Genomic DNA, 68,802 nt, shown 5'->3' with positions numbered 1-68,802 from the left:
CTCTGGATCTGAAGTACTCCGTAACACGAAATGAGAATTCTCTTTCATAGTGTACAGTAGCTACGTCCTTGTAGGTTAACACGAATAGTTCAAAGCTCCATCCCGACCGCCCGACCGACTATCGGCCGGGCCAGGAAAAGCGGAGCACCTCGGTTGGGAAGAAACTTGCAGCCCACGTTCCCTCCCGACTAATGTGATCTGTCACTAGGTACTATGTAATAACTAGATACTAATCACAATTGTCATGGTCTTTGGGCCTACCAAATAAGCTCGGAGCGACGGAGCACCGTAGTCTAGGTAGACACGGACTACTGCCGATAACTTATTGATAGACACCGTTGGCCTGGCACTTTGACATCTGAGACGTATTACCGGTAAGCCCGCTAGTAATTTATCAGATTTACTATTTCCTCACCAACCTCCTTCGGTTGTTCGCGTGCTGGGGATTGTAGCGCTGTTCAGATCGGAGGGATAGATGAAAATAATGGCCAAAGCTTGCCGGCTGGCGCTTGTGCATTGTGTAGGTCTGCTTGTCTGCGCACTGAATTAACATGTCCTGGACTAGATGGAGCCGATGACAGATCGGACACTACATATTCAATTATCTATCCATCCATCCATCCATCCATCACAGCTCTTTTGGGTATGCTTTACATAAAAGTCGACAGGATCCAGCCACTCTCGGAAAATGATTGCGCGCTTGGCGGGTAATGCAAAGTGTGGCCTGTCGTCATTCTCCAGGAGCAGGAGTGAATACGTAGCGGGAAATCGGGGCCGAGGAAAGGGCGGCAGAAAATTTTCTATCAGCTCGAGCAAGAGCTAGAAAAAGATGGGAGTGCGCTGTGGGACTGGAGGAAAGTAAGGTAAAAGGCATCATCCATCCCGCTTGTTCCCTTCAATCCCGTGCCTTGGAACGACCCTCGGTAAGTGCTGTACCTGAAAGGCGGACGGGCTACTCCGTAGTAGTTACAGCACACAATACCATCGCCTATCGTTATTGCCATAAGCCTCACCTACTTACAGAATACAGTGTATATCAGTTCAGAGATCATCTGTCTAGGGTGGAAAATTGATGCGATCTGGGTTTCCTTGGCTGAAAGCCCGATCCAGATCTCCTTCCTTTATCAAGCACGAATCTCAAAAGCTACTACTATGTATGTGCTCGTAGGCACGAGTACGTAGAGTATCAGTTGCTAAAAGCTGTGAACATCTAATTTGATTTCCAGTGGCTACTTGGTATGTAGTTCTCGCCGGCCCATCCGAAAGCTAACTACAGCCTATAGCTGCTGAAGTGGGGATGGGACGGCTTGGTGTCACCAAACGGACCCTCATTCCACAATCACTGCGTGCCCTTCAGGCTCCGTCCACAAACAGTACCTGACCGGGCGCACGCACTCACTGCAAGCCGAATTCCAGAGAACTATCCAAGAAACCATTCATTCCATTACATCATGGGGCGAGTTTGGTTCACCTTTGCCCAGCCTTCAACGAACGCATAACTAACGAGGTGGTGTAACTAATTAATCATTTGGGTTATTCCAGGCCTCATAAACAGCTGACAGTAAACACATAACGTTACACATATAACTGGGGTGGATTCGATTCGACTCAACCACTGAATTTCGATTTTTCCAGCGCCGGCGACCCTTTCTGTTGTGAAATGTCATTTGCTAAGATCAGACAGAGGGGGCGGGTAGTTCTAGTCTACCTAGTACTACCTAAGCAGTCTTGGACCAAGCGCACAGGGTATCGGATCGTGCACGCTAGATAATTGGTGGTGCAAGGTTCGCGCACATCGTCATAATTACACCATTATAATTGGAAAATCTGACAAGGATAGTGAGTAGTGAGTAGTGAGTAAGTCACTATTAGTTATTGTACAGTACTCGCACATACTTAGTTCAACTCCACCTTGTCTGGACCTAGACAACTCCGTACCTGGGGTATCACTAGCCCCATGGATGCGAAGCTATGAGTAGGTCACAAACCAAGATTGAATCTCAAAGTAATCTGACTGTTGGATCGACGCAAGTTGGCTTCTGTTTCGATTCGAGCTGATCCGTAATCTCGGGCAACTTCTCATTGATCGAGCGACCGACTGGAAAAACCTCGCTCCTTCCTGAATCTGCCAATCTATAAGTAATTGCATCCGTCTCAGTAAGTCGGTGTGCTATGCAATATCGAGTCAAAGTACCGGTCGATAGGACGGAACTTCTCTTGTACTGTACTTGCTGGAGCATGCTTTGCGCTGACTACATAGTATGAGTACTTCATGATGGGAGCGTAGCAGAAAATGGCCTGCATATAATCTCCGCTCCACTCATACTTTCCCTGCTTCCTCGCCAATTAACATGGCTGCGATCTGCCAAACTTGCCGGTAAGAGTTACAGGTAGGTCAGAAGGTGACTGACAATGCCTGACCTTGCAGATGTAACATAGCTAGGTCCAAAAATCCCCGCGGCTGTTGGGGGCTCTCCTTCGCTGGGATCAGGTTGAGTAGTAGGTAAGTTACCTAGTAGGCATTCAAGGGGAGCTTCACAGAAGGAGCCTGCCGTTGTTTCCATTTCTGTCACTTTCACTCTTATTTTGTTCCTTCGAAGGGTACCTGCAACCACTTGTTACTATTAATGACGGAGATCGCATCCATGATCCATCTCATCTTCGATCCATCGAAATCGCCCTGCAGTGGGTGCTTTGCTGGGGGGTGGGAACTCCTAGCGTGATTCATTCCTCTCCAGTCATTAAGTGGTGGTTGAGTTTAGACTAGAACCAGACAAACCTCGCCCGTGGGAAGGAAAAGCAAGTGGCCGCCGTGTCCCACTGCTGGCTGGGGCTTTAGTGTTGATCGATGACCGGCTCTGGGTTCTGTTGTTATTATTCCTCCATCGTATTATTATTCTTATTATTCTTCTTCTTTTTCTTCTTTTTCTTCTTTTTCTTCTTCTTCTTCTTCCTCCTCTTCCTCCTCCTCCTCTTCTTCTTAATCCTTCTTTATTATCCGGCTAGCTAGCTATCGCTAAATTACCGGTGCTGCTAATTACTTCTGTTGTTTCCTTTCCCCTTCTCTTCTCTTTTACTAATTCTCCCACCCTTTCCTACCCCCCCCCTCCTCCCAGATAATAATAGCCACTGTCGCGCTCACCTCCCTTCTTCACCTGGACGGAGATTATTGCGATTTGTCCGGGTCACTGAATCTTAAAATTGGGTCGCTGCCGTCAGCACTCCGTCTTGTTCTTTTCGCCTTCTCATTCTTTTGCGACATTCCTTTCTAAATCTCGGTTTCCATTCCTTCTTTGGGCTCTTTCCCCCGCCTTCAGAGCTGGCTCCAACGCGCTTTGCCCTCACGCAATCTAAGCACACAATCATCGCGCCTAGTGTTGTTGCACTGTAAGAGTAACCTATACAAGACCAGCGGCCGTCTCCGTGCATTTTCCGGCATCCGCGCTGGACACCTCAGATCAGACTGTGTCGGCATATCTCTCTCTCCTCCCTCTGGATAGGATCTTATCTATCTACATGTACCAGGCTAGCTGATCCTCCTCGTGCATGATAATGCAGATGGGAGGTCAGGTCACAAGTGATTTCGATGCTGCGGACTTGAGCTTCGTGGTATTTGACGCTGTTCTCTGCGCCCTTTGAGAATGGAGCATGTATCCACAGTAAGTGCCGTGTTCTTGAGAATTAAGAGCTTCGCAGTATCTGCCCGCCTCGCCTGCCATTCGTGCTTGCTGCTCGGCGCAAACGTGACCTCGATCAGACGCGCATCTGACTGGTCTGCTTTCTCTTAGTTATGTGCCATTAGCACCGTCGGTATTGCAGCAACAGGCTTCGCGTTCGGTCGTGTGGATCGAAGCCCCTCCAAGCCCAGCAGGTTCCGTAAGAGGAATCTCCCGCTCCAGGATCAATGTGCGACGGCGACAGATATACCGGATTCTCCAACCTCGAATTGGGTACACCCAGCTCTGCGCAAGCCGTTCTCAACCGCAGCTGCCGAATCCCCGCTCGAAGCAGAATTCTCCGAAGATCATGAGGATGGTCACTCTAATACAACACACCGGGAGGTATCGAAACATTCGAGAAACCCATCATTTGCAGGCATAAGACTGCGACGCCGTGGACAAACTTTGGCTGGCCCTCCGCTCTTAGCCAACGATAGCCCTGCCACGGCCTCGCAGGTGGCTCGGCGGCCATCATCAACCTCCTGGATGCGACGATTTTCATTTCAGCCAGAGAAACGTAGCTCATACCAGTCGCCCGTTTCTGTGTCACCCAGCGGCCCAGCCCTTCCAGTCAGTCCCCGGACTTCGACGCAGCGCAGGTTTCATAAAATGCTCAAGCGGCCTCTGTCGCAACATGCTAACACTCAACCGCCTCTGGACGTCGCGCCACCGAGTCCGTCAACGGTTAATTTCCGCAGGCCTGCTACCAGTTATCAGCGATCGGAAAATTTTGGCCACAAGGCGACACACAGCTTGAATTTCGAACCGAACTTGGTCCTGTACTCCCCATCTACCTCTGACAACATTATTGCGGCCCCTGAGGACCATGCGTGGCGACCGTACATAAGTGCCACCTTGGATGGACTGTCAGACAGACTGGCTCGCAGATTCTCCGCAGCAACAAAGCCAAGAGATCAAGGACCACGACGAATTGTCCCGAATAGTGGCTCTGTCCCAGCACTTCTACTGGCTACCTCCATCACGACAAAGCAACCTGCACCGACTAGCGGCCTAGTCGCCTCGAATTTTGACTCGCTAGTCCAGTTCCGTGACCCATTCACTTCTAGCGACAAGGCTTCGCAACCGCCTGATGACCACATACCACCGGAAAGGGCTGATTGTGAAGCGGAATCTCGTGCTGAGGACGCAGATCCTCAAAGCCCCTCGACACCTTTCATGCTCACCTCGGAAATCCATGGCCCTGAGCACAGCTCACGGGTCTTTTTAAAGAGACGGGCGATTTCGACGCCCCTTCCGTTCGGTATGAGCACGGAAGGAACTATCCTAGCGTCACCCAGGCGCCGTGAAAGGCGTAATATAACGGACCCGACATTCTTCACCCACCCTTCAGCCACCTTACAAACGGGAATTCCTATGTCATTGATGACGGATGTGCTAGGTTCACGACACCGGGCCTTACCTTTCCGTCTTCAAGGTTTTGGATCAGATATGGCCCACTTCCACGATAGTGGCGCACGTCCTTTCACATCAGATGCGGTTCCTCTGTCCAGACTTCAAACTTCAACTCGCCAGCGGCCCAAGCGTCATTCACTAGCTGCATCAGAGCTTGCGTCCACAGTGATCGGATCCGATGAGACGAACATTTTCACTTCTGGCGATGAGGATGAATCAGATTTCCTGAGCGATACTGCGTTCGATTCAGTCCGTACCCATATGACCACCAGCAGCAACCCGGGTCTCTATGCGCCTCGAATTGAAAACATCTTTGGTGCTCCTCGAGTGACTCCCGGGGAGACGAACCACTCGAAGAGTGCAGGGCCGAATACGTATATTTCCAACACCTTGCGCTCGCTGTCAGGGATTTATTGTGATATGGATGCTCCCCAAGCGCCCACCAATATGCCATCCCTCGTTTCTGCGGTCCCAACAGACCTACACGAAGGAGAAAGCACTATATCATTTCCGTCTGATCTCACAGATGACGAAGATGCGCGCAGTTTGTTAGCTGCGCTGCCCAGTGAATCCGTTGCAACCGCCCCCCCAACGAGAATGAGCTCGAACGGACTATATCCTTTGAATGATTTTTTTTCCCCAGGGGCTTCGAGTGCCAAGGTCCAATCCCAGTCGCCGGTGATATCGGATGACCGCAGCCTCAATAATGACGTACTTGATACTTCTCCTAAGATGAATATCTTTGACTGGTCTGAGCAGCCCAGATGCGACCGTGAGGGCTCCGGACCGGACGGGCGGCCCCGGACTGTCCATGGGAAACATACGCCTGACTCCCGTGGCAGCCGTGCACCCGGGAGGAAGGCGCCGAGCACTTTGCACCTTCGGAGCCAGAGCGTTCCAGTAACTAGAGATCCCACAACCATTATCGAACAGCGCCAGACATCAGGTAGCAAGTTCGGGACGTGGGGCCTGGGAAGCAAGGGTGTTAGTGAAGACTGGGACAGCGACTTCGAATTTGAAGATTCCGAGGAGGGTCCAGCTACCGAGGTCAGGAAGCCGAACAAGAACCCTCCACGCCGCGGCATGGTTGTTCCCCCAGCGATTCTGGAGCGTCAAGCTAGTCTCCATGGGCAGTTCGGACAGGTTCAGGAGCTGACATTGCTGGTTGAAGAACTTAAGCGCCTTCGGCACCAGGGAAGCTTCCTCAATCTTGTTCGGGGCTCCTCCAATGAGCTATGGAAAGAGGCAGAAGGTATTGTCAATCTAGCCACGCTGGATGATGACGACCACAACGAGTCCCCGCCTGGATCACCATCGTCGCTCACGTTCAGTTTTGATGAATCAGAAGGCGATTCTTCGAATTCGCATGACCCGTGGAAACGAGTCAGTGGAGGCTCTTGGGGGTTATCGTTCTCGGACAACTCAACTTCTCGCCCTACCACTGCTCCCAGTCAGGATTACAGAGAGGCCGCAACAAAGCCAAATTGTGTGCTGGATCTGATCTATCAACAGCGCAACGTAGACGGTTCTCCAGTCCCCAACTCTCACCTTCCACGCTCGAAAAAACTACCCTTCGATACACAGTCTCTTCGGGATCTTGTTGTACGCGCTGGAGTTGTGACCCGTGCACTGAAAGAAGAAATTCGCAGAGCCGAGGGTGTTGCCACAGAACCTAGTGAATCACACCCGTCAGATCCCCCATTTAGTCGGATTTTCGATCGGCCTCATAACGATGATGCAACCTGTCTCACCCCGCCCGGATGAGACATGTCTATTTGGCTGTTTCAATTCACAACTCCAGCCTTACCACGCAATCATACTTCTTGATCAGACTTATGAATTCTTCGGCATGCCTGCTAACGTGAGAAAGGATATCTGACATACAAGTTATTCTCCTCACTACCTAGATAGCTCTCGCTCTTTCTCCTACCGATTGATTGAGCCTCTCCAAGGACTTTCCGCTCGAATGACTATCCAAGCGTTCAGTCTGTGCACCGGTCATAGGCACATCTCCTTCTGTACTTCTATACTTTGAGTGGCTCACTCCTGTACAATCGTGGGAAGTGTTTGTTTGTGGGGATCACCTTCTGATCATATGATGTGCTATTAATCTAGAAGCGGGCATTAAGCTTCCATACGGACTTTTCTCTCCTTCAATCTCTGTTACAAGTCTTTCATTGTGCGGGAGTACGGATATCCGGTTCTGAGCGGCTTATTATCTATCTTAGAAAAGAAGGAGGAAGAAGGGAGTATTGCATCTAGAAGAACGCATAGTTACCATTCATCGTGTCTCCAAATGGAGACCACAATGACATTGCATAGTACCGTCATTACAACTGTTAAGAAGGGCCGTGCTTTTGCGTCACTAAGCCTCTGATATCAGAAGCCAGGCATCAAATGGAGGGTAGAAAGATCGTGGGGCTTGGAAAAGAGGACGAAAGGACTGCAACCACGGTACTGTAGAGTAGCTAATAGTCAAATTTTACGATGTACCAAGAAGCCATGGTATAAGTAGATAAAGGCGGCTTGGTACGCTTCGTACAGTACAATTCAGCCCTCTTAGAACCTAGGACGAACGTGCGACAAAGAAACAGTCTTCCACCCCCGAGTATCTTTGAACCAGCTACTCTCTACAGGATTCGAAGCTGTTTCAGGGTGGGCAGTTTGTTCAGGAAATAGCAGGTGCTCTGGTTCAGGGGAAATTCATTCTTCCTCTATCACATCATTGTCACAATTTTTCACCTGCCTATCATGCCTTACAATGCTTAATTCATTTTAAAAATAGATGATCGCTTCCATGGTCGAGTATCATAGCCTAAGCCATGCATTGTATGCTAGGGCAAATCCGAAATAACCAGGAAAGGGGAAAACACAGGCTGTGTATTGGGAGTTTAGGCCACAGGTTGATGGATTGCTAGCATGAAGCTAACGCGTGATTCTCCTTGTTGGAGCTACCGTACTGTACAATCAAAACATAGTACAGGTGACCTAGAATTTACCATCATAGAGTTAAATGGATACTATCGTTAGATACTCCGTAGCTTGGTAATGAATTACAGTCCAACATGACAGCCAGTCAATCAGCAGCTGCTGCTGCTGCTATTGTTATTGGCACTATTGTTGAATAGTACAGTAGGACCTAGCACATGCTTGTTGTCTGTACAACTACTCTGTACTTTGCATGCGATCAATTATTATATGCTAGGCGTTCTATTGGTCGTTCCTGATCCTCTTATCAACATGAAGCAATTAGTAGTGGTAGAGACCAGGAATCATTTCCCCAAAATAGGGCCCACGATTCTGCCCGAGTCCAGCCTTGAAGCGAGAGAAAAAGTACCAGTATAGATACCTATAAGCAAGTGTAACTTGCCTAAGTTAGTAAGTTAATTAACTAGTAGTATGTAGTAAGCATGGATGCTCAACCTACAGGGATCGTCCATAGTAAGGAATCTATCTAGGATAAGGTAGTACCTTACCTACCAAAGGTTACAGACAGCAAAGCATCTTAGGTGGATACATTCAAGGTTGGAATCTGCCATGTCAATGAATCCCCGTCGACCAACGCGGTCTGGCTCTCATGGCGGGTGGAGGCTAATTTCCTCAGGGAGGTGGGGGGAAATCCTTCCAAGGTTGATGATTGGGCTCAGCTGGGGGCGGGTTCCTGACACTAAACCAATATAAGATTAGCCACCCCACCGACCGCCCGGCTCTGCCTGCAGTTGCGCAACTACAGTTGTTCAGTTGGTTGTTGTTGTTGGCTGGATGCGCCCCCCCCCCCCTTCTCCCCGGCACCAGCGCCGCACTCAGGGGAGAACTGGTCTATCCACGGAGTACGTATACGTACATCATACTGTAATATGTACCTTTCCCAGATCTGTATCTATTTATCCTTGCTTTTAATTTTTATCCTCCGAGACTAGATGCCAGGGAAGATGATTTGAAACCATGCCTGAATCTGCAATCAAGATAAAACATTATCAAATAAGGGTAAGTGGCTCGCGCAACGCTACTGATACTGATGGGTCTCGCTTTATATCCGAGCAAGAATGTCAAGATGAAGCAGATAATGTCCCCTAAGGGGGTACATACTCGAGAAGGAAATTCGCCCCATGAGATGGAGATAGGTGAGCAACTTCTCGACCGTCAAGCGTCCAGAGTTCTAGCCCCGAGTTCTACTTATCTACCAAGGGCCAAGGCAACCTACTTTTTTTCACGCTAAGGCGTCCTAAGTGGCACCGGGCAAAGACGCCTTGAAATTTAGATAGGAGAGGTTGAATTTAACCCACAACTTGCGCAGCAGTGACAATGCCTCTGAGCTGGTGATGGACATTCAGCACAAGCATAGTGATACGGGATAAGAAACCTCCCCCTGCCCATGCTTGTACTGGAAAAAAACAAAGTGAAGCAATTCTGTCCCATACCCGACTGGAATTGATCTCGGCATGGTACGATACTGTACACTATGGATGCGGTGATCTCCCCACAGCCCCCCTCCCCTCTCCTCCCCACAATTGGTTAGTACCTGAACCTGACAAAATGACTGGAAAATGAAACGGGTCATCTAGACCGCTAGTACTCACCTAGTAGAGTCCCTAGTACCTATGAGTCGTAGTCTAGTCTAATGGGTAACTACGGAGTACCTAGACTAAAAAAGTCTCCATACGACAATCGGCTTACTCGCGCCTTTCCACTGTGCTCTCTGCCCTGCTCTTTTCTGTCTCCCCTGCCGTTGTCACTTCTCGGCTGCTTCTTCTTCTTCTTCTTCTTCTTCTTCTTCTTCCTCTTCTTCTTCCTCTTTCCCCTTCTTTCTCCTCTTTCTAATCTCGTTCTTTTCTTTCTTGGCTGGGTGCTTCATGTCGTTCTTTTTCTACATTTAGTTGCCTCCCTTCCCCTCTCCACCCTCACCTCCCTTTTACCCTCTCCCCAAGTACCGTCCTGGGGACTGTACTGCCGTTCTTTTGCTGGTGCTTGGGCACTCGGCTGCCATTCATTACTGGGAGCCTATCTTGGTTCCTGTCCACTCCTTGTTCGAAACCTGTCCTGCGCCATTGTCCTCATTCATTCGGAACCGAATACGGACCATATTTGCTCTACAGTCTTCAAAGCCATCGATCTTCACACCTGTATCCAGGGTGTTACGTGGCCAGCGGTCCTGTATTGTCGGAAGCCCATGTCCTATCAGATCATCTAGCTGAGGACATCTCTCGCTTTTATCTTACTGCAACGCCAGCACCGCCGCATTCTAGACAACAGCCTCTTGACCTTCAGGGTGTCAATTCTCAGGATCGCCGCCCGCTAGTGTCAGGTTGACCCATGTACCACCAAACTCATCGACATCAGCACAGGGCCTTCCGGGGCACGCATCTTGGGAGAGATGTGTTGTCACTACGGCCGGACATTGTGCCTCGCGATCGTCTTCGCTTCCTTGCTGCTTCTCCCGCACCAACTTTGCTGAGAAGAGACCCTGCACCGTCTGTCGCTACTGCCACTGCGACCTCAACTTGTGGTGGTAACAGCTGTGAAAAAAGCACGAGCACAATGATGACCACAACCTTGCCGGTTGTCCTCGGTGTAGTGTATGTCTTCGATTTATTCTTCTTCCTGACCCGATGCGATGAGGCTCAAAACAATGATTCCATTCGGTGTGTCGTACGCTTGGTGCATTTATGGCTAATGGGTGTTCAGGATCCCCGTCGTGTGTGCTATCGCGGTCCTGCTTTACTTCCACCGCAAGAACGTGAAAAAGCTTCGAAACGAGGATGCCAACGACAAGCATAAATCTCTCGATTTCGGCTTAGACCTGACACCCACCGGGACGAAACCCATGCAACAAGCCGAGAAGACTAATGGTGCCCATGCCAAGGGAGTGTCCCTAGACATAGGGCCAAGTCCATACCTCCTCCCGCCTGGACTACACAATTCGCGAGAATCTTTGCAATCCTTATCAAGATCTATGATCGGCGATGACGACAAGTATCGACACGCAACCTCATTTCTTGGGGACAATGCATCCTTGAGATCCCATTCCCGGGGTCCTCAGGACGATGCGTCCAGTTTTGCCGGATCAACTCGAAGGGGACCCCTAGGCGACGATATGAACCAAGGACTGCTTCGCAATGCTCAACGAATGTCTCGCTCATCCCCGCCGCTCTACGATCATCCTGAAAGCGACCGTAACACCGAAAGCCCGTCAAGTCCAATTCAGAATCCACAAGCCCAAATCCATGTAGATCTCTCAAAAGGTCCAAATTCTGTTCATGTGTCAGGTGTCGCTGTTGAACAACCGGCCTCCAGTAGTGGTCATGTCAAACCCAGTCCATCGATTGGCAGCTCGAATAATGACCCTCCTTCGCTGATCTTGCCCTCCGCGCCTTTGGAGCAGTCACAAGATCCGGAATTGTTTCTGCCTAGCAGTAGTGTTGCCCAGCAAGAAGGGTCGAACTCTGCTCAGGATGCGCCTGCCCCGCTGCACGCTTCAATTCCCATCATAACAACTCCGCACGTTGCGCAGATTACATCGACTCCTACCCCTCGGATATCACTCCCAGTGAGCGATGCGGCTAGTGATTACGGAGACGCAGAGTCCAGTCATGCGATCCCGTCAGTCGATGTGCATGGCGTGACAGGATATGGTACTCACAGCAGCCCCGAGGATGTGGCTTATCCTTTCCAGGGTCATGACGCGTCGGATCGAGTCCAGAATGCTAGTCTTGACCACCGCCGCGACACGCGCCGGCTGACTTTCGGTCTTCGACCTTTGCCGCCAGAGGACCCTTCTGATAACCCTGAACAGCGTGCCAATCGTATTCGGTCATTCTACAAGGAGTACTTCGATGAAAGTCGTACTGGACGCGACACTTACTACGGAGGAGCTGGCCCTGAAGCCTTTGCTGAGGGCGGGTATGTTTATGATCCTTCCACCGGAGAGCATTTCAGTCCTGTCCCTGCACCATTCGCGGAGCCAGTCACCCGCCGTGCCATGACACCGCCACCCCGTGCACCTCCGCGCTTTCAAGGTGCCGCTCATCACATGGCCACTGGCTCAGACGGTGGCTTCGGTGATAGATTCAATTCTCCTGGCCTGCGTGCATTTTCATCCGCCTCTGGCCGCTTACCAGGTCCGCCCAAGCCCCGAAAGCCGGCGCCGCCACCATCGCCACTTCAGATCCTCCCCACGCCCCATATGCTGAAAGACGAATCTATAATGACGGCGATTGATTATGCCCCCAGCAAGAACTACAAGGATTTGAGGGAAGGCCGACCAGACACGCCTTTAGGTGGCCTTCAGCCCTTCAGCCCGTTGACCCCAGCGCGTTCTCCTCTCGTCTCAGCCTTTGACGATCTATCGCCCTTACCTAGCGCGTAAGTGTCTATCTCGTTCTGTCATGCTTCAATGCGGGGATTTATGTGGTACTGATTATGGTCCAGGCACGCTTTGCGAAAGTCTGGTGCTTACGACACTCTGGACTTTGCACCCCCGCCGCGATTCAAGAACACCGATGCCGGCAGCGATGCCGGCAGCATCCGCAGCAACCATACCGGAATCTCGTCAGCCCATCTCCACAATATCCGCAGTGGCGCATATCGCGTCAGCCGCCTACCCCCAGGCACCGTGGGCACCAAGGATGATTTGATATCAAACCTTCGCCCTAAATGGGATATGCAGCAATAGTCGGAGTGCCAACTCATCTGCAACACATCAAATTTTCCCCTCACTGTAATGATCTCCAGGATTTTGCACTCATCTGGGTATCCGCCTACCTTGTCACGACTTATTTCCCGTTTCCTAAAACATCACGGTATCTCTTCGTGAGGGATCCGGGTCAACTTGCGATTTTTGACGTCAGTGGCGTAAAGAATCTATGAAGGAAGCCCTTTTCATTTCAAATTTCGCTTCCCTTGGGCGTTCGGTCTCAATGGCCTTGTTTTATCATCTACTACTTGCACATATGCTGTATCTTAGAAGTGGGTTGCTAACCTGCAGGTATCCAATATAAGTATCTTGACTGGACTGTATTGTCTTCATGACATTGAAGGTCTGAGGTGATTGTCACCCTGAAAGACTTGCATCGATGTGTTGTGAAAATTGGCTGTAAATTACACAATCAGGCCCGCCCGCTGAAGGATAACTATGGGTGTTGATGCTCAAGGGCATGCTTCCGTTGGGGTGACCTCGAGGTAACTGTGATATATTTCGACGACACTGTCAATCCTAGTCCATACAGAGGGATTCGTGGTTATTAGTAGAATTGCAGATCTGCTCCCCAAATTGATGATGTATAATGAAAGGTGGCGTGGTGAAGCAGGCTCGACGGACAGCTTCTGCGTACGAGCTGCTTGCCTCCCCGATCGATGGGGGATATTTCTGTCAAAGTCAAGCCCCATCCCTATTGTAAGTTCTGACCTTATTGATCCATGAATATTCTGCGTATTAGAGGCATTGTGACGGCCAGTCACAGCATCAAGTCTGAGTCTGACTAATGTTTTATGCGACGCGAACCATTCTTCGCCGAGAAAAGTTGAAGGGTCACTTACTGCAGATGTAAGTATGAGCACGACTTGTTGGGCCAGCATGTGTGTGAACCACGGAAATGTATACTCGAGACTTGGATCGATGTTAGGGCATGGTATAATTCCAGTGAGAAAGGTAGGGTCAGCATATCTAGACACAGTAGTCTATAGCAACATAGACAACGGTGGACGATTGAAATGGATCAACAACCACCGTCACAGCATTTGATGATTATATTGAAATTGTCGATGGGCACACAATCATCTACCAACCTTTTGATGTGAATGACAGAATGTACGGTACTGACACCATAGTCTGGTTGCAGGGTGGATCGGATTGGGTCGGGTCTGACTGGTTGACCGTTGACATCAGTGTTGCTATATTTATCAACTTCAACCTATCGGATGTACTGGACATGTACTCATACATACTGTACTGAGAGGTAGTTATATTTTGGTGTGCGTACGCGTTGCCATGTACATACAAACATGATGAACAAAAGACTTCTTGTTCTCGTACAGTACTACAGCAGAGTATGACTATTGTAAATCTCGAATCTCGATTTAGCACGGGGACAAAAGTTCGACCAATGCAAAGATAAGTAAGTATTCTGGAATCTTACCAATGGTATGAGAAGAGTGTCAGGTCCGGTACCGGGCACGACGTTGAAGGTACAGTACATATCTACGTAGTAGGTGCCAGTACTCCATAATTCGTTCTGGCTACCTGTTACCTCTTACCGTTAGTTACACTATCAATGCACCCGGCAACCTTGACGTGATGGTCTCGAAGGTCATCAATTCATGACACAGACAAAAGAATGTAGCTGAAGGTATCAAACGGTACGGAACCGGTACCTGGCAGGGTGGTCCACGGTCACGGGTGCTGCGCCTGCGGAGGTGCTGATTCCACCTTACCCAAAGTAGTTATGATTGTTATTACTGAGTGGTACGGAGCCGAATTCAGATCTCTTCGCCCGTTCCTGGCTCACCACCCAAGTATTTGGACCTTTTCCATGGGTGCTGTGGTTTTTCCCCGAATTCTCTTCTCTCCTGAATGCCAATGAAGCTGCTGGTTGCAGGACTCTAGACTCCCCGCTTCCTTCTACTCTCTGCCCCTCTCTTCTCGCGCTCTCCTGCTTGCTCGCTCGCTCGTTTGTTCGTTTGTTCGCCTTGCTCACTCTCATCACTCCTTTCTGCTCCTTCTTTTAATTTCTCCTCGTCTTACTGTATCTTCCCTCTCGCGTCACTCGTTCATGATCTCTAATTGTCTCAACTTGGTGGCGATGCACCTAGCATTCTTGGTTTAATATGAGACTTTCTTCAACTGTCTCATGGCACCCAGTTCAATATCGGTAAGTCGCCATTTTGATTGGTTCAGTTCACTCTTATCCATCGCCCCCGGGGTAGTTAAGTCGACCCTTTCTCTTGACGCTCTCACACTCTCTCGTCTCTCTCGTCTTTCTCGGCCGTCCTTGGTTAGCACCGCGGTGGACCTTTTACCTTACGTAGTCTACTTACTTGACTCGGGCTCTTCCCCTGACCATTGACTAGGTCGTCTTCCGTCAACTTTTCCTACTCACGCGCTGGTCTCACTGTATCTGCCGACCATCTTTCTAAATTTCCATTGGGCGCACGTCCGCTGCAATCCGACTTCTGCTATCCACTCTTTTGCTCTTGATTGCCCACCATCACCTTTTTTTTCTCGATTTGTTTCGAGACAATTCACTCGCCAACCTTTGCTGCAAGTGCTCCTCAGCCTCAATTCTGTTTTGAACGGCTACACTCGATAATTCTCCGATCGCATAAACCCCCTCTCCCCCCTCGCCCCTGTGAAGGTGCCTGCTCTGGCGTCATCGCCTGGCTTTCCTGGTGACCGACGCTTCGCTGCTCGTCCCATATCCTGGCCTACTGCTCCGCCCAATAGATCCACGTTCATTCTGCGTCGGAAGCCCTTTCTGTTCAGGCTGACTGGACGATGTCGTCCTCCGGTATGAAGTCGCCCATAATGCTCCTCTTCTATCGCGTTGGGCACTGTTCCTCTTCCCTTCCTTCCGCTCCCTCACGAAGTTACTGACTCAAGGGCAATAGCTGCTGCGGTCGCACCTGCGGCGGCAGCAACTTCCGCTAATACTGCCGCCGCCGCTGCCGCTACCTCGGCCGATACTCAACCGGAAACGCCGACACAGACTTCAGTCCCAACATCTTCAACATCGGAATCATCCACAACCCAAGTGCCAACGACTACCGAATCTTCGACATCATCTTATACCTCTTCAACATCATCATCTTCGACGACCACAACAGCCCCGGCGGAACCTACGACGACGAGCACCTCATCGCACACAACATCAACATCGACAACGTCAACCTCATCCTCATCGTCAACGACAACAGATCCTGTTCCTACCAGCACTTCTGCGTCAGAAACTAGCCGCACCGTCGATGTCGTCACAACTGTCGTAACACAAACACCTACCAATGGCTCTACGGGAGTAGAAACCCTCACTATAACCTCGACGGACACATCGATTCCAACAGCCACTGCGGGGACGGCGGCGGACGGGGCTTCTATCACTGGAAGCGGCTCATCGGCTACAGGGACTTCGAAGAGTACCAGCAGCGGTAGCTCTTCCGGACTTTCAGCAGCTGGCACGATAGCAGTCGCAGTAGTTGTGCCTGTCGCATCTGTGGCTCTTATCGTCTTGGCTGCCCTCTATTTTTGGAGGAAATGGAAAGCGAAGAAGGCGGCAGAGGAGGAAAGAAGAAAAGAGGTAGAGGAATATGGCTTTAACCCGAATAACGATCCATCCCTTCCACCTATCATGGGCGGAAGTGCTTTTGAGCCCAAAGATGATACTTCCGGGTATCGCGGGTGGGGTACCACGTCAGCAGGCCGGAAAGCATCGACCAATCTTTCGAGTAGCGCTGGGGTCGGGCTAGCTATGTCTGAGGCCGGAAGCGCGCCTGGGTATCACCATGCCACTACTCCGAGTGACGGGACTATTCAGTACTCCGAGGGCCAGGGTACGTTAGGCGAGACTGAACCGATCGGGGTCCTTGGTGCTGCTCCAGCAGCCGCGACAAACACTCGGAACGTCGATATTCATCGTGGTCCATCAAATGCTTCATCTGCATACTCTGCAGCCAACCGATCGGAGGCCTCGGACGAAAGCCATATGTCTGCCACACACCCTGCCGGTGGCTTTTATGACGATAATCCATATTATAGCGATATTCAACCGCAGTATGGGGCTTATGGTGACGGTCCGTACGGCGGTGCCCCCCCGGTCATTCGAGATGTTCAAGCACGGCGTAACACCCGGATTGAAAATCCCGCTGTGTTTCCCCGGCAGGGAAATGCCGGTATTGCCCAGAATTTCTAGGTTCAGACATTGTACCTTTTCTTTCTCACCTGGCTACACACCTTTCCAGCCTGTATAAGGTGCTTTTGAACCTCATGCGGTCCTTACAAGTGGGTTGACTTTTATGCCAAGAAAATGGGGGATCAAGAATCAAGCATCGCCTTGTCTCTTTGCCCAAATTAACATTCCTTTATCGAAGATGCCAATTCTCTCAACCTACAAGAGACTGCATCAATATTCGAAATCACAAATTCCTGCGATCTTGCAAAGGTCGCCAACGTATCATCATCAGGCTGGCTTGTCTTGCCTTCTTCTATCTTTCAATTATATTTTTACACTCTTTCTGGCGGAACTATATTGGCCATGTTTTTGCTTACTATCACTATTCTCTGTGGTGCTCACTTGATTCCCCTTGTCGATTTGATATCTGAAAATCCTTCTCAGTTCACACTTGCAACCTGTACATTCATGACAATTCCACAGCCACCCCCTTTGACATTGCGTTTCAGAAAGGCTACTGTGTTGTTTTCCTAGCCCCCCCCGGTCAATATATTTTTCCTGTTTCTATGGTTGTCACTCTTGCTCTGCCTAGGTAAATTTTGCTTAATATGGTCTGGAATTTTATTAGCTCGATTAAAGCTGCAACCTGTGTGCCTCAACCGCAAACTCAGTATGTGACAAGCCTGTAGCTTTCAACATCATTCAAGTAGGGGCAGTTGTTATTTTTGGGGGGGGGTCCGGTTTCATTGCCATAAATAAGTCTCCTCATACTGCCCATCATCTTCGGCATCCTTACCGTCGAATGCGGCAGGAAATGTGGCTACATATGTCTAGAACATGTTGGTTTCACCTTAAGCTCGATAGTTGATGCATCCTGGTAAGCAACAAGGTATGCGATATTCCCGAAGTATAGTATATCAAGATCTCCGTTGAATGATCCGCCACAAGGGAAGAGCAATAGCCCGCCGTCTAGCATGCAACCGGAATCACAACCAGAACCAGGCGTTGTTCTTAGGGAGCTGTAGAGAGCGTGGTCCATTCATTGTTTGCGAGGCACCGAGTTACTGCTCCATTAGGCCGAATGCGACCAAGTTCCTTTTTATTATGCAGTGCACGCCAAGGATCGGCCGCCGGCCAGAAAAGAAAAAAGAACGGGGGAGATGAAACCAAAAAGGGAATAGCATGTTTACTATGTACGTACTCCGTACTCTACTCGGTAATGGAAAGGGAACGAAGTACTGTACGTATGGCATAATTATATGTACCGCACAAGTAGCTTGGTAGACAAAATGGCAGAAAAGTGGCACAAAGCAGTGCAGTGCACGTGTCACCGCCTAGGAACTGGCCAAGAAGGGGACAAGTCCATCGGTTTTCATTCAGACAAATGGTTGGATTACTTGGTACTACATACAGTACCAGTACCGACCTACTTAAAAGGTGTTGTATTCACCCTACTGCACTCCGTGCTATGCGTAGTAGGTTCAGCAGGTGTATGATCATTCAAGGAAGGTTGATGGACACTCCACTGCATTGCATCCGCGACGGGAGACTGAAAAGAACGTGGGCATCTTGGAAGCGGTGATTGGGCCGGGAACAGCTACCCAGAGCTCCCCACATCTCCTACTAAGGGAACTTATCGATTAATGCAGTGATGGGTCATTGATTGACTTCAACCCTTCACTTTGACCGTTGACTTGACATTGGCCGGTCAACAACACCACTCCGCCGTGCGCCTCCCCCCGGCACGAGTCCTTTCTGATCTTCTCATTCGCAAGTGCCGAGCGACTTAGGAGTCCCTACCAAGCACTGTACTAATACCTCAGGGCCCAGACTTACCTGGTTCTTAGACTCCATACGGTGAGTAACTAGCAGGTCCAAGCTACTACCTACCTCCTACCGTTGCTGATTGAGGAAGCAGCAACGATTCGCTTTCGTGGGCCCTTCCTTCTCCTACTCCCCTCTCTCTTCCTTCCTCTCTTGTCTTCTTTTTCGCTTTCCCCGTGCTCCCTCCCGAGGTCAGGTGTGAGTGCCCCCCCCTCGCCTTGGTTCCAGTGCTTCTGGCCCTTCAGACGGGAGCCCTTCAAGCCTACCTACTTCTTACGTACTTCTTCTACCCCAAGTTGGTAGTAAACGGCCATTAGCACGGAGCACAGCTGGTATCACTGCTGCTTCTGCGACGGTCATTTGGTGGTCTGTCATTCTTTGGGACTAGACAATCGTCCGATTGAAAGAAGTGCCGCTAAGGTTCACTCACTCTCTCTCTGTCTCGGTTCCCCATTATCATTGTCCGTCGCTCGTCTTTCCACCTCCGCCCCTACCCCTCTCGCTCCTCCCCCTCCCCCTTCTATTTCCTTTCTCTTTCTCTTCCTTCTTGGTATATCCCGTCACTGTTCTTTCGAGTGGAGGGCATCCCCCGAAATCGCCTCCATCAGCCACTGCTCTTCGAGCTCGGGGTGACCGACATATTCGTGCTTGCCTTCTACTTCACCTATCTCTTGGCTTACGAATATTGTTATAGCTTGTGTTGTGCCGCTTGATTCAGCATCGCCCGGCACTCCAGTGCATCAAAGGCCCTTCCAAGCCATCGCTACGTCCTGCGCAGCGCAGCGCAGCGTCTTCTAAGATGTAAGGATCCACCTATGCCCTTTCCTTCGCCCCGCGCCCTTCCCTGTGCCGACCCTGATGATTCGGGAAAAAGGAAGTTCGGCAAACAAATTCAGCGCAGACAGCTCGATCTCCCTGAATATGCTGCAAGCTTCGTGAATTATAAAGCGTTAAAGAAGGTCGGTCAAGCCTTTCCACTTGCTTTGCATAATCCACTTTCCCACTCTGCTTGCTGCTTTGAGAGCTAGTTTGACTGAATCACCTGTGATAGCTCATCAAACAATTGAGCGCCACGCCCACCATCCCGGCACAAAGCGTCGCAGGTGCAGCGCAAGATGTTCCTGAGGCGCAAGCTGCCCTGCGGGCGAATAAAGAGGTGTTCTTCTTTCGACTGGTAGGGATACGTGCTGGAATTGGCCGTGGAGACATTCTGATTGACCGCACAATTCAGGAACGGGAGATTGAAAAAGTCAATGCCTTCTATCTACAGAAGGAAGCCGAGGTACGTTGATGCCATGTAGTCTTTTTTGTGACAACCATGGGAGACTGATGGCAGCACATAGTTCTCACTCCGGCTGAAAACCCTAGTCGACAAGAAAAGGGTCATTCAATCGCGAGCAGTGACAAACTCCAAAGCGCCCGCAAATTATGTCTCGCTGTTCGAGGGGTTTCAGCAATTCGATGGTGATCTCAATAAATTACAAGTGAGCTTTGACTTGGCATTGCGGCTGCACATGATTTATTCTGACAAATCGTCAATCTTTCGAAGCAATTTGTTGAAATCAACGAGACGGCAATGTCGAAAATTCTGAAGAAGGTGCGTCTCCAACTGGAAACTGCGCCCATCTGCGATTAAATCAGCTAACCATGTAGTCATAGTGGGATAAAACTTCCAAGGTCTGAACAACCTGATCTTTCTTTAAGTTCCTTTCTCCGTCGTGGCGCAGTCGCTCATTCAGCCTTGTACTACCATGCTTTTGCTTACATGTGCGGAATTTCTAGTCTCGCATGAAAGAATTATATCTTCACCGAGCTGTTGAAGTACAGCCATGCTTCAATAGAGACGTTTTGCGAGATCTGTCGGACCGAGCAACAACAGCACGGCTGGAGCTAGAAGCATGGGCGGAAGGCGAAAATATTCATTTTGATACCATTCGTCCAGTGGATAGGAGTGCAGCCTCGCAATCGTTCGGGCCAGATGAGGAAGATCTCGATCTACAAATCCTGCAATCAGCCAGTTCAGGGAACCTTCAGGCGCTACGTGAATGGACAGCAAAGTTACAATCATCCCCGGACGCTTCAATTCGTGCCACTCGCACCTTCCTCGCCGCCATCAATGAATTCTCTGACGAAGTGCTTGCAGTGCTCCTGGAAAGTGGCCTGGTTGACATAAATGCTGAAGATGATATCAATGAACGCAACTGCCTGCACGAAGCAGCCATTTCCGGTCGGGAATTTGTTCTCAAGGCAGGACTAACAGCAGGAGTCGATATTTCCAGATGTGATGTCTACGGTAGATTGCCTCTACACTACGCCTGTATGCATGGTCGGGTAGAGATGGTACGGGAACTGCTGAAGGCTGGACCTCATACAATTGATGTGATGGACCATGACAATTTCACGCCCTTGATTCACAGCATTGTTAAGGATCAGCTGGCCTGCGCGGAGCAACTGCTTTGCAACAATGCCCGCATCGACCCAAATTCCGAGTCGGATCATATCCCCCTGAATCTCGCCTGTCAGTATGGATCAATTCCAATCGTTCAAATGCTGTTAGAACGCGATGCGAGGCTGCTTCCCGATGCAGAGGGCTTGTACCCCCAACACATGGTGGCACGAGCTTCCCAGTCCCCGCAACTGCTCCTTCTCCTCAAACAACACGGAGCTAACATGGACCAACGTGATAAACTGTACCAATGGACACCTCTATTTCATGCAGCCAGCGAGGGCTGTGTGGGTTGTTTACGTACGCTTCTGGAACTGGGCGTTGATGCCGGTGCTGTGGATGAGAAATGTCTTGCCGCAATGTACTACGCCGCGTGGGAGGGCCATTTGGAGTGTATGCTTCTGCTTTGGTCCCATAGCATTACTTTACAGTCTCCGCAAAAGCCTCTTGGGTTTCTGAACGGCGTGAAGCTGCAGGACTCGGGTCATGATTATGCTTCTGGTATGAATGATTTGACAGATGCGGATAACATGGATATGGCGGATGGCATCCCTGATCTGTCCCTCCCGCCACCAATCATACCCCTGAGACGATATGGTCACAACTTCCTGGATAAAAAGGTTTTCGTTCAGATCTTGTTTGACCCAGGGAGCACTGGCTCGATTCTGTTCGATCAAGCAGGTCGGCATCCTGCTGCACGCCTGACCATATCCTCCAAGCTCTCCGATCTGATTCCACGGACCATAATGCTCCCTATACAGGAAGACTCGAGAATGATATCCTTCCATGTTGACAACCTTGACACCTTCGCCGTTGATTTCGAAATTTTCCCTACTTTCGGGTCTAAAGTGATTGCGAAGACGGTAGCGCTTCCCAATATGTTCAAAGCGGAAAGCTCCAGCACTGGTACATGTTCCCTACCACTATTTGACCCCAGGCTACGATCTATTGGTCAACTGCGGTTCAACTTTCAAGTAATCAAACCATACCACGGCGACCCGCTAGAGATTACCCACTTCGCAACGTATTGGAAGGCGACTAGTGCTGTTGATCATGAACACAATGGTCTCGTCACAGGCTCTAGTTTGTCCGGTGATCACATTCAGCTCTTTGTGCAGTTGACCCGAGACCGGGTCCCTGTTCTTTACCCCCAGTTCGCGATCGAGTATCATGGCATTGAGATACCAATCTGTCAGCTTACCTACGCCCAGTTTCGAGCAATCGGCGTCGAATGCGGTGTGGATCATCTCGAAATGCTCCGGTTTTTACGGGTGTCTGCTTTGAACGACTTAGCCCAAGCTCATCGTCAGCTAGCTTCCTCATTTCTGTCTTTGCGAGACGTTTTCCATCATTTACCGCTCAGCGTCAGCGTCAATTTATCCGTGCTATACCCGTCGGCGATGGAGGAGCGTGCATCACATATGGCCTCCCTGCCGGACGTTAATACTTTTGCGGATGCTATTCTCACAGAAGTTTTTGACCACGCTCGAATCGCGCGCGACCAGAGCCCTGATATCATGCGTTCTGTGGTCTTCACCTCTTACAATCCCAATATCTGCATTGCCTTAAACTGGAAGCAGCCCAACTGTGAGTCAGGCTCTCAATTCCTTCTTAATCTCTCCTGAGAAGTACGCTGATGTAGCTCGCTTTTTAAGACCCTGTTCTACTCTGCAATGACCTTGGTCAGATTCGGGACTTAGCTCGTGATGTCAACGCACTTCCTGATGTTAACAGCAGCGGACGAGCTTCGATGTCCATTAAGGATTCCGCCCGAATAGCGCAGAGCAACAACTTCATGGGATTAATATGTCGGTCTAGCCTACTGGTATGTATTTGTCTTGTCATGTGCTTGCCTCCCCAACCATTTGGGTCGACTTTTCACGCCAGGGACTAAAACTCGTTGTCTGTAGAACGTTGTGCCCGCCTTGGTGGATACAATAAAGGAACTTGGCCTCGTGTTGGTGGCAGATACTTCGGACGATGCCAACCAACCTGACAGAATGGACGTCTTGCAAACTACCGATCCTGTGGGTGTGGCGGATTGGGCATATCGCATGCCAGACGGTGTCAACGGTGTCATGAAAGCCAACGGCATCCTAAGGTTCAATGATACAATTGATATGTGAACTGGTAATCGACTTCTGGCATCCTTGGCCGCCTTCCCCATGCAACCTTGCATCTCGTTCACTTATCGTCGTTAAGGATGAACCCATTTCGAGACAAACACGGGCAGCGGCAGATTATGATCTCCTTGCCATCTTCATGTCTTCATGTATTCAGATCTGTGTGTCGCCGCTTCTGATGATTTGTACACGTTGACATTTCTTTCTCTGCCTTATTTGTTGTGGTTGTCTGCATGAAACCCATCGCCTATGGTGCCTTCTCATTCACATCTCTGAGTCAACTTTCGTTGGTGGCTAGGTTCTGACGCGAATGTTGATTGCTCAATGTTTGAGGCGTGGAATCTTCTGTCCCAAATAATTAAATATACCAGATAGTGTACAATTATCTATCATGTCATATCTAGCATGACCGAACGCTATGCAGCAAAGAAAACGGCGGATGCTTGTGTGTATCCGCCAGTCCGACTGATGTTCACAAGAAATCGCAGGATCTTACATGCCCCTCGGTCTGCCTTTGACAATATCATAACCCCACTGTCGCAGAGCTTTGACAACTTTAGGGGTAATGGCTGCTGTCAAGGGTACTCGAATAAAGATGAGACTCTTGTGAATCGCGTAGGCAAGTGCAAGTTGTGTCCATAGACCTGGAAAAGCCATGGCAGTTAGTCACTGCCAAAGCCTGAATGAGTGAAGGGCTTAACATAAGACACTTACTAGCATTTTCGCCGTTACCTTGCGCCTGTGCCGCACCTTCCCGAGTATCCGTGTTGGTTGTCAAGCTCTTGTCCTGTTCCGAGTCTGCATTGGCACCCTGCTTGCTCGGCCAGACAGCATCCACCGCTCCCTTGACAGACTCAAAAATGACGTGCTCATAGTAGCCGATTCGCTCTACGCCCAGCAGACGAACAGCGGCGAAACAAATCGGAAAGTCCATGGCCGACAATAGCAAATACACCCACAAGGCGGACCAGCCATACTCTTTCGACAGGTTACGCAACCGCTGCGACAGTGAAGCGCCTGGTTTTGGTGTTTGCGCCGCGTGTCTTGCGCGGGACGACTGGAAGAACCGGCGGAATGGTTGTTGAAGTCGGTAAAAATTAGGAAGTATGGTGCCGCTAGTAGTACCGTGAGCCTGCTTCCATTGAGGGAAGATCGCCCGCCGCTGGAGAATTGACGTGTGCGTTGCGGAGGATCGAAAGGCGCGAGTGAAGGCAATAGAATTCGTTGCAGATGATGTTTTCGGGATAGCCAAATTTCCTCTGGCTATGCCGGGAAGCTGAAAGAGCAAACTTGACAGGAAAGGACGACGTGGCTGCATCTTCAGAATGAGGTGACTAGGCGCGCAGCAGGCTAGGCGTCCTAGAAAAAAAAAAGCGGAATTGAAGATTGCTGTCTGATGACGTTCCGGGCGCAGATAGTGAGAAACTATCGAGGTACGTAGTTGATATTTATTCGCTACTATAAGCAATCTATCCCGGTTTATCGGCGTGCCGGTGCATCCGGCCTCCGATGCCAGCCCACCAGGTGTTTGACCGACTTGGCCGCCAGGATTTTTGCATGAAGAGGCTCTGTATGTATGGTAATTTGAATGTATGCCCAAGTACGGAGTACTCGGTAATTACTCCGACGAACTGGCGAGAGTTGTTCAGTACCGGAGCATCTCTCTGCCTGGCGCAGCCAGGCCGCCGGGGCTACTCACCGCCTTCGAGGTTGTCTCCGCAAGCCTTCCAGAAATCTCGGCTGGGAAAAAGGACGACGGCCTCCTCCATATCACGGCTTCGCGATACCACCACAAGCCCCTGCTCCCGCTCTTCCCGTTGGTTGGCTAAGCTTCGCCATGTCGCCTCGTCTTTTCGGGCAGCTGGCTCATATTCCCTTTCGCTCCATCCGGAGCCCTCGTTCCGCCGTCCATGGTCATGTCCCCGTTCGCACTTTCGGTATCCGCTCATTGAACCCCCCGAAGACCTCCCGCTTCGATATCGGTCCGGGTCTACCTGTTTTGAAGTCGACTCCCACGGCGGCCTTGGAGCGCAAGGCTAACACGCTTCCCCTGCGCACTGGTGCGATTGCGATCAAGAAAGGAATGACCGGTCTGTACGACGCGACATCCGGGAAACGTATCGCTTGCACCGTCCTCCAACTAGATCGAGTTGAGGTTGTTTCGCACAAGACGCTAGAGAAGCATGGTTACTTTGCCGTCCAGATGGGCGCTGGCTGGAGGAGGCCTGCCAACCTGACCAAATCGCTATTGGGTCACTTCTCTGCCAACGGGATCTCGCCGAAGCGCCACATATACGAGTTCCGGGTGAAGGATGAGAGAGGCCTCTTGCCTGTCGGAAAATTGGTCAACGCCGACTGGTTCAAGGTGGGCCAGTATGTTGATGCGCGATCAAACTCCAAGGGAAAGGGGTTTGCCGGTGTGATGAAGAGACATGGTTTTGGAGGTCAAGATCGCAGTCACGGTGTCAGTTTGACGCACCGTTCGCTTGGTTCCGCAGGTCCCAGTCAGGGCGGTGGCTCCCGTGTTTACCCCGGCAAGAAGATGGCGGGAAATATGGGAAATGAGCAGAACACAGTGCAGAATCTTAAGATACTTCAAGTGGATCAGAAGAGTGGAATTGTCGTGGTTAATGGTAAGTCACATACCAGCCGTCCCCGGCAGGCCTTTCGACCTGCAGTTGAGTGAATGTAGGGCGACATCGAATACTGATCATTGTGTATCTCTGTACTCTAGGTTCCATCAGTGGCCCCAAAGGTTGCGTTGTCAGAATACAGGATGCTTTGAAAAAGCCTTGGCCGAAAGTCAAGCTGGTCTCTAAATCATCTTGATAACCAATTCGAAAGCATTCTCCCTCCGCCCAACTTTCGATTGCCAATCTCCCTCACCGTTCTTTCATCCGTGAGATGTACCATAACACCATACTATTTTTTCCTCCATAGAGCGACATTTTTATTTGACATGTAAATGATATCCATATCAGATCAGATCTCTTTCATCCACTCAAAACTGCTGCTTCCATATCGTTCCTGCCGTGCTATGAACCTCTATGTCGAAATCCGAAAGAGTGGCGAAGGAAAGAACAGAGAAGCCCTCCAATGACCGAACGCCTGAGCACAATGCACATGGATCTCAAAATATCTACAAATAAAGATTCCCAGACACCGTGTACCACACAGAAAATACAATGTACGCCACAACCTCAGCATTATTTCCCTAGTTGCTGTGCCGAAACGGGTCGATATCACTGTCAAGGAGTTGCACCACTGTTCCGTCTTCTGTTTCCAGGCTCCATTCTTCTGTGCAAAACTGATGCAATTGCTGGTTAGCTAAAGTTACATTTGCCATTCGAGGGGAAAGAGGTCTTAGTTGGGGGACGCACATAGCTCATGCGGTTGGGTCTAATACTCCGAAACCTCATCTTGCCTTGCCCTTTGGTTCCCTTGACCCAAAATGAGATGTCAATGCGTCCATGTAGCTGATTCATTTCACCACTGATCCATGGGATTTTTTGGGCGAAGTAGATCTCATTCCCTAAAATCTCACGGGCTCTCGGCGAGGTCCTCAGGGCATACAGTGTGCTGCTGACCACGCTTGAAGATGACTTCTGATAATTGAATATACCCAGCATAGCCGCGCCCACAACAACCGCGAAGAGTGGCAGTGTGCGGAGCCAGCGGCTCTCGCTGTTGACAGACGGCAATTCTCGATCTGCTCGACGCTCCATGAGAGGGCCCGAATTGGAGCGCGGGGCAGGGATCAAGCTGCGACGAGGAGGAAGAGCTCGGCGACGAGCGCCAGGCAGTTGTGGGACGCCAATGCGCCGTCTTGCAGTGGGTAACAACATTCTCAAGACAGTAAAAATCCCGCCAGATAAATGTAGTCTTTTATTTCATCGACAGGCCTAGGGTTGGGAGGCGTAAAGAGTTCTGAGATAACCGCGAGAGGGTGTTTGGCCTCGGGAGTTTTGGACAGCGGGCCCAAAAGTCGCAAGCTTAGCAAACGGAGCAAACAGTTTACTCCGTACAGATGATGGCTATTTGACACCGGTTGAATTTCTATTGCTACCGGCATTGATATTCGAAAAGACAAGTCCACGGTAAAAATCGTCTCACATTAGGGATTACTGGGGTTTTCAGAAGCCGAAGGCATTACTAGTAGGGCCCTTTATTAGGGAGTCTTTTTCTTTCATTCTTTTCATTAGGATTATGAGGGTCTATATTAAAATTGGTATGTACTGTACATGATTATACGGGGAATCACATGGCTTACCGCCTACTGGGGAGGGCTTAGTTCCAGTAGCGTAAGAATTACAGTCGGTGCCAATCATTGGATAGCGATCGACTATCCTCCGTACTGTACACCGTACTAGATAGGTAAAGTACTATACCGAAACATTAAGCCGGTTAGTTGTGTGATGTACTGTATTTCAAGCAACACATCAGAAGTGAGCCTGGCCCCGACCTCACTGAGTCGCCGGATAACTCTGTAGCCCATTGAAGGTGTCTCGAGTTTCCCTCTCATAACTGGGTCTTCCGAACTCTGAGAAATGATGGCGGCTGCCAGGCTTCGGCGCGCGTTCCGCTATCCAGATGATCTGGGAGATGATGAGTATGCTCGCGAAGAGTTGGATGAAGAAGGTCTGTGTGATCGATTGGCCAGCGAGGAAGGCTGGCTTACAGCTTGCGACGCTTAAATTTCACTAATAGACCTGCAGAGCAAGAGTGCGTAATCCAGACCCTCAAACTACTGAACGACAAGCGAAACTCTGAATATAGTGTAATGAGGTTCCCTTCCTAATCATGGCAAGTCGAAGCGTGGCGGACACCGCTAAACAACATGGTCAATCATGGTTTAGATTATCTTCGCCGCCATCCCCCTCTTGTCCGCGGCCATTTATCTTCTCCCACTGCTCTCCAGTTCGTCTGCCACTATTGACCGGTGCGTAGCCCTTGTGAGTGTACTGTCTTTGTTGGCAACCGCCCACATCATGAGGTATCTACCGCATCGACGTCACGATAGCAAGGGCAAAAGACGCATGGTGGACTCGAATGGCCACACCCAAGCCCGGCAACTTCTTCCACTCGTCAATGCAGCGAGCTGCGTATCCTTAGTGCTGATCCACTTTGTATTCACATCCAAAGAATCGTGGTTCAGCACCGAGCTGATTACATCCTCGGTTCCTGGAGGTTAGTACTTCGCCAGATTTCCCGTACCTAGTCAAGACTGGTGTCGCTCATTCTACCTAGCAATGTTAGCGACTGTCTGGGTCGCGAGCAGGGTCATGTCGTCCGTTGACATCAAGGATCTTGAGACTCTTCGATACAATTATAAAGGGGCCTAATGCGCCCCGCTAAACCTATTGTTTCGAGAATGAGGAAGCATTCCTGGCTGGCCGACCAAGAGGCAACACCTACGAGCGCATCCACTAGGCAAGCATGGCACTGATGTCTGTTTCTTATTGCAAGCTTGAGAAGCATAATAGTTGTCTTTTTCGCGTTATCAACAAATCGGCTTGAAAGAAACGAATACCACTCGCTTGAATGACCAATATCAGAACCCAACTTGCTACCAATGTATCCTACATGTGAAAGTTCTCATGTCCGCTCATAAATTCATATTAACCGATTACCGGACGGTGTAGACATTCCACCCTCAGGTAGCAGCAATCTCTCCAGAGCAGGATCTACCAGAATGCCTTCATAGTCTGTCGAAGATTCTGGGACTGTAGAGGACTCGTCTAGTTGGATGCCCTGCCCAGGTGCCAGCTGATTGTGCTGTTCATCCTCATTCTGGTGATGCTGAGGCTGATGCTCCTTCGGTCCATCGGTCTCATCTTCCGCAGCCTTCTTTAACCAGCGTAGATTCGAATGCCGGAAGTCTACAAGACTTTCCACGCTACGCGGATCCGCAATTTTCCGGGTGTCATGGCCGAGTAACATGCATGTGGGCTCGAAAGGGCGCATCGTCGGATCCCGGCGACAGGCAGCACAACTGCAAATTTTATTGCATTTAGGGCATTTCCAATCCAGAACCTCCATTGTCTGTTGCGGAAGCATGTTGAAAGCCCTATAGAGACTTCCATAACAATAGTACTTGCCACAATGTGTGCATGAGGCAAGTTTCCACAGTGGTTCAAGATACCTGCAAATGTGACACCGACCAACCTTCTCTGTTTGATCTCCCCGAGACATTTTTCGTCTTTTGCGTGCAGAGACGATCTCCTCCGTGTCACTATCTTTCCCTTCCATAGGTTCTGACTGGACGATTGGTTTGCTGATATCGACCCAAGGCCGCCTACTTAGCTCTTTTTGGCAAATTTCAGCCAGCGTCCTTTTGTTCAGTCGCTCTCTTTGTGTATCCAAAGGCAAGTATGTCTGCTCAAGTTCTGACTTGGCTTTGAGGAGTTGTTGCCTCCAAGCCTCATGCTTCGCTTCGAGTTCGTTCCAATCGAATTGCTCAGCCCATTTGAGGGCTGATATGCAAAGACAGCTTCGACCCATCGCATAACATTCCATGCAAATGTCGTACGCGTCGTCCTCATCCGAAATAGATGGAGTAACGCAATTCGGACAAGTGAGGAACCTGTTAAAGATATTTCCTCGACAGTAGGAGCATGTGATATTGCTATCATAAGGAATAAACTCGACATCTTGTCCGGGTAACTTGCTGCCGAAGCATTCAGAAAGAAGTACCTCGTTGTACAAATTGAAGAGCTGCTGGAAATCCTTGATCAGTTTCTTGTAGGTCGGGCGATTTATATCGGATTTCTGGGCTTTTTTAAGTACGGCGGAGTAGTGTTCGAGCGAGTAGAACACGATGGACTTGTTTTTATATTGTTCATCCCGGCAAACCATTCTTGCGTGAGGTAGAGCTTCATGTAAGGCCTTGTCCAAGGTTTCCACGGTGGTCCGATTCCAAGCAACCTTCATTGTCCTCGTTCCGCGGTTCCACACCTGATGTGCTGCTAGAGGCGGTATAAGAATGAAATCTCCTGGTCTCTGTTCGACGACGTATGTTTTGAATGGGGCTGCTTTCCAAGCGTTTATCTGTGCGAAATGGTCCTCGATGTCAATGTCATGACCAAGCGTGGACATCCAGTAATTCGAGACAGCACGGCGGTCCTTGCTCTCCGTCATGAACCAGATAGAAGATCCTTGCTTAGTATCTTTTCCATATTCAGCTGAACCATCAGATGCTTCAACCATTATATTCTGGCCGAGGCTGCCACACATCTCTTGATGGGCTGGTGTATAGGTTCCCTCATGGCCGATGTAGCACATAAGATTCTCTGCACGTGCGTTTAGAGGAAGACAGCTCATCAAATCACCAGCTCTGGCCACCGGAGCGTTCGAGTGAGCCTTGTTGAGATAAAAGACCGGCGACGGTATGACTTCTTTCAATTCATCATGCCATTCGGGGGGGCAATCAATATCTTTCAGATATATCCGCTGCCGATCAGTGTCTTTGTAGTTGTATGGTGTCCATTGATCAGTAAGAAGCGGCATATTTTTAAGATAATGTCCTATCGTCAGAGGCAAGTCGGTCTTTGTACTTAAATTCCGCGCATATTCCGCTTGACACGACACATGTTGTCAGCTGGGATTTCAAGACTCCTGAGCAACCAGGCTTACTCACTCTTTGCAGAATAATGGCCCCTGAGCCACTTCTCGGAGAAAAGGGTATGATTCAGCCTTTTCTCAAAACCCTCAATGACCAACGGTCTGCCCAATCGAACAACCTGAAGTGCAACAAGTTTCTCAAAATCATCCAAGTCATTCTGATCGATAGCATCGCAGTGAATCCTGGTAACAAACTCGAAGTTCGGTGTCGATTCCACTAAAGCCTCTAGGTCTAGGTCTGGGGAAAGCGGTTCAAAAGCCGCGCGAGGACGCTGTGCGGGCATTCTGAAAGACGATCGGGATATGTTGATTTGGGTCTCAACTATTCAGGGAGGGAAAGGAAGAAACTGGAAATGAAGATGTTGGTGGCATAGGTAGACAAGTCGCATATTCACCAAGTGCTTAAAGCATGTTTTTTTTTATTTTTATTTTTTTAAAAAATAGCAAAGATGCAAGGTCTGGTGTTACGGACGAGAAGTATGGCTCAATTCAGCTCCAGCACAAATGAACAGAGCTCAAGAGGTCCTACCCTTTTTGATCACACGTGGATGCAGCAGAAGTGGACCCTCTTCGTGTAACTATAGAAAGAATGGGCAAAGGCTGTTGCAGATGACGAAGAGCAAAAAGAAGATAACAAGCGCGTCGTACTGCACGCGCGGGAGGATGACTGATGTACGGAGCGGACCGAGCGGAATGGACTTCTCTCTAGGCTTGCTTGAATTTGTTGCCGGAATTATCAACTTACACACCCAGGCGATGAACTCAGGGACGAGGACCCAACCAGCCAACCTTGTTTACCCTTCCGTCTCCCTCCCTTTGCATCTCCTTGATTCCGTGTCTTGATCGAGCGGATTTGTGCCAGAGTCAAATTCCTGTTATGACTGACTGATAACAGCCATCTATTTTGTTCTCAAATTTCCCGATAATGACTGCAATCGCAAATATGCCATTGTCTTGCTTACCCCTGCGCTATCTGAATCAAATGCGTCGATGCTTCGCGGGGCGAGCCACCTCTCTTCACCAACCACTTCCATCCGCTTTCTACCATGGCTCTCGCTCTTCCTCATTGCCCCAGAATAGCCCAGCAGCGACCAATGTCTTTCTGGAATCCCGTCGAAGATCAAATTATGACACGTGCAGGCTCAAAGACTCAGGCGTTTCTACCTCGCAGAGTCGCGCAAGTTCGAGCTCGGTGGATCACTACAGACCACCGGAAAAGGGCTTCATAGCCTCTCTTCCACGGTCATGGATTCCATACGCGGAGTTGTTGCGCCTTGATAAACCTACAGGCACATACTATCTTTTCTTCCCTTGTCTATATTCCACCCTTCTTGCTGCATCCATGACGACTTCCACTGGCCCATTCGAGGTTGCTGGAACTGCCGGTCTATTTCTCGCCGGTGCCTTGATCATGCGAGGTGCTGGGTGTGCGATCAACGATCTATGGGACCGGAATCTGGATCCGCACGTTGCAAGAACCAAGTTTCGACCTATCGCGAGAGGGGCAATCTCCCCTAGCAAAGCAGTCGCTTTTACTGGCGTTCAACTCCTGGCAGGGCTGGGTGTCTTGCTTCAGTTTCCAACCCAATGCCTCTGGTATGGTATACCTAGCCTGCTTTTGGTGGCCACCTATCCCCTCGCTAAGCGTATCACATACTACCCGCAAGCTGTGCTTGGCCTTACATTCTCGTGGGGTGCGATTATGGGTTTCCCAGCACTGGGTATTGACCTCCTTCACAATACTCCTGCCCTGGAAGCAGCTGCTGCTCTCTATTCTAGTTGCGTCGCCTGGACAATTCTATACGATATGATATATGCACATATGGACATAAAAGATGATGTAGCGGCCGGCATCAAGTCAATTGCTCTTCGTCATGAGAAAAATACAAAAGCTGTCCTCGGTGCATTGGCAGGGGTCCAAATATCGCTGCTTGCTGCAGCTGGCGTCGTGGCTGGTAGTGGACCTATTTTCTTTGTCGGCAGCTGCGGCAGCGCAGCTCTTTCCCTTGCTGCGATGATTTGGAAAGTTCAGCTAAAGAATGTACAGGACTGCTGGTGGTGGTTCAAAAATGGCTGTCTCTTTACTGGCGGCGGTATCACTGTGGGGCTACTCCTGGAATATATCGCGCAATCCACTGGCTTCTATCATGAAGCTACAGAGTCGCATTGCTAAGGAAATTCAGAGAATGAGCCGTACCTTTGCAGGCTTTATTGACCAACTCACCCTGTAATTTTCGAACGCCTTCGTGTTTGAACACCGATATACTGCTCCACGGCACAGACTATAGCCTCCCAATCCATCATGGCACCATTGCCAGAGTCGCCACAAGCAAGGTGCTTCTCCATGGGCCGAAGAACGGAAACCCAGCCATCCTTGCTTGAATTATTCACACCCCATTCCTTCTCTAAAATCTCAATCTGTTTGCCAGTGATGGGATGATTCCACATTGCCGTGTTCATTGCTGGAGCAACAAAGATAAGCGGCTTCTTAGTCTTCAAGTTGCCATCCACCATCCCGGTCGTATCCCATGCTCTTATCACCGAGAGTAGAAGGTTGTCGGCCATCCCCATGGTCATCTTAGCCATGGTGTTAGCCGAGAGGGGCGCAACAAGCAATAAATGCGCCCACTTCCTAAGTTCTATGTGGAGTATCGGTTCGCCACGAGTCCAGGGATTCTTCCACTCATCTTCATCTCTGTAAATAGCCTCAACACCTGGGACTGCTCGCAGAGCTTCTAATGAAGGCTGTTCCAGGCTCTGTCCATCTAAAAAGCGCTCCGCTGACTTGGTGACGATAATACGAATAGACACATTGTGGTGACGACTAAGCGCTTGAGCGATATTCGGCAATTTGATTGTAGCGACCGATCCGCTGGCCGCGAGAATTATGTGTATCTTCTCATCGTGGAAGTGTGTTTGCGCGCTCAGTGGTGGCGAAGAATATTCCATGAAGTGAGAGTCCAATGGATTTTTGTTCGAGAAAGTGCGAAATTGGGGATAGACTTGAGCCGTTTCAAATGACCTTGCACCTACTTAGTCCTTAAGGACAGTGGATCTGCCAGATCACATGATCTTGATTGGCTACGTATCCCATGATCGTCGTTGCTTGTCATCTACTCAAAGTTGATTGGTTCTATTAACCTAACAATTCGTACCGGAGTTGGCTTGTGAGCTGGTTAGTGAGCATGCTTAGCTAACGGACCGGTGCAGAAGTTCTCCGCAAAATCCGTAGACTTTCTTCCAACTATTCTCGACTGAAGCAAGTGTGCAAATAATATCTCGAAACCATCATGTTCTCTCGCATCCTACCTTCCTCGGTGGGTCCCAACAATGCTCTGACTCTATCATCTCACCAAGCTCACAGAAAGATTGCATCTTCAGGCATCCCGGCTTCTCTCCCGGCCGTCTTCAATCCAACTTCGCTCGCGAGGCTCACCTTTGTCATTCATTCTCAATGTCCGTCTCTTGTCATCTGAAACTCGGACAGCGATTGATAAGGCTGTCGCGTCTGCCCCAGTTGTTCTCTTTATGAAGGGTACTCCGGAGACTCCTCAGTGCGGGTTTTCCCGGGCCAGCATACAAATTCTGGGATTGCAAGGCGTTGATCCCAAGAAGTTTGTTGCCTTTAATGTTTTAGAGGACCCAGAGTTGCGTCAAGGTATGTTCTGAAGACTGGCTAGGTGGATGCCTGCCCAATTAGCAAGTGCAGTCAGCTAATTTTATCCCAATTTCAACTTTGCAGGTATCAAGGAATATTCCGATTGGCCCACGATCCCCCAACTATACCTTGAAAAGGAATTCATTGGTGGCTGCGATATTCTGATGTCTATGCATCAGAATGGGGAGCTTGCTAAAATGCTGGAAGAAAAGGGAGTACTGGTGGCAGCCGACTAACCATGACCAAATTATCATCCATATTGTATGTACATTGCCTTGCGCTCTGGCTTAGCACCCCAATCCAACCCGGCAGATTGTTCGTCCACCTCGTCTCACCCAAAAGAACATCGGAACCCTAAAGCTGATTTTCTATTGCTGCAACTTCACAATCTTCAAGAAGTTGAAACCCTGAAGGGCTGTTCAGCGTGGGGAGGTACCTTCGATACATTCCCCCTGTGTTTCCAGATATGTGCATAACATCACAACAAACCAACAATCTCTAAGTTGGGACTTCAAAGCTACGTCCAATATTCTTCTCATCTCTAATTGCTCATCGTCCGACTATCGACATTGATCCACCATCCGGGATGAGCCTTGGTGGATGCCACCCGCGGCTCACACCCTACTTACCTCCCTCGATTTCGCTAAATCCTCAACAATTCCTTTCTCAACTTTGGCACGTTGTCTCGCCTCGTACGCCTCTTTGCTCTTCAAAATCCTGTCGACAATTTCCCCAGCATTGACATGCTGGTAGGGATGACTCGGAGATTCCTTGAATATACCCATCTTCTTCGGAGCGACATAAGGATCGTAGGTGAGGGGTATGAACGTGGTGGGGCCATGATAAACTGCATCTGGCGCACCTAGAGGCATTGCTTCCAAATACGACTGGCTTGGGGAAAAGGGAGCAGAGAAGACGACGGCATGGACGTACTAGAGGAGAATTAGCAAGATAGTTCCCGGATTTACGGACCCTATGAAGTAGGTGGGCTTTAAACTCACTCGACACTGAAGGACACATAGTCCACGCTCGAAGATGTTCATGATGGGATAGTTGAGCCCTTTCCAATGGTTTATGACGTCATCATCATGAATGCCGGCAACAACAAATGCCGGCTCGTAATCTTCACCATATTCCTGGATTCTCTTTTCCCTTGTCTTAGGATCATACCAATGCTGACGGTGGCCCTCAAGTCTTTCTAACTCAATGACCTGGCGCAAAAATTCAATATGACCGGAAGAAAACAGATCAAAGCCTCCGTCAACATACACAATACGTTGTCCTGGCTTGGGTAGCTTTCCTGTGACGATCTGCTCAAATGATCCCGACTCTTCACTCGTATTTCCAAGCTTCGCTGAGGTGGAACCATTCCAGATCCAGACACAGGGTCCTGGCTGTAGACCGCTCTCATCGGTTGCGTAGTCGCGAATTCTCTGCAGCAGATTCTCACCAGATTGTGCGCGTTCCTCCTCGCTACCGGAGCCTTCTTTCCCAGTAATCGTCTCCTTCACACTTCTAACGAAATGCCCCTTAGTACAGAGAAGCATGCGTCCTACAAGATCAGTTGTGGATATTCCCGGCGTTCGCTTGACCACTCGGAAACGGCCTGCAGCCTTCACGTAACGATAACAGTCATCGCCGTTGCTGTCAGAGGTTATGTCATCGCCATGCACGACATACTTGCATCCATAATGTGACACCCAGGGCAGGAAAGTCACGTAGGGAGCCGAGGGCACGCAGCGAGTTACCCATCGGCATGCTTCCACTGCAGCTACTCTAGGTCATGATCAGTCAAGTTCTACAATGAACCAATGCAAGAATTAACTTACCTCTCCTCCAATTTCATCACTGTTGGGCCTTTATTCTCTAGGATGGCCTCATCGGAGTGTACACCAACATAAAGTTCTCTGCCTAGCCTACGGGCCTGTAGCATGGCACCCGCATGTCCTACGAAACTCAGCTTTCGGGAACACGGTACCAAGGAGACGTTACAGCCTCTCACCGTGGTGACTGAAGTCAAAACAACCATCCACCCATATACGATCTTCTGAGATGGGTAAATCGTCCTGGGGATCAACCGGCCATTTTCCTTTTGGGGGAACTATGTTCTCGGACATTGGACTCGTGTTAAGGTGATTCGTAAGTGTATTTTTGGAGACGCAGATGAGTAGAGAGATAGGATAGGGATTCGTTAGGAATGAGTTAGGGATGGTTAACAAAGCAGAGCTAAATAGTTAGTCTTTCAATGCTAGTGATATAAGATCGATCGCCACATCTAGTCAACATGCGATTCCTAGCAATGAAAAGGCAATAATAGTGAGGGACAGAATGTCGCTGTTTAGAGGGGTACCACGCGGAAGTGGTTATGTGGCGTACCTGAGCAAATAAGTACCTTACATAATCCGGCACCTGGTGGAGTATCTCCCATCAGCCATTGATTCTCGAATGACTTCCCCGACTTTGTAGCGGTATCAGAGGCCATGCCTGTATACAGGCAATAAGATCATTTGCAAATGTTATGTGAAGATGAGCTTGCATTATAAAAGTAAGTGCTGTCATATCACGCATCAGACTTCGATGATTCTACAATAAATCTATATCAAAGACAACAGGGAAATCTAAAGAATATCTCCACTTAGCCTCTGGTTTTGTTTTTAATATTTTTACTGTTTTATTTTGCTGTTGTAGTATCTGCTGCAGTTATTTGATTATTGTTAAAGTTTTATATTATAGACCAAAGCTGATATGTTATTCAAAATCCAGTATTATAAATTGTATAAAAGGAACTAAAGTATTTCTTTATCCATTTTCAGTTAATATCTGTTTCTGCTTAGTCTTTGATTTTATTTTTTTCAATTTTCTATTATTCTATTTTACTGCTGCAGTATCTGTGATTCCGTTATTGGTGGTGACTGTTGTTTCTGCCTGGGGTGTCACCTGCGTTATGGTGACTGCGGTTTATCTTATTACTGTCTTTAGCTATTCTAGTCTTTATGGACTACCTTTTAATACAACTACCTACCATTTAATGAATTGTTTAACAGCATCTGCCGCAGCTACTATACTATGATTAATGTTTTATACTAAGAATTCAGCTTTATAAATTATATTAAAAAAGTCAAAAAAGTCTTCTGTTTATTTTTATCTAATGAATATTTTTGATTAATTTTTACTTTTATTTTTACTTATTCCAATATTGTTTTATTCTATTGCTGGAGTAGCTGCAGCAGCTATTTTACTGTTGTTGAAGCTTTATACTGTAGACTGAAATCAGCAACTTATCTTGTACCCAGCATTATACATTGTGTGGGGGGGGGGCAAAGGGTCTCTATCTATTCTTATATAAGTAATACTCTTATTTGGTCTCTGATTCTATTTTTGATACCTTTTTACCGGCTTCGGATATTCTGCACCTGCCGCAGCTATTTTACTGTCGCCGAAGCCCTATGCCATAGGCTGGGGCCGGCCACTCACTTCAAACCCAGCACTACAGATCGTGTAGGGGGGCCCAAAGGCCCCCCCGCTCATTCTTGTAATATCATACATAGGGATGCGCTTTGTGAGAACGGACAATTATGAGTAGTTGTAATAGCACAGAGAAATGTAGACCGGAGAGCGTTCTATTGCTTTTGTTGTGTAGGGAAGAGGTCACGCATCATCAAGCCATATAAGCTGCTCACTTTGCAATGGCGGGTGGGCATTTGAGTCCAAGCACTAACACTGGTGGGACAGCGGTTTGAAAATGTAGGGCTGGTGAGTAAATCGCAAGAATGGAGCTGAAAGATTCCCTGAAGTCGAGACGCTGGAAAGAACTCAAAGGAACGCCATATATATGCAAACGCTTGAAAAGATAATGGTTGACTGTGTCCGGTGACTATGTGTCAAGCCGAGGAGAACCTCAATTCAGAGTTGGTTTTTGTCGTGCTCGCGTTGTTCACTGAAGACTCGTCGACTCATTTCCAGAACAGCTTCAAATCCTTCTCGGCCTCGCTTCGCGTTCTGACTAAAGCGTTCAACACTGGCCTCCTCGACTTTGTTCTTGATTTTCTGCCAACCCCCACAAAGAGCGGTAATCTTCGCTTCTTGGCTGAACTGTGTACTTGAAGATGGATCCAGCAGTGATGGTTGGTAGACAACGGTTTCCCTGACACTGAGGACATTCGACCACGTGAGATTTGTCGAGCACATCGTGACCATTTTGGAAATTGGATCAACATATGATACTTCGTATACATGAGACGTAGCGCTGCCTCCAAATAGTGAGAGTACCCATTGTGGCACGGACTGATTACAGGTGATCAAACGTTCGGTGCGCAGCTGAGACGAGACCAAGGCATTAGTGATACTGGTTCAATCTGAAGCCGGATCAATGGGACCAAGGCACATACTATACCGGTTTGCATATCCACGCTTCGAGAAAGAGTGTCTACTGCCACGACATGTGTGGACTTGTCATTCCAAGGGCAGTACTTGCGCCAATTTGCGGTCGATACCTCCTCCCACGAATAATCAAATGTGCATGATGAAGAAAAGACCTTCATGACGGAAAGGAGACGGCGGGGCCAGGCTTTGACTCCAGTTCTCGAGTGGACAAAATTGGGCCGTGTTTCGAGATCCAGTGCACAAGAACGTGTGTAGGACACTGCGGCGACGACAACAGTCAAACAGCGAGAAGGGCGGGTGAGATTCTAATAAGCACCCCGACCACTACGAAGAGGTGGCAAAGGATAATAACTACAAAGGCCAATCAATCAAGATAAAAGTAGGAAAAATAGAAAGAAAAGAAAGAAAATCCCCTTCCGATGATGAGGTACGGTGGAGGCACTGGAACAAGAGCATGTGGCGACAACTTTGTAATGACTGAAGAATTAGTTATATGCGGTAGAACATTGTTGAAGTTGGAAATTTTACATTCGTAGACTAACCCCGGGTGGCGCCAAGGGTCGGGCTTTCCCGGCATGATCAAAGAAGTGAGCGAACTACGGCGAACGATGGCAGCCCACAAGTGCAGAGGCACCAAAAGCCCCCAGGCCTGGGAAAGAAACGTCACTGCCATCCAACCACTCTCTGACCGCTCTGCGAAACAAATATGTATGGCCATGTGCTCATATGAACATCAACAGCATTTTCACTGGGAGAATCTGTGGCTAGTCTTTATTGGCACATAGGACGAAGTCTTAAAGAATGGGGGTGCATCGTTTCGCGTTGAGATTGAATAACTACTTAGTACTCTGTAGTTACTTATAGCCATTGATCCCTTGTCAGAGAAGGGTCGAGCTCCATCTTACAAATAATTTCGTTTTACAGATACCAGGAGACATATACTATTTCTAATTGTTAATCAAACATAAGTTAATTAAGTGAGAGGATTAGATTTTGAGATTAAAGTGCTATCTTTCTCATATATATATATATATCTATCTTTTTCTTTTTCATAATATGGCATCACTGTATTATTCCGCCGCTGCGGCATCTGCTGCAGCCATTTTACTCGTACTGTCGCCGGCCCCAGGCTACTCGAACCCAGCACTATAGATCGCGTAAGGGGGGCCAAAAGGCGCCCCACTCATTCTTGTATATGCATGGGTCATTCTACAGGTTGTAAAACCGCCAGAATCATTGTTTCGGTCCAGATCTCGGCATCTTGCACCTGCTATAGCTCAATGATTGTCCAAAGGAGATCATTTACTCTGGATTTGCACGGTAGATGGGGGTATACACTACTATATTCTGAATTCACACTTGATAATTGCAGAGTAATCTTAACCTTTGCATTTAGCTTATAGCAAGGCCGTCGTCAACCTTAACAGGTCTGCTCACTACTTGCTGCACAAGCAACTAGTTAGCAACAAGTCTTCGCAAGAAAAAGCACAAACTCAAGTATAGAAGCTGAAGCCGAGTCGCGGTAAGTCCTGTAACCAACAATCACAATACATATAGCCAGACGCTATAACCGCGCTGATTGCAGCCTCGGTCACCCTGTATTTTGGTGTTCTAATACCATAATGAACATATATTCTATAGTTTTGGTGGCAATGTACGCCGTGAAGATGACAAGAAAAAAGATAGTGCTCTGCATAGAAGAATTATTGATGACATTCTCAGGCCAATGAATTGCAGTGTTTTTCTTTGAAACTCAGATAACATTTGACGGCGATTTGAGGCATCAGAGGTTGTTTGAACTAGCTACGTTCCCTCATGTGAACAAGAACAAAAGGCCTTTGAAATCACGTGGCCGGATTACTTGGCAACGCTGACAACCATTCCTTCGTCTGGAATAGCTTTAGTCATTCAGATTTAAATAGTTATACGAGTATCGCCTATTTAGCATAGGACCATATTGGCTCCAAGACCCCGTCGAAGCTATTCTCATAAAGCCCAGCTTGCAGCAGATTTCTTCAACAGGGCCTTCTACGAGGACAGCACCTACATATTACTGAGTAGCTTCTATGTGCCACAAGTGCTCGAGCAGGAACTGCTGGTGCTAGCTCAACTACTAATAAAAGAGACTATAAACACACAATATAGCTTATTCTTTATCAGTATTTGCGACTAGCTACACTTCCCCATCAGGATAAGCACCTCTTAAGCATAACACAGAGAGCGTATAATAATAGGTTTAATCAAAAATAAATATGATAAGACTACAGGCCGAAGCAGGGGTTACAGCCCAAGAAAATCCTGGTTTGCGTTAAGATAAGCAAGTCTTCCACTTCAATATGATTCTTATCTCCAGCAAACCTGGGGTAGAGTCTCTACAATATCGATTCACAAGACCGATCTCTTAAAGTGATGCCTTTCTGATTAAGCTGTATATGCTGGAAACTTCCTCGACTACAGTACAGAGCAAGACTGTAGCATTGCAAGAACCTGTATTTTGATATTTATAGTTATATTATCACCTGTCCGGGTCATAATAACTTCTGAAAACATGATTGTTGACTACTTATTGGGACTGACTATACCTACCCGGTGGGGGTTAGCGAAGTGACGGCATTCAAGGACAAGGATGAAAGCCCGGCGAAGTCTCACCTACCGCTTGATTACTGTGTTGTGCGAGAGTGCAACTGCAACCACAGACTACTGCCTTCAAAGTATTTCAACTCATTTTGTTCATTTGCGCCATCACATTTACAGTATTCACATTATTAAGAAGTCACAGTATCGCAATGGTCGAGTTGAGGAAGCGTAAAGCGACAACACAACCCCTCGAAACAGAACAAAAGAGCAAGCGCATTCTCGATCTCGACCCAGCCTCGAAGAGAGGGCCTAAAAAAGTCAAGGCTGGCGGCTCTCTTGCCGACGCGTCTAGCGATGCCCACCATGGATCCCCGAAAGTTGGAGAGACCCTCGATTTGAACCAATTTGGTGGTGAATTTGAAAATCATGATGGGACGAAACTCAGATTGAAGGATCTCGTCGACAGTAGCAAGTCCGGTGTTGTGTTATTCACATATCCCAGAGCGTCTACCCCTGGATGTAGGTTTAACTGAGACCCAATTCTGTTCTCTCAGCTCCTTTGGCTTGCCCCAATCCATACATGATGCATCCATGCACTGTACCATCTATCTTCGTCATTCTGTTTTATTTCTCCTTTTTGGTTACCTCGACATGACACACTAGCTCTTCCTAACTATGGACTCACTCTGCCCTAGGTACCAAGCAAGCCTGTCTTTTCCGTGACAATTATGAATCCCTAACTTCAAGTGGGATGTCAGTATACGGTCTTTCAGCGGATTCGCCCAAAGCAAACACCACTTTCAAGTCTAAGCAGAAGTTGCCTTTTCCTCTCCTGTGCAATTCCTCCTATACACTTATAGCTGCTCTTGGATTCAAGAAAATGCCAAAAGGAACAACAAGGGGGGTCTTCGCTGTAAGCAAGCTGGGTGAAGTTCTCCTACATCAAAGGGGTGGTCCCGATGCAACAGTCGAGGCTGCGCGACAAGTCGTTATTGCCTCGAAGGAGGAGAAACGGGAAAGTCCTTAGAGCTGCATCTTCTCTCGCAGATCTGCCACAATGGAAGGAGATAGACATGGATGTATTACAAAATTCCAACAAGTGATGGTTGGCCGGCAATTGATGTGGAGTATTCACGCGATATTCCTTGGTAGACGTAAATGTACTATTGTCCCTAGACAAGCCTATTGGTACCCCATTCCTCACCGGCTACAGACCAGAGTTGGGAGGTTGAAATTACTGCATAAAGAAGCTTTGATCATGCTTGGACGGGAGAATAGATGTGTAATCACAGAAATGGAAGTCATAATGATCCCGAAGGTTGTGAACCAAGGACCCCTCGACTCCTCGAGTGTTGTTCCAAGAAATTAGCTTCAGTTTGTTCGGGATGCATATGCTTACAATTAGATCAATGCTATTCATCCATTGCTCTCGGAAATACTGTTGTTCCGCACGACTCGACCTCCCGGGAAGGCCTCCGCCGGACAGTTCGATTGCTACTGACAGCGAGCCAGCGATTCCAGAGGGACGACTCTTTGCGGAAATATAGATCTCAAAAGGTGAGGTATGAAAGACCATGTGCTGCGCTGTGTCTCAGCATCTTGCAGTGAAGGCTTTATTTAATCGAAGTTTCACATACTCATAATCAATAGAAACCACCATGGCTCGCGACATAGTTAAAGCGGCCAAGTCGGCATCAAATGTGATAGCTGTTCACAAGGTTGGTCGTCAAAGAATGACTATACACTTCTGTATACACTAATGCGTTACTCAGAAATACACTGTTCAGTCGACTGGCGTATGGGAGCGTATCCGTCGCCTTCTGTCCATTGATCCTAGTCGCTCTACTGGCGTTCCATTGAACTCCCAATTCCGCCTGCCGGCTCCAGGATCTCTTCCACCTCTGTCCTATGACGACCCTATCACAGTTCCAGCGGGTGACATCGCCGATAACCCTTACTGGAAGCGCGATGCTCGGAGAAACTATCCTAGACTCAGTACGGTGAATCAGGCCGACGTTGTTGGTCTTCTTACCGTAGGCAGTGAGGCAGCACCAAAGGAAGTTTTGGAGCTTGGTGAAGCAGGTAAAAGACAGCTGGTATCGGTCAAGCAACAGGGAGAGGAGCGCGGCCTTGCCGGGCTTTTCGGGAAAGATAAGGAGGGGGCTAGAGGTGTCTTGAATGCAAATGGTTTGCCACCCTTGCCTTGCAGCTTGAATTCTTCGGCTTCCAAATACCAGCTGGATCATCAGCATGGCTATCCTGGAGTGTAAGTTCTATCTCACTCTATATTAATAATAATCACTGACACTCTGCAAGGTATCCCTGTCGCACTTTTGTTTGATTATATAGAAGTAGACATGCAATCACTATTTATCAGCATCTGTCTCCATTTACGCCTTCGGGCTTCCTCGTACAACTTCAACTCAACAGTTGTAACGTATGTAACACTGTGATGTGAGCAAGGTCGCGTGTTGGATATTTCAATATTTGCGTGACTTGGAGGGTAAATGAGAAAGCGCGCTCGAGGGCCACAGGTAGCTGAACTTCGAACCATTAGCTACTTGCTGCACGGAGCAAGTGGCTCTCTCAACTGTAGCTTCAGGTTCAGATAATTGCCCCCAATGCCGTTCGAATCGGTCGAGGTCCTCGGTTAAAATCAGGTCACGACTCGGAACTAGGGTAACATAATAATATCGTTGCCTTGTTTGCCCACGTCATCAAAGATTACCCTGGGCTTTTCTAACGCTTCAAACACAATTTACTAACGATTACAAGTTCCACTAACGATTACAAGTTCCAGAAAAGTCGGTTTCGCCAAGCCAATTTGATGATTACGGAAATTTGATTATTCTTGAAGCTAGAACAATATCGTATCTTATTCAACTGCACATAACGCAAAGACACAAGAATCAAATGTGGTACTGAGTTTCATCCCATTTATTCCTCACGCGAAAGGGTTGGTACGCGTGCCCCACCAGGTAAGGAATAGACTGAGTCCTACTGTCTCAAAGACCCTGCCGACAGCGCCCACTGCCACTGTGTCGAGGGGGCGTTTCTCTGTGAAGATCTGGCTGATGACCTGGAACGATCACAATCAATTAGACCAAAGTCGTAGCATGCGATATCATCAATAGACTTACACTTGGAGCTGCACTGGCCATAAAGATCAAACTTCCCAGATAGGCTGCACCCTTATAACTAAGGGTCCCCGTTGCATTGATCAATGCCGCCACGCCGTAGGTCTGTACAGCACTGCCAACCAGAGAGCTACCCCAGGCCGCTGCAGCACCAGCAGCCTCCTTAGACTTGAAGAACTCTTCCTTTGAATTGGCAGCTTGGGCACGATGGTAAGTATCGCCAAAGACTGGGGCGAGAATGCCTAGTGAAGCAGTGTGCGTGAAGATCGCGCCGACTGCGATTGCGGACGGCTTCACGGATGGCAAGTCTAATGGTTCTAGGTTAAAATAAGGCTCGAGCAATAAGTCTTTGTGAAGTTGCCAGGATGGAGTGGGATGGGTGTAACCTCAAGGATAACACTCACAATTGAGGGTCGTCATTTCGCTGGCTGTGGTACGCTTCGGGATCGTCTTCAGAGAACGAGTATCTGTAGTCTTTGATGCTGATGGTAATTGGTTTTGACAGTGATAGAATCAAGGGGATAACGTCGCTTTATGAAGCTCCCCAGATCCGAAGGGGTCACATGCCGTTGTCGTCATTCTGGTAAGAGACCAGTGACGAGGTGAGCAGTGACGTCGTCATGAGCAAAAGACACTTTTGAGAGGGATGGATCCTGGTCAGAGATGATAGGTTAGCACCACCTTGGGCATAGTGGATAAAACTAGTACCCTCCGTAGCTACTCAAGTAGGTAGGTAACTGAGAAGCCATTTTTCTATTGTGACGTCATCTCGTGTTCTACTCGACAGAGCTGGAGTAGTTCGATATGGTGGTATGGGTACTGCGGGCACGTAACTACAGCATCCATGATTGACTACTAGTTACTAGATGAGCTGATAGTTGCTATGGATCGGTTGAGGTTTTCTGGATGGCGTTGGCTAGCTGGACACTGCCATTCAATTCTGTCGCTCACATGTGACTATATGACGGCCAACCAAAGGTAGCAAGGAGAAAGCCTTCCAATTTCGAAGGGCACATGCCCTAACCTTGCCGGAAAGGGGGGGTTGCTTGCAATGGTTGTGCAATAGTTACAGGCTTAATATAGTTATAGCAGTATTATATTTTGCGAGACATAAGAATAGTATATTTTTTATGTAAAATATTATAAGTACCAGAAATATTATAACATATTATTTATATTACTATTATATATTTATTATAATAATTATAATTTTTATTTATATATAAATTGCCGGAAAAATATTTTAAATATATATGATAATAATTTAATTATGGCTTAAGAACTTGATATAATTAATTATTCTGTATAATATAAAGATTATTAGAAATTATAAAAGATAAAAAAGATTAAATTATTCTAAAGTTCTACTCTTCGGGCGGTATAAAAGACAGCTATATAACTAAATAGCAGAATATTATTATATTTGAATATACAATAATATATACTGGGCTTCAAAACAAATATTTACAACATCATAAATAATTAGATATTATATATATAAAGACACTAGAGTATAAAAATATAAAAATAAAAAATAAGCTGTTAAAGAACGTAAATATATAAAATAGTACTATATCCTAAAGTATATTAAAAACAAAAAACCAAAGAAATAGATAAAATAAATGAATATTAACTATATATTATAAAGTCTAGGTGATCCTTGCTTTGCTCGGATTGCTAAAAGATAGACTGGGCTATCTTATAGAACCAGTAGCAGACTTGCACGCAGAACTGGTAGCAGGCTTATATATAAAACTAGTAGCAGGCTTACTTATAGAACTAGTAGCAGACTTATGTTATAGGTAATCCCCAAAGCTCTATAGTATTTCTAATAGATTATCTTTATACTTCTACCGAAGGAGTTGTATTATTTACAACTTCTAGTTATTCTAATACTTAAAATCTTTAGAATCTTACTATATCTAGAAAATAGTAAGAACTAGTTTTAAAATAAAAACCTGCTATTATTTTATATCTAACTAATCTTTTTTTTATTTTTATAATTCTAGTTCTTCTTCTTTAGTTATTTATAAAATATAATATATTTTAATAACAGTTTCAAGAAGATAGTAATTCAAAGTTAAAAGATTTTATTATAACTAATAGTTTATTTTTTATTATCTTAAAACCTTTTTATAAAAAATCTTACTATAATTTAAAATATTATTAGTTTAATAAAAGATTATCAGCAGCTGTAAATAATTTATTAAATTATAATAAAAAATCTAACAAAAAAATGAAACTGATAATAAATTAAGTATAAGAAATTCTTTTTTATTAAGTAAATCTAGAATAAATATTAAGATTAAAGATATTCTATAATTTAAACTTTTTTTTAATATTTAGAAATATTAGAAATAGATTTATAATTTTAATTATATTTTTTAAAAAGTCTTGTTAAAATTTTATAGTAATTATTATAAGGTTTTCGAAGCTGTTAGCTGTATAAGTCCAACTTACTAATAAAAATAATATTTTTATTTTAATAAATTAGTACTAGAATTTAAAAATATATTAGTTACTTTTTGATATATTTTTACTAAATTAATTTTTATTTATTTAAAATATAGTTATTTTTAAATCCGATATTACAAGCCAATTAGAAAGAGCCTAGTAAAAAAATAATTAAAATTTATATAAATTCTATACTTATTTTAATACTCTTGAATAATATTCTTTTAAAATTATTAAAAAAATAAAATTATATCTTCTTTATAACACTACTATCTAATTTCAGCTGCGGTATTAAGAAAAATATATATTAATTATCCTAGAAAATATAATAAGATAATATTTATTAATATTTATTATTAGAATTTACATATTCAGTAATAAAAACAGAAATCAAAATCTAATCTATTTAATATTTTTTACAAATAATTATAATTTTATAAGAATATATAATATATAGTTTTTAAACTAAATTATTCTAATCTTACTTAAAAGCTATTCTAATATTTTTTATATAATAATACTAAATATCTTACTAACTAATATTCTAAAAAAGAAAAAAATCTGTTTAAATTTAGAAATTATAGTTTAAAAAAATAATATAAAAGAATAAAATAGGCTAAGATTAATTTTTTTAGTTTTAATTCTACTCAAAAAATATAAATAGTGTTATAGAAATTCTTTGAGATCTCAGCGAGCTATCTACAGATCTGTTATATATATTATATATAACTCTTATTAATAACTCTAAATTCTTTTATATCTAATCTTCTATTATCTTGCTAGACTATAGAAAGATAAGAATTAGTTTTAATATAACCAAACTGCTACTATTCTATATCTGATTAATGTTTTTTAATAATTCTAATTCTTTTTTTAGTTATTTATAGATTATAGTATATTATTTTAATGTTTATTTATAAAATATAATATATTATTTTAATAATTATATTAGAATAGCAACTTTAAATCAAAAAGTTCTTTTATTTTTAAGAAATTGTTATTTTTAATAATCTTATATTTTTTAAAGAATCTTACCGCGGTTAGAAATATAATCAGCTATTTATAAAACTATTAGTATTTATAGTATTAAACTACTAAATTATGAAAAGAAATTTAGTAAAATAATATTAAATTAATATTAAATTATTAGCAGAAATTTTATCTCTTTTATATAACTCTAAAATAAATATTAAAATTAAGAATATTTTCTAGTCTAAACTTTTCTTTAATATTTAAAAATAATAAAAATAGTTTTATAATCTGAATTATAATTTTTAAGAAGTATCTGCTAAACTTAGTATTAATTATTATAAAATATATAAGATTATAAGTTATATAAATACGACTTATTAATAGAAAATAGTATTATTATTATAATAAACTATTATTAAAATAAAAAAATATCAGCTATTTATAATTTATATTTTTTAAAATAAATCTTATTTTTAATTTAAAATACTGCTATCTTTGAATCCGATATTATAAGCTAGTTAGAAAGAATCTAATAAAAAATAATTAACATCTGTATAAATTTTATATTTATTTTAATATTTTAGAATAATATTTTTAGAGCTATTAAAAGAAATAAAACTATGTTTTTTTATTAAACTACTTTCTGACTTTAGTTATTATATATAAAAATATTTATATTATTTATTTAAAAAATAAAATAGGATAATATTTTTTATTATTTACTACTAAAACTTATATTTTTAATACTTAAAATAAAAATAAAAAGTAAAGCTACTAAATATTTCTTAAAAATAATCTTAATTTTATATTAATATTTAATTTTATAAGCCTAGATCTAATTATACTAATCTGATAAGAAAATTTTTTTAATATTTTTTATATAATAATACTAAATACTTAGCTAATTATTATTCTAAAAAAAGTCAGCCCGAATTTAAAAATTATAATTAAAAAATATAATATAAAAAAATAGAATATATTAAGACTAATTTTTATAGTTTAATCCTAAATTAAAAAATAGAAATATTTAATAAAATATTAAAATTTATATAAATATCTTATATTAAAGAAGTTTATATATATATTAATAGTAGTATAATATATAATCTAATTAATATTAATTTCTATAATAATATCTTTCTCTAAAATTGATATAAAAAGTTTTTAATTAAAAATTATTAATTATACTATAATATCCAGCTATAAAATACAAAATATTTCTTTTTATATTATTAATTTAAAAGAAATATAATAATATTTTATTAGATTATATATTATTACTTCTTAAGATATTCTAATATTATTATTTATAATTATATTTATAAATTATAAAATTTATATATCTCTATAAAATAAATAATAATAGTTTAAATTTAACTATATTTAAAAACTTAGTTTTTAAAAATTTATTAAAACCTGTTGAAATTATACTTATATTTATATTTTAGTTAAAATTTTAGAAAAGCTATAACTTTCTAAAAATAAAGATTTATTAAATTATTTCTATAATAATTTTATTTTATCCGAGTTAACAGAATTCGCAGATATTTTTTATTTAATTAATTTAAAACTCTGCTAGAATACTGTAATAAGAATTATATTACCATTTTATTAAAGAAGAATTCCTACTATTTAGCCCTATTTATTTTCTATTATAAAGAAAACTTTCTGTTTTTAAAAATTATATTAATAAAATACTATTAATAAGAAAATATAATCTTTTAAAAATCCTACCGGGGTTTTTATTCTTTTTATTTTTATAAAATTAAAAGTCTATATCTCTATATAGACTATTATAAATTTAATAAAGTTATTATTAAAAATTAATATCTACTTTTTTAATTTTTAAGATTTTTAATCATTTTATAGAATATGAATATTTTAATAAAGTTAATATCTAAAATACTTATTATTATATTAATATAAAAAAATAGATAGAAAATTATATTTTATATCTACTATAGTTATTTTAAATATATAATAATATTATTTAACTTAACTAATACTTTTATATTTTTTAAAACTATATTTATTTTATATTTTATAATATTTTTAATATTATTTATATTATATATTTAGATAATATTCTAATCTTTTTAATAATAATATAAATATTTTAAATATGTTAAATAACTTTTAATATAACTACAGCAAGCTAATGTATATATTAAGTTATTTGAGTTTTTTTTTAAAAATAAATTACAATTTTAGATTATATTATTTCTTATAAGTATTATAATAGATTCTAGTTATATTATAACTATTATATTATAGCTATTATTTACTATTTATTATAATATCTAAATCTTTTTAGGATTCTGTAATTTTTATTATTAATTTATTTATAATTTTTTATTAGTATTATTGTTAACTAATTTACTAAACGAAAGTTGAAATAGAAAGAAATCTGGTTTTTATTAGTTATTTCTAGTTAAAAAGCTAATATTTTACCGGCTTATCTATATTTTTTAAACTATTTTTTATTATATTTTTTAATCTAATTTAACTAATCTAAAGTTTAACTAATTTTTATAATAAAAAATAGCGGGTATTCTAATCCAGCCTAAACTAATAAACTAATATTATATTCTTATTATATAGTCTAAAAAGTTTTTAGATATAGAACTAAACTAAAACATTCTAGATTAAAAGCTTTTTACTATTATTTATTTTTTAAATATTAGTATTAATATTTTAATAGAGCTTAAGTTCTAATTGAAATATTATCTAATTATATAAATTTATAAATATTTATAAATTAACTAAAATTATATAAATATTAAATATATCAGTATATAAGTCTAATCTTTTTTGACTTTATTGTTAAATATAAAATAGATAAAAGTAATCTTACTAATATTATATCTAGATTATTTAAACTATTAAAAAATTTAAATAATAATAATATTACTAAAATATTATTTAAAATTAATACCTGTCTTAACAGTATTTAAAATTAAAAAATCTTAGTTTAAATATAACAAAATAATTTTATAAAAAAGTCTTAGATCTAGTATTTATATAGTATTAAATAAGCTTATAGATTTAACTAGTATAAAATCAGCTAACTAGACTATAATTTATATAATAAACTATTTAAAAACTACTAATATTATAGCTATAAGAAATATAAGAAAAAATAAAAGAATTTATAAATCTATATATAAATATAATTTAAAAAAATTAATTAAGATTTTATAGAACTAAGATTCTAAGATTAAAAAAAAGGAAACTTGGCTATTTAAAAACTAAAAAACTATTTATAATAGATTATTATATTTTGAAAATAAACTTTTTATACTAAAAATAGAAGATTTATATTAAAAGTTATTATAGTAATACTATAATAATTTATTAACAGAATATTTCAGTTAAAATAAAACTAAGTAACTTTTTTATAAAAAATTCTATTAGATTAATCTTTAAGATAATATAAAAAATCATATAATATTTTATTCTTTTTATTAATATTAGACTATATCTAGATATTGTTTTTATAAAAAACTAGAAAGCCTACTAATTCTATTATACTTATAAAATAAAATAACTATAAATTTTATTATAAAACTATTTAAATTATATTATTAAAATTATTAAATAGATTTTATTTCTATAATTATAAACTATTTTATAAGAATAAACTGTTTTTCATTATATTATACATAATCTATAAAGAGAAATTAGTTAAACTTTTTTATTATATAATTAGATTAAAATACAGACTATCTAATAATATTATTATAGATAGAAAATCTTTATTTATTAGCTAATTTTAGTCCGATTTCCGTTATTGAACTAAAATTAAAAAATAATTATCAACAATATTTTATTTATAAACTAATAACTAAATAAAAAAAATTAATTAAATATTTAAATATTATTTATAATATTTTACTACTAAATACTAAAACTATAAGGTAAATCTATTTAATAAAATAGAGTTTATACATAATAATTATTTAAGTATTTTTATAAAAACTATTTTTTTAAAATATTAATAGATTATTTTCTAGAGTTTAAACTTGAAATTACGAACAATTTTATAAAGTAGAAATATTACTTATTTTAGAAAAACTAAAAAAATTATATATTCTATAAAAAAGATAACAAAAAAAGTAGTAAAAAAGTAGTAAAAACTACTCGATCTATTATAATAAATATTACAATATTCTATCTTTTAAAAAAGAAAATAATTTTCATATTTAAATAAAAAATTATAATTAGACTATTTACTGTAAATATTAAATTAAAAAACCTACTTAAAAATTAGTTTTAAAATTTAGAGATTTTTTTAGAATTTAAATATAATAAATATCTAAATATTTTATTTATATCTTTCCGAGTAGTATATATAGTTATATAATATATTTTATATCTTACCATTAGAATTTTAGAAAACTAAAAAATAATACTAAAATAATACTAATACCAGATTTAAATAATGATAAAGAATAGAAAATAAAATGAATATTAAATAAACTATACTACTATAAGAAATAGTTTTATTTCATTAAATAATAAAAATGGTTTTTTAAATATAATTTACAGCTATTTATAAATGATTTAATAAATATTTAATTAAAAATCTATAATCTTTAAAAATAAATATGACTGCTGTCTTCAGTATTTAGTATATTAAGGCCTCTGTATCTTCCCATATTACTGTCTGTGGTATTAGTATCTATGATTTGCTATAGTAATATACTTAACCTCCCGGTTTTTTAGGCCCTCTATTAAATAAGTAACTTTTTTATCTATTTATTTTTTGCTTATAGTAATTATTTATAGTTAATAATATATCCTATAGTATATATACTTAACTACTTTATTCTATAGTATATCCAAGAATTATATTTTTTCTTCTTTTTGATGTTATATTCTATATATCTTTATTTTATGCTATATAAAATATATTAAGATATATTATTCTTAGATCTTATTTAAAAAGCCGGTTGTTTATTTTTTTATATTTAATTTTTTAAATATTCTAGTAGATAGTTATTATAATATTTTCTATTTTTACAGCTGCTGATACTTTTTTTATTAAAATAAAAAGTCGGTTTTAAATACTTTTATCTAATTCTGTATATTTTTATTATATATAGTTTTTATATTTATCTTTGTTATTTTAACTATATATTAGAATTTGCTTTTTATAAAGACTTTAAAAGCTTATTATTTTTATATTTTCTAAATCTTATCTTTTTATTATTAATCATTCTTATATTCTTTAAATCTTATTTTTTTATTATTAGTAAGCTTTAGTAAATAATAGCTGTTTAGTTAGTTAATCTAACTTATATTATTAAAATACTATAATAATAAGTGGTATTAAGTTAAATCTATGTTCTTTTTATCTTTAAATATTTTTCTTACTTTTAAAATATTAAGAACACCGAAAACAAGTATAGAATAAATTATTAAAAAATTAATATTAAAATCTTTTCTAAATAAGTAAGAGTATTTTACTTAAATAATATACCAGCTGTAGAACTTCTAATTTTATATTTAATATAAGTTTATATATCAGCTTAATAATAATACTTTTTAATATATTAAATATATATAGCTGTATATTATAAATTCTCTTTAGAACTATAAGTTCTAGTAGTCTTTAGATTAGTTTATAAACTGTCTGTTTTTAAACAAGACTATCTTTAAATTTTTTTATTTTATATTTTATATATTGGATCTGCCAAGTTTTTATATATAATAAAATAAATATAAATTAGATACTTAATATAAAATTATAATATTAAATCTATTAAATTATATATATATATATATATTCTTTATCGGTTATATTAAATATAACAGTATTTATTCTTAATTTTAACAGATTATTTATTTTAAAAATACTAAACTAGTTTAACTTATCTAATCTTATATAAATATTATTTATTATATTTATAATAACTGTATATTACTACTAAATCAAAATCAAAAATATTGAAATATCTAGAATAGTTAAAATAATAAATATAAAATAAATTAATTCTAGTAAAAAACTGTTTGTAAATCCGACTGTTTATTTTTCTATTATTTAACTATTTAAAAGCTTGACTAATCGTATTATTATTTCTAATACTTTTATTTTTTAAAAATGTTTTTAGAAAGATCTTTATATTCTAATTATTATATTATAATCCGAAATTTATACTATTAATAAGAATATTAATATTTACTTTATAGATATTAATAAATATCTTAATAAAAAATATTATAAGATATATTAATAAGTATTTTAGTTTTAGTAGTTATTATTATAAAAATCCTCTTCTATTTTAGAATATAAAATATCCAAAAGAAGATAAAAAGTATTAAGGTATTAAAAATAAAAAATATTAAAATATTAAAAATAAAAGATACTTAATATATTAAAATATTTTTATTAATAATAAATATTTTGAAAAATATTATTTATATTAATATAATAATAATCCCAGCAACTCTAGTTTAAATAAAAATAATAATAATTCTTTTTTATTTTTTTTAAAAAATTAAAATAATTATAGTGATAACTATAGTAAAAACAGTAAATATTATTATAATTAAAACTAAAATGAAAATCTTTTAATTCTAAATATAATACTAAATAAAACAGCTAAGATTTTATATCTAACTTCTCCGAGTATTTATATTAATAGAAAGCTAATAAGATTAGTTATTTTTAGTCTAATTATTTTTCTAATAATTTAATTACTAATTACTATAAAAACCTAAATATTTAAAAAATATATAATAAAAATATTTATTTATTTATTTATTTTTTCTGTAATATTAATAATTATAAGAAAAAACTATAATTAAAATAAATATCTAGATATATCTTATTAGTACTATGTTATAGTAATATTATTTAAAAATTAGTAATTATAAAAAGTAATTAATTTATATTTTTAGGTAAAAAATTAATTAATTTTATAAATTATTATATTAATTTTATTTTAATATATATAATATTATTTGCTATTTTAATAGTATTATATATTTATATATAAATATTTATACTAATTAATTAATTAGTATTTTTATTTAAAAAAGCTTGTTATATATTTGGTCTATTTATATTAATAATATATATAATCAATTATATATAATATAAAAATATCTTAATCCCGATTTTCATAATAATATTTTTAAATCTAAAAAATATATCATATTATTAATATTTTTATAATATTTAAAGTATTAAATATTTTAGTAATAAAATAAAATTATTAAATATAATAATTACAGAAAGAATTAAGACAAGTATTAAGATAATAAATATAATAATAAAAAAACTAATATTATAATAGAAAATAGTATAATTATAATAATTATTATAATTAAAAATAAAAATAATTAGTTATAATATAGCTGGAACTTCTACTTTTAGACTTTTTATAATAAGAATAAATATAATTAAATAAATATATTCTATATGTTTGATAAATCTTTTAGTATATTATATATAATAAATACTACTAACTAGTATTTTAAATTATAATATTTATAAAATTAATAGATTTTATATTAGTTGCTGCTGTTTTAGTATTAATTATATTTTTAATAATCTATTAAAAATTTTTATTCTGATAAAAATAAAACTAATATAAGTTAAAATTAATATTAATTTAAAATTATTTATTCTAAAATAATAATTACTAGTTCTAGAATTATTAAGATAATAAATTATTCTAGTATATATATAATATTAATATTATTCTTAATAATTAGATATAATAGCTGCTGGTGTTATTAATAAACTTATTATTAATATTTTTTAAATTTTATTAAACCGAGTATATTTTTTTATATAATTTATTTTTTTAATTAACTATTTTATAACTAATTATATTTTAATTATTCTTTATATAACAGTTAGATATATATTATTTAAAATAATTTTATATTATTTTCTAGCTCTGAAATAGATATAAATAAAAATATTTTATATTTAATTACTCTAGTTATATTATTATCTGTGCTATTTAATATTATTAAATTTATAAAATTCTTAATTAAGAAGTATATAATTCTAATTATTTAATATTTTTAGATAATTTATATTCTATTAATACTAGTATAGAAATTAATTATACTAATATTTTATATAATATATATATTAATTTAGACTACTTAATTATTATTATTAATAAGAATTTTACTAAATTAACTATAATTAATATTTAATTATTATATAAAATATTAAGTATTAAAGGCCTCAACTCCAACTACTAAATAAAAAAATATATAATATTCTAAATAAATTTTTTTATTTAAATTCTTAATTAGAATAATTTTTATTTATTTATATTACTGTTCGAGCCTAAATAATATCTAGTATAAGATCTAATCTACTTATTAAAAATAATAGTATAAATTATAAAAATATTATTTGTGATATAAAATATAATGTAAATAGAATATACTTATATTAAAACTTTATATTTACAATTTAATATAAGATTATAAATTAAATTAAGATTTTAATAATATTTTAAAAATATATAATTATACCGTCATATTCCAGAATCTATATTTTTATTAAAATTAAAATATCCGAAGCTTTATTAAAATAAGATTATATTTTTAATCCGGCTGTATCTACCGGTAATATTCTATTATATATATATTTAATAAATTATAAATTTTTTTTATTAAAATATCTAATAAGATATTTAAACTGGTTATTCTAACTTATTATACTTACTTAGATATTTTATTTAATAATAAATTTATTATTATATATTATGTTAGCTATAACTATACTAAATATATCTATATTTATTAAAATACTAATATTAAAATACTAAAAAATAATATAATTATTAACTTAATTAACTATAAATATTATTATTATATTTCTAGAAACTTAATAGATATATATACTATAACTGTTAAAACTATAATATAAAAATATATTATTAAAAAAATAAAAATTATAAATATTACAATATTAAAAAATATTTTATAATCTAAAACTGTCTGTAAAATAGCTAATAATCTATATCTTATTCTTAAATATATTTATTAGTTTAATATCTTTACTATTTTTAATACTAATAATATTATTATTTTATTAAACAGAATAATTATATATAACTATAGTAAGAAAAATATAGTTAAATATTTAACTAAAATTATTATTAATTATAATATTTAGATTCTTTTTAATAAAAGTAATATCAGATTAGTCGATATACCTAAAAAATAATAGATATAAATATTTTTATATAATAATTAAAAGAACTAAATTTCTAAAGACTATATTTACTATATAAATTCTCCAGACAGAAAAATAAGATAATATATTTGAATTATTATAAAAATAAAAAAAGGTGAGATTTACTAAATCTTATATATTATTTAGCTGTTCTATTTTTATAATATAAAAAATATTTAAACCGAAAACAGTAAATATAAATATAAAAATTATATAATAATTAATTTTTAAGATATTAATACTAAAGCTGTTCAAAATATTTATTTTATTTTATATTAAAAAAATATTTAAGCTTATTTATTATTATTAATATTATTAAAATATTTTATTAATAATTTATATAATATAATTCTTAAAACTATTTTATTATTCTAAACTATTAGAATTAAAAAATCTTTAATATTATTATTATAAAATATCTTAATAATATTTTATATATATAATATAATATAAATCTACTTTTAAATAATTTTATTTATATTAAAATATATATAAACAACTCTGTCGCTGGTTTTAAGATATTTAATAATATAGTTAATAATAGAAAATCGAAAAAAATAAAATTAATTCTAACAGCTATTAAAATCATTTATATAAGATTTTTAGATATATAAAATTAATTAATCTAAAAATTAAGCTAAAAAATATTTATTATATTTTTTTAATAAAAAATACTTAGTTTATAAGTTAATATTCTTAAGCTTATTATATTTAAGTTAAAACTTACTATACTATATATTTTATTATTTTTTATATTTTTATTATATTAAAGTATTATTTTAGTTTAACTAACTATTTCTTAAAATAAATATATATTAATATATATAAAAAACCGCGCTGTTTTAACAGCAGAAGATAATTCTATTAAAAAATAGTTTAATAAAAAATATTCTAAAAAATATTATTTAATTTTTATACCGGTCGAACCTATTAAAAAAAAGTTTAATATTTTTAAAATATTTTAATATAATTTTATTGATTTATATATTCTGTTTTATTTTAATTTTAATAAATAGTTATAAATTAATTTTAATATATTAAAAAGAGGTTATAATATTATAGTATATTATACTTCTAAATATCTAATTATCTCTGGTAAAAAGCTAATTCTATCTTCTTATATTAAAATATAATTTATTTTTTCTATAAATTATTTTTTATATTTTATAGAAATAGAATATTAATTAACCAAGATAAAAGTTATCTGTTTTATATAAATAATCTATAAATTATACTATATAATCAAGTCGATAGATATATTTAAATTATTAATTATTTTAATTAACTATATATCTACTATAGATATTTATACTTATAATATTATATTTTTATATATTATTATTACTATTAAAAAATTGAATCTATATTTTATTTATATTTTATAATATATATAATAGTTTATTCTTTATATTTATTATAACCCAGATATTATAAATACTATAATAAATATTCCATCTTATTTCTTTTAAAAAAAAATAACTTTCTACTATATAATATTAATATTAATAATTATATAAAAAATATATTTATTTCTAATATTAAAAATATAAATATTAAAGTATTTGATTCTATTAAAATATTTACTATTTATATATCTAAATATTTATTTATTATATTTTATATTTATTTAAATAGTTTAAAAACTGTATTAAATAAAAATATATATTTAATTTATATATTTCTAAAATTATAAATATACTATATAGTAATACTAAAATTATAAATCCTATTATTTTTTTTATATTAAGTATAATAGTTTTTTATATATACTTAAACACAGCATATATTAAGATAATAAAAATAAAAATACTATATTAATTAAAAAATTCTAACTATATCTATTATATAATCTTACTTAAAATATTCTTTATATAGTATATAATAATTAATATTACTAAGATTTAAAAAATATCTTAATATCTTAAAAAAATTAAAATTTTATTATTATTAATATCTTTTATATAATTATATATATTATTATTCTAATTATTATTTATATTAAATATTTAAATATAAGCTGTATAATAATTTATAATTTATTATTTTATTTTTTATATTATTTTATCTTATTATTTTTAATTTTATTACTAATTTTTCTTTATATGATAAATATAATTAGTTACTTATTCTGATAAATATATTTACTAAAAAATAGAATATATTCTAGATAAAGCTGACTAAAAGATATTTAAATAAAAAAAATAATTTTTATATATTTTTAATCTTACAACTAGAATATATCTTATATATAAATTTTTAATAAAAACTAATATTTTATTACTAATATATCTTATAGTTTTTTAAAAAAATTAAAATATTAATAATTATTTAGTACTATTTACTATTTCTAAATAAATAATAGTTCAAAGTATATAATTTAGTTTTTAAAAGTTATATTATAGTATATTATTATTAAAAAGCTATTTTATATTTAATAGTTACTAAATCTTATTATATTTTTTAATAAATCTGTTTATTTTTTTAACAGATTTTATATTATAAAAAATTATATATAATATAAAGTTTGATCAGCTACTCGGCCTGCTAAAATTACTTATATTAATATACTAAAATTTTATATCTATTTATTTTAATATTAAAAATATTATTAAATATACTAGTTTATATAAAATAAAAATTTAATATTAGATATAAATTTATATATTTTAATATAAATAATAAAATATATGTAAGATTATATAAAAAATATAATATATCTATATTAAAAACTAAAAATATTTTATATAAACTAAAATATTAGTTTTCTGATTTTTTTAATATTATTAAATATATTAGATATTATATATACTATCTTATTTTTTAGATATATTTAAAATCTATTTTATTATATTAGTATTACAGCTTAAATCTATATTTTAAAAAATAAATCTATTTAATTATTAGCTATTTAAATCTTTTATAATTAATAAAGCTAAAAACTAGTAAAAAATTAAATATATTCTTAATAAGTATATATATTACTATAAATAAGATTTTATATATATAAAATATTTGGTTTACTAGCTCGAATACAGTCTAAAATATAACTAATAAATATATTAATATAATTTTAATTTATTTAATCTTATTTATATTTTTAAAGATAATATTAACTAACTGTTTATATTCTATCTTTTATTTTATTAAAACTGTCTATATATTTTTTATTTTTGTTAATTTCTACGTGCTTATTTATATTCTATATTCTATATTTTATATTTTGTAATATATTTATACTGTTTTTATATATTTCTGTTTATTTATATATAATATTAAAAATAATATATCTTTTTAGCAGAAGCAATTATAACTACCGTCTCTAATATTTAATATATTAAAATCTTTACATCTTTCTATATTACCGTCTATAGTATTAGTATCTATAGTTTGCTATAATAATATACTTAGCCTCTCAGCCTCCCAGGCTCTTTATTAAATAAACAACTTCTTTATCTATTCACTCCTCGCTTGCAGCGATTATTCACAATAAACTTTAATATTATAAAATTCCAATCCTGTATAATAGAAAAATAATAAAATAAATAAAAGCTAAATTAATATAATATTAATATAAAAAATAAATATAAAATTATTAAATATAAAAAGATATATTTAAATTTATTATATTATAAAAAATTACTAAAATCTTTTAAATACTTCTTTAGTCTATTTATTTATAGAATATATAATAAGATAATTTATAAGAGATTTATAAATAAAACTTAAATATTATTGATTTAAAAAAATAATCTTTTTATTTAAAATCTTACTTTTTATATTATTAATTATATTAAATAACTTAATCTTTAAAATAATATTCTTTCTAATAAATATCTTAACAAAAATCTGTATATTATTATATAAGTAAAAAACTAAATTAAAAATAGACTTTTTTGAATATTATAGTTAAAAAAAGTTATAATAATATTAGATTATATATAAAATATAAATTAATATATAATAAAAACTATAATAAAGTATTATAGACATAAATAAAACATATATATAGATTATAATAAAATAATATAACTATACTGTATAATATAATAATACTATATGTATTTATATATAAAATCTATAAAAATAAATATATAAGATCTAGATTATATATATTTAATAGATATTAGAATATTAAAATAAAGACTAGTATAAAATAACCGAAAAAGATATATTTTTAAAAAAATTATTATAAAATATAAATAATACTATAAACCACTGAGAATCTTTACTAAGAAATTTTATAACATTCTAAATCTTCTATTACATCTTATTATTATCATCATCATTATTATTATTATTATTATTATTATTATTATTATTATTATTATTATTATTATTATTATTATTATTATTATATGTTTTAGTTATTACTTTAACTTTTTTATTCAAAAATAAAAAAATAATAATTTATTATAATAGATAATTAGTATTACTAAATAAAAAATAAAAATAATTAAAGTTGCGGTTTTAGTAAACTATTAGAATATAATATAAAAAAATATATTATTTAGTAGTATACTTCTATTAATTTATTAATAAATTTCTAGTATTCTTATAATTTTTTTATAATTATAGTTTTTTATTATAGCTGTAATATAATATTTTATATAATAAGTCTACTTAATATTAATAAATTAAAAAGCTAATATATATACTAAAAAGCTAAATATATAATAAAAAAAATTCTGGTCTATCTTTAATTTTTTATTTTAAAAGTTAGTAAGCTAGTATAAAATTATAGCTCATTTTATAATATTTTTTAATATTTTTATAGCTTTCTGATTAGTAATCAGCTAATAATTAATAAAAAAAACTTATTTACCGGTATATAATTGGTCTTGTGTATAATATATTAATAATATTTAATTAATAATATAATATTAAAATAAAAGTTAGACACAAACTATTTACTGGCAGTTTAATAATAATTTTTATATTAATATAAAAATACTTTAAATAAAAATAAATTTTAGAAAAAAAGAAATATTCTAAAAAAATAAAAAATTTAAAAAGTAAATATATTAATTTATTATAAAAATTACAGTCAACTGTTAGCATCTTAATACTAAAAAAATAAAAAAATATAATAAAGTTATTTTAAGAAAGTTAAAATAATTATAATTTAATAAAAAATTAATATAGAAATAAAAACAGAACATAAGAACAATAAAGTATTAATAATGAAAAGAATATTAAGAAAACAAAGTTAAATATAATTATAATATTAATATTCTGTATAAAAGATATTATATTTTTAAAATAAAATAATATTGAAATATAACTACTAGTCTTATTTAGACTAGTTTTAATTAAATTTTATATTATACTAGTAGATAGATTAGTTTATTAAGTAAATTAGTAGTATTATACTATTTATTTATTACTAAGAATAGCTGTATAGAAAAAAGTCTAATTATTATGAAATCTTTTTGATGTTTTAGCAAGCTATTTATAAATCTATTATATATTTTATATATAAATTTTATAATATGAATAACTCTAAATCATTTTATACTTAACTTTTTACTATCTTACTAGATTATAAAAAAATAAGGATTAGTTTTAATACAACCAGACTGCTATTATTCTATACCTAACTAACCCCTTTCCTTTAACAAATAGCTAATGAAATATTAATATTAATATAAATATTTTATATTAGAAAAATCTATATAAATGTGGATAGTTGCGTAGTATATAATCTAATTAATATTGAATTTATATATATAATATTATTAAAATATCAGAAGAGCTGTGGCTGTCCGGTAATAATAAATTTAAAAATTATTTTTACATCGATTTTATTTTATTAGAGTTAGCTGAATTTATAGATATTTTTTATTTAACTAATCTAAAACTGTTCTAAATTATTAAAATGTTATACAATACCTTCTATTACAGCAGCTCATATTTATTATAATAACAGCCTGCTTCTGAGTCGATATTAATTCAACAGGCTTTTAATCTAGAGATTTATATTATTCTATTGTTTATTTTTTTGATATAATATATTGTTCTAGAATTTTTCTAAAAAAAACTTCTTTTAAAATTAGTTTTGAAATCCAAAAAAAGACTATTTTAACTAATTTTTAATTTTTTTGTTTTGTTTATTTTATTTAACCAGTATATCTACTATATTAAGTAGTTTCTAATAATTTCTAAAGTCTAAATAACTAACTTCAGTCAAAACTTTTTAATTTTTAGTATAATATTTTTAAAAGTTTTTTAGAAGTATATTACATATTATAAATTTATTCTTTTCTCTATTATCAACTCAACCGAAGACAAAAATTAAAAAAATTTTAAATTAAAATTTAATTTTTTTTCTAGTCTAAGAATAAAGTTAAACCAATATTATATTATTATAATTCTAGAAATAATTTAATATTTCTATACTTTCTTTAAGAAAAACTTCAACTTAATTTTTTAATTATTTTAACTATTTTAGTTAATAAATAATAGATTACATTTCTTAAATATCTGTTTATATTAAATAGTTTGGTTTTGGAACAGATAATGTATCTTTAAATAATTTTAAAAAGAATTTAATAAATTATATATTATTTCTTCTTAAATAATTAAAAAATAATCTTATATTTTATAGCTGGTAACTATTAACTATAGTATAATTAATAACTTTTAATTAAAAAATATTATTATATAAAACTAATAATAACTAAATTATATATTATGTTATTATTAATATTTATATAAACCTTTCTAATTTAAAATATTTATATAAATTTTATAATTTTATTAGTAATTTCTATTTTTTAGTTTAGAACTTAAATAGAAAAAATTAGTTTTAGTCTATTCTATTTTTGTATATTATTTTTTTAACTATAATTTTTAAATTTAAGCTGATTTATTTTTAAAAAAAATATTAATTAGCTAGATATTCGGTTTTGTTATATAAAAAATATTAAAAAAGTTTTTTTATTAGATTTATATAGTTAAATCTAGAATTATAAGATTAAATATCATTATAAATATAATATTTATCGATCTTGTTGATATTCTGCTGTTTATCCGAAGCCGCCTTACTTACCGCCTCTAGCGGTAGAATTTTAGCTTATTTGATTTTCTATTTTTCTATTTTTATTAATCAATTTATTTATATATAAATCTTATTTTTACTATATATAATAGTATGTTCTAGTTATTTCAAATATTATATTATATATTGCTAAGATTCTTACTAGTTTAATTATTATATTCTAAATTTTTTATATTATATTTTTTTATTTTATTAAATACTAGACTTAATATATTAACTTTCTAGTACTTATATTACTAATAATAAGGTCTTTATATTCTATTTATTATATTTATTTTTTTATTTTTATTATAAATTACTTGACTTTCTGGCTCTTATTCTAATTTACTAATTAATTATTTAATTTATATATATTTCAGTTTTATTAAATTAACTTGTCTTGTATCTTCTACTCTTTTTTCAATTTATATTACTTATTTTTTTTCTTATAATCTAGACTGTATTTAATTATTTTTTATCTACATATTCTAATTTAATTATTTTTGTATATTATTATCTCGCTTTTTTAATATTAATATATTAATAAAAACTGTCCAAAAGACTATTAAAAAACTAAAAAAATTATAACATTAATTTATTCAATAAAATTTTTTTATTTAAAATATAGTTATTTTATAGTTTAATATAATAGAACAGCTCAAACAAGCTTATTAATACAATAATTAAAATCTAAAAGAATTCTACTTTTATTTAAATAGGTTAGAATATTATTTTAGATCTAAAAAAGATTATAAATATATATTCATCTTCTTTCTAAAATTAGTACCGGAACTTAATTAATATATTTATTGTCAGAGTGGAAGGTCATCTGGGTATAAAAGCCCTAAGCCCTAGCCTTCTTAACCCAGTTATCTGAATAAGAGCTATTATTCTAATCTGCTTTACTTATTCTATTCCTGTATTCTTACTTTTATATTTATTAAACATTTCTAGTTTTCTATTTTAAAAAATTAGTAAATAAAAAACTTTAGACTAAATAGTCTAATATTTCTAGTATTCTTCTAAATAAATTTAATCAGTTTTATTAATTAGATAATTATATATTCAATTTATTATTTCATTTATTTTTTTTATTTATTTAATCTTTTATTCTTTTAATTTTATGATTTTTACTTTAAATCTTATCTTTATCTTACTTTTATACATAATTTATTCAAAGAATTAAAAGTTAATTAAATCTTATTTAAAAAAACTAAAAGTCTAAGTTATAAGCCCAGAATATCTTTTATCTTGATTTATTTAATTTTTTTCATTAATTAAATAATTAAAACTATTAAACTAACTATAATTGGATCTATTCAATATAAACAATTAGATTATTTACTAATCTGATAAAATAATATAATTGAATTAGTTAAATAACTGGATTTTATGTATTAATTAAATTTAACTATCTACAAGTAATAAAAAAATAGAAGATTTGACAAATCCAGAACTACTAACCAAGTCTGTTTATTTAATTTAATTTAATATAATTAACATGAAATAAATTAAATAATCGGTAAATTTAATAATTCATTTTAATAATTTAAACTACCTTTTCTATTAAAACCTAAAAGAGAATTATTATTAGAATTTTAAAGAATTTAAAAAAACTGTATTAGAACTAGCTTTTTTAAGTTCATTAACTGATTTTATATTAGATAAGCTAAATTGATATGATATATTTAATTTAAAAAAGTCCTACTAAATTCTTTAAATCTTATAAAACCGGTTGATATTTACCAACTAATTAAAAAAGCAAAATCTAATTAATTATTATTATTATTTAAACACTTTAATAAAGAGTTTCATTAAGATCTATATTTAAATAAAAAAAATCAATATATTCTAAAACAGTGGAACTTTAAATTAATAGAATAAAAAAATTAATTAAAATACTTTTTAACTTTTCTGAATTAATTTATAGAATAATAAATATTTTTATTTTAATATAACAATCTAGATTTATTAAAAATAAAAATAGTTAGAAAAAACTTTCCGAATCTCTTAAATTAATATAAAAAATATATAACTAGATTCGGCTAAGTTTTTTTAATAAATATACTATTAATAAACTAACTAGAATAAGCTATACTATTTTTGAAAATTAAAGTAATTAGATAAACAAACTTCTAAAAGAAAAAATTAATAAATAAAATCTTAAAAAATCATGTAATTAAATATACTCTTGTAAAACTAAAATAATAATAAATATTATAATCTTTAAAACTATAAATATATAAATAGAAAATTCTAAAACTTTATATAATTATTTAATCTAATTATACTTAACTGAATTTAACAAGCCTATAGAAATCTATAATTTAGATATATTTATAAAAAGATCTATGAAATATATAAAAAAATTTTAGTTATTTTAAAAACCTCGAAAGATTAATAAATTAAGCAGTTTTTATTTAAATTTATTTTATTAATATATTAATAAAGTTCTCAATTAAATAATTTATTGAGAAATTTATTAAAATAATACATATTTAATACTACTTCCAACAGTTATATATATTATTTATTAGAACTATTTATTAAATAAAATATAATTAAAAATAATTAGATATATATTAGAAGTATCTTTAATATTACTTAAAGTTATAAAATAGTTATATTTAGTTCTATTCATTTACAAAAAAGTATAATCTTTGAATTAAAAACATATTATTTTTATTTCTGGATTCTATTATAATATTATATTAGAATAAAAAGCCGAAAAAACAGACTATTCTTAAATAAAAAATTAACTTTTTAAAACAGCTAATAAAATAGTAGTCTATTAGATTAGACTAATTTATAAATTATACTTCATTAAATAAAAATAATTAGTCAAATTTTTAATAATATTTATTTTAATAATTAAATAGTTGATTAGGTTTTTTTGAAAAATCCTATATTATTTCTAAAATCACAGAAGAATAGTATAATAAATTAAAATATTTAAAAAAAGCTTTAAAATATTTTGATTAAAAGACTTTAAAAAATTTAAATTATTAATTTTAAGTTAAAATTTAGTTTGAAAATATCTTACTTACCGAGTCAGGTAATTAAACCGGCAGATTTTAAAATAAAAATCGATTAAAATATTAAGTTTTTTTAAAATTATTTATTAAAATTTGATTTATTTAATATCATTTGATTTATTAAATATCTCATATAAATAAAAAGAGATATATTATTTATTAATATCATTTTTATTTAAGATTTGACTTAGAGCAAGTTCTAACTTCCAGAAAAATATTTTATAATTAATTAATATAAAATAATATCTAAGTAATTCTATTTAAACTAAAACCAGATATTTAGTATATTTCTAAATTAAGTTAACTAAAAAAAGTGATATTAATTTCTTTTTTATTTATTAATCTAAGTAAGATCTATTTACAGAAAGAGCTGGAGCTCTCATTATTTTGAAAATAAAATATTCATTAGTTAATTTAAATCTTTCTTTATTTATTTAGCCTAAAATTATAAAAATAGCTATATATATTCTAAATATAATACTAAATAAACAGCTTGATTAAAAATATTATATAAAACTATATAAAAACATTTTTTATAATAGCTTTCTTAACTATTTAAAAAACTAGATTTTTTATTTTAAAAAAATACAAATTATATACTTATATTTAAATTAGTAATTCTTTTAAAAATTTAAACTAGAATCTAGAGCTTTAATTAGTTTTTTAATCAAATATCAAAATTTAAATATCTAGCAAATTTAGATTCTAAATTTAAAATATATAATATCGGTATGTAATATTATTTTTAATAAAAAATCTAACTATTGATAAACTTTTAAATTAAAAAATATATTAACTAATCAGTAACTTATCTAAATAATTAATTTTATTTAAATTAAATAATTAAATATTAAACTGGTTAATTAGAAACCTCTTTAATTAAATAATTTAAATATTAAAAAATTCTCTAAATTAAAATTATATAATCCAGGCAAATTATATAACCTGAAAAAAATAATGTAAAAAAGATAATCTTAATTATTTAATCTTACAGAATTTTTAAAAAAATGTCGTTTTTAAAAATCTACTATTTATTTTAGATTACTTACTGTCTCTCTTATTATTAAAAACTTTAATTAATAATAACTTTATTAATTAAAAAACTTTTAAAAATTAATTTTTTAAATATTAAATTAATTAAAAATCTAAAATACTACTGCTTCAAATTATTTAATTAAAATAATTATATTAGAAAGAAACTAGTCTTATAAGTAATCTAAATAATAATTAATTGTATTAATAAAAAAATTTATATATTAATAAAAATTAACTTTTATTATCTTCTACTACTCAAAAAAATAGATTAATTATTCTTATT

General features: G+C 37.0%; 16 protein-coding genes across 16 annotated transcripts; 9 read left to right on the top strand and 7 right to left on the bottom strand.

Moving 5' to 3' along the window:
• Window positions 1-3,641: 3,641 nt before the first annotated feature.
• On the top strand, window positions 3,642-6,896 carry BO72DRAFT_463740 (uncharacterized protein; the record flags this gene model as incomplete). Its single annotated transcript, XM_040946606.1, has 2 exons — window positions 3,642-3,659; window positions 3,789-6,896. 2 exons carry the CDS (start codon window positions 3,642-3,644, stop codon window positions 6,894-6,896), a joined length of 3,126 nt encoding a protein of 1,041 aa, XP_040795550.1.
• Window positions 6,897-9,409: 2,513 nt separating this feature from the next.
• On the bottom strand, window positions 9,410-10,123 carry BO72DRAFT_463739 (uncharacterized protein; the record flags this gene model as incomplete). Its single annotated transcript, XM_040946605.1, has 4 exons — window positions 9,410-9,516; window positions 9,713-9,731; window positions 9,810-9,969; window positions 10,038-10,123. The coding sequence occupies 4 exons, from the start codon at window positions 10,121-10,123 to the stop codon at window positions 9,410-9,412; spliced, it is 372 nt and encodes a 123-aa protein (XP_040795549.1).
• A 322-nt stretch (window positions 10,124-10,445) lies between these two features.
• BO72DRAFT_473176 (uncharacterized protein) lies at window positions 10,446-12,804 on the top strand (the record flags this gene model as incomplete). Its single annotated transcript, XM_040947184.1, has 3 exons — window positions 10,446-10,708; window positions 10,818-12,494; window positions 12,561-12,804. The coding sequence occupies 3 exons, from the start codon at window positions 10,446-10,448 to the stop codon at window positions 12,802-12,804; spliced, it is 2,184 nt and encodes a 727-aa protein (XP_040795548.1).
• Window positions 12,805-14,659: 1,855 nt separating this feature from the next.
• On the top strand, window positions 14,660-17,029 carry BO72DRAFT_473175 (uncharacterized protein; the record flags this gene model as incomplete). Its single annotated transcript, XM_040947183.1, has 2 exons — window positions 14,660-14,663; window positions 15,735-17,029. 2 exons carry the CDS (start codon window positions 14,660-14,662, stop codon window positions 17,027-17,029), a joined length of 1,299 nt encoding a protein of 432 aa, XP_040795547.1.
• A 2,618-nt stretch (window positions 17,030-19,647) lies between these two features.
• On the top strand, window positions 19,648-23,777 carry phoC (putative cyclin dependent kinase inhibitor Pho81; the record flags this gene model as incomplete). Its single annotated transcript, XM_040949772.1, has 9 exons — window positions 19,648-19,791; window positions 19,884-20,006; window positions 20,064-20,114; window positions 20,176-20,316; window positions 20,382-20,429; window positions 20,492-20,509; window positions 20,615-22,865; window positions 22,934-23,103; window positions 23,189-23,777. 9 exons carry the CDS (start codon window positions 19,648-19,650, stop codon window positions 23,402-23,404), a joined length of 3,162 nt encoding a protein of 1,053 aa, XP_040795546.1. The 3' UTR covers window positions 23,405-23,777.
• A 125-nt stretch (window positions 23,778-23,902) lies between these two features.
• On the bottom strand, window positions 23,903-24,434 carry BO72DRAFT_342823 (uncharacterized protein; the record flags this gene model as incomplete). The annotated part of the gene is made up of 2 exons (XM_040940633.1): window positions 23,903-24,045; window positions 24,134-24,434. Coding segments are annotated over 2 exons (444 nt in total), but the record flags the coding sequence as incomplete, so codon positions are not given.
• An 804-nt stretch (window positions 24,435-25,238) lies between these two features.
• BO72DRAFT_391796 (mitochondrial 54S ribosomal protein uL3m) lies at window positions 25,239-26,230 on the top strand (the record flags this gene model as incomplete). Its single annotated transcript, XM_040941871.1, has 2 exons — window positions 25,239-26,034; window positions 26,136-26,230. 2 exons carry the CDS (start codon window positions 25,239-25,241, stop codon window positions 26,228-26,230), a joined length of 891 nt encoding a protein of 296 aa, XP_040795544.1.
• A 22-nt stretch (window positions 26,231-26,252) lies between these two features.
• Window positions 26,253-27,364, bottom strand: BO72DRAFT_532647 (cytochrome c oxidase assembly factor 1 family protein). Its single transcript, XM_040950446.1, has 2 exons — window positions 26,782-27,364; window positions 26,253-26,708 (listed from the first exon to the last, which is right to left on the bottom strand). The coding sequence occupies exons 1-2, from the start codon at window positions 27,244-27,246 to the stop codon at window positions 26,616-26,618; spliced, it is 558 nt and encodes a 185-aa protein (XP_040795543.1). The 5' UTR covers window positions 27,247-27,364; the 3' UTR covers window positions 26,253-26,615.
• A 587-nt stretch (window positions 27,365-27,951) lies between these two features.
• BO72DRAFT_391797 (uncharacterized protein) lies at window positions 27,952-28,743 on the top strand (the record flags this gene model as incomplete). The annotated part of the gene is made up of 4 exons (XM_040941872.1): window positions 27,952-28,039; window positions 28,117-28,178; window positions 28,258-28,588; window positions 28,649-28,743. 4 exons carry the CDS (start codon window positions 27,952-27,954, stop codon window positions 28,741-28,743), a joined length of 576 nt encoding a protein of 191 aa, XP_040795542.1.
• Window positions 28,654-31,415, bottom strand: BO72DRAFT_314604 (putative JmjC domain protein). Its single transcript, XM_040940542.1, has 2 exons — window positions 31,038-31,415; window positions 28,654-30,975 (listed from the first exon to the last, which is right to left on the bottom strand). The coding sequence occupies exons 1-2, from the start codon at window positions 31,303-31,305 to the stop codon at window positions 29,015-29,017; spliced, it is 2,229 nt and encodes a 742-aa protein (XP_040795541.1). The 5' UTR covers window positions 31,306-31,415; the 3' UTR covers window positions 28,654-29,014.
• Window positions 31,416-32,067: 652 nt separating this feature from the next.
• On the top strand, window positions 32,068-34,915 carry BO72DRAFT_473168 (putative para-hydroxybenzoate-polyprenyltransferase Coq2; the record flags this gene model as incomplete). The annotated part of the gene is made up of 4 exons (XM_040947182.1): window positions 32,068-32,133; window positions 32,193-33,114; window positions 34,386-34,679; window positions 34,764-34,915. 4 exons carry the CDS (start codon window positions 32,068-32,070, stop codon window positions 34,913-34,915), a joined length of 1,434 nt encoding a protein of 477 aa, XP_040795540.1.
• A 19-nt stretch (window positions 34,916-34,934) lies between these two features.
• Window positions 34,935-37,025, bottom strand: BO72DRAFT_453605 (ethanolamine-phosphate cytidylyltransferase). Its single transcript, XM_040946020.1, has 4 exons — window positions 36,682-37,025; window positions 36,509-36,626; window positions 35,681-36,455; window positions 34,935-35,611 (listed from the first exon to the last, which is right to left on the bottom strand). The coding sequence occupies exons 1-4, from the start codon at window positions 36,794-36,796 to the stop codon at window positions 35,294-35,296; spliced, it is 1,326 nt and encodes a 441-aa protein (XP_040795539.1). The 5' UTR covers window positions 36,797-37,025; the 3' UTR covers window positions 34,935-35,293.
• A 1,333-nt stretch (window positions 37,026-38,358) lies between these two features.
• On the bottom strand, window positions 38,359-39,323 carry BO72DRAFT_314419 (putative mitochondrial protein sorting (Msf1)). Its single transcript, XM_040940540.1, has 2 exons — window positions 39,068-39,323; window positions 38,359-38,996 (listed from the first exon to the last, which is right to left on the bottom strand). The coding sequence occupies exons 1-2, from the start codon at window positions 39,218-39,220 to the stop codon at window positions 38,583-38,585; spliced, it is 567 nt and encodes a 188-aa protein (XP_040795538.1). The 5' UTR covers window positions 39,221-39,323; the 3' UTR covers window positions 38,359-38,582.
• Window positions 39,324-41,651: 2,328 nt separating this feature from the next.
• On the top strand, window positions 41,652-42,976 carry BO72DRAFT_416906 (thioredoxin peroxidase DOT5). Its single transcript, XM_040942601.1, has 2 exons — window positions 41,652-42,158; window positions 42,335-42,976. Exons 1-2 carry the CDS (start codon window positions 41,849-41,851, stop codon window positions 42,664-42,666), a joined length of 642 nt encoding a protein of 213 aa, XP_040795537.1. The 5' UTR covers window positions 41,652-41,848; the 3' UTR covers window positions 42,667-42,976.
• A 117-nt stretch (window positions 42,977-43,093) lies between these two features.
• On the top strand, window positions 43,094-44,027 carry BO72DRAFT_532640 (putative NADH-ubiquinone oxidoreductase 21 kDa subunit). Its single transcript, XM_040950445.1, has 4 exons — window positions 43,094-43,196; window positions 43,290-43,357; window positions 43,412-43,905; window positions 43,956-44,027. The coding sequence occupies exons 2-4, from the start codon at window positions 43,298-43,300 to the stop codon at window positions 43,978-43,980; spliced, it is 579 nt and encodes a 192-aa protein (XP_040795536.1). The 5' UTR covers window positions 43,094-43,196; window positions 43,290-43,297; the 3' UTR covers window positions 43,981-44,027.
• A 556-nt stretch (window positions 44,028-44,583) lies between these two features.
• Window positions 44,584-45,082, bottom strand: BO72DRAFT_391786 (DUF1761 domain-containing protein; the record flags this gene model as incomplete). Its single annotated transcript, XM_040941870.1, has 2 exons — window positions 44,584-44,718; window positions 44,780-45,082. Coding segments are annotated over 2 exons (438 nt in total), but the record flags the coding sequence as incomplete, so codon positions are not given.
• Between the last annotated feature and the right edge of the window lie 23,720 nt (window positions 45,083-68,802).

The sequence above is a fragment of the Aspergillus fijiensis genome (assembly GCF_003184825.1).
Source record: "Aspergillus fijiensis CBS 313.89 unplaced genomic scaffold BO72scaffold_98, whole genome shotgun sequence".
NCBI lineage: Eukaryota > Fungi > Ascomycota > Eurotiomycetes > Eurotiales > Aspergillaceae > Aspergillus > Aspergillus fijiensis.
This window is presented reverse-complemented; position numbering and strand designations above follow the sequence as displayed.

What these genes read in the sequence shown, in the direction of transcription:
- BO72DRAFT_416906 (XM_040942601.1), top strand. Translation starts at nt 41,849, where the DNA reads ATGGTCGAGTTGAGGAAGCGTAAAGCGACAACACAACCCCTCGAAACA. An exon ending in CAGAGCGTCTACCCCTGGAT is followed by an intron (nt 42,159 to 42,334) that starts GTAGGTTTAACT and finishes ACTCTGCCCTAG; the next exon opens with GTACCAAGCAAGCCTGTCTT.
- BO72DRAFT_314419 (XM_040940540.1), bottom strand. Translation starts at nt 39,220, where the DNA reads ATGAAGGTCTTTTCTTCATCATGCACATTTGATTATTCGTGGGAGGAG. An exon ending in TGGATATGCAAACCGGTATA is followed by an intron (nt 38,997 to 39,067) that starts GTATGTGCCTTG and finishes GTCTCGTCTCAG; the next exon opens with CTGCGCACCGAACGTTTGAT.
- BO72DRAFT_314604 (XM_040940542.1), bottom strand. Translation starts at nt 31,305, where the DNA reads ATGCCCGCACAGCGTCCTCGCGCGGCTTTTGAACCGCTTTCCCCAGAC. An exon ending in GGGCCATTATTCTGCAAAGA is followed by an intron (nt 30,976 to 31,037) that starts GTGAGTAAGCCT and finishes TGTCGTGTCAAG; the next exon opens with CGGAATATGCGCGGAATTTA.
- BO72DRAFT_532640 (XM_040950445.1), top strand. Translation starts at nt 43,298, where the DNA reads ATGGCTCGCGACATAGTTAAAGCGGCCAAGTCGGCATCAAATGTGATA. An exon ending in ATGTGATAGCTGTTCACAAG is followed by an intron (nt 43,358 to 43,411) that starts GTTGGTCGTCAA and finishes TGCGTTACTCAG; the next exon opens with AAATACACTGTTCAGTCGAC. An exon ending in CAGCATGGCTATCCTGGAGT is followed by an intron (nt 43,906 to 43,955) that starts GTAAGTTCTATC and finishes ACACTCTGCAAG; the next exon opens with GTATCCCTGTCGCACTTTTG.
- BO72DRAFT_532647 (XM_040950446.1), bottom strand. Translation starts at nt 27,246, where the DNA reads ATGTTGTTACCCACTGCAAGACGGCGCATTGGCGTCCCACAACTGCCT. An exon ending in GACCCAACCGCATGAGCTAT is followed by an intron (nt 26,709 to 26,781) that starts GTGCGTCCCCCA and finishes CAATTGCATCAG; the next exon opens with TTTTGCACAGAAGAATGGAG.
- BO72DRAFT_453605 (XM_040946020.1), bottom strand. Translation starts at nt 36,796, where the DNA reads ATGTCCGAGAACATAGTTCCCCCAAAAGGAAAATGGCCGGTTGATCCC. An exon ending in TTTTGACTTCAGTCACCACG is followed by an intron (nt 36,627 to 36,681) that starts GTGAGAGGCTGT and finishes TGAGTTTCGTAG; the next exon opens with GACATGCGGGTGCCATGCTA. An exon ending in GTGATGAAATTGGAGGAGAG is followed by an intron (nt 36,456 to 36,508) that starts GTAAGTTAATTC and finishes ATCATGACCTAG; the next exon opens with AGTAGCTGCAGTGGAAGCAT.